The sequence below is a fragment of the Betta splendens genome, chromosome 14 (assembly GCF_900634795.4).
Source record: "Betta splendens chromosome 14, fBetSpl5.4, whole genome shotgun sequence".
Classification (NCBI taxonomy): domain Eukaryota; kingdom Metazoa; phylum Chordata; class Actinopteri; order Anabantiformes; family Osphronemidae; genus Betta; species Betta splendens.
Window position 1 is genome coordinate 3,530,440 of NC_040894.2, and position 70,969 is coordinate 3,601,408.

General features: G+C 48.1%; 3 protein-coding genes and 2 long non-coding RNA genes across 7 annotated transcripts in view; 1 reads left to right on the forward strand and 4 right to left on the reverse strand.

The window, feature by feature from the left end:
- Positions 1-3,840: 3,840 nt before the first annotated feature.
- LOC129605111 (uncharacterized) lies at positions 3,841-4,433 on the reverse strand. Its single transcript, XR_008696640.1, has 2 exons — positions 4,304-4,433; positions 3,841-4,196 (listed from the first exon to the last, which is right to left on the reverse strand). It is a non-coding gene; the product is annotated as an uncharacterized LOC129605111 (long non-coding RNA).
- A 7,178-nt stretch (positions 4,434-11,611) lies between these two features.
- LOC114870091 (uncharacterized) lies at positions 11,612-16,863 on the forward strand. Of its 2 annotated transcripts, XR_008696697.1 has the most exons (4): positions 11,623-12,111; positions 13,111-13,193; positions 13,548-13,847; positions 15,218-16,863. It is a non-coding gene; the product is annotated as an uncharacterized LOC114870091 (long non-coding RNA). The 2 variants fall into 2 exon arrangements; XR_003788260.3 differs by having other exon boundaries at positions 11,612-12,111; positions 13,548-16,863.
- A 7,775-nt stretch (positions 16,864-24,638) lies between these two features.
- On the reverse strand, positions 24,639-26,045 carry msx2b (muscle segment homeobox 2b). The gene is made up of 2 exons (XM_029174673.3): positions 25,557-26,045; positions 24,639-25,372 (listed from the first exon to the last, which is right to left on the reverse strand). Exons 1-2 carry the CDS (start codon positions 25,915-25,917, stop codon positions 24,918-24,920), a joined length of 816 nt encoding a protein of 271 aa, XP_029030506.1. The 5' UTR covers positions 25,918-26,045; the 3' UTR covers positions 24,639-24,917.
- A 26,017-nt stretch (positions 26,046-52,062) lies between these two features.
- On the reverse strand, positions 52,063-68,438 carry nsg2 (neuronal vesicle trafficking associated 2). Its single transcript, XM_029173979.3, has 5 exons — positions 68,139-68,438; positions 67,720-67,892; positions 63,364-63,474; positions 54,615-54,725; positions 52,063-53,365 (listed from the first exon to the last, which is right to left on the reverse strand). The coding sequence occupies exons 2-5, from the start codon at positions 67,846-67,848 to the stop codon at positions 53,168-53,170; spliced, it is 549 nt and encodes a 182-aa protein (XP_029029812.1). The 5' UTR covers positions 67,849-67,892; positions 68,139-68,438; the 3' UTR covers positions 52,063-53,167.
- Positions 68,439-69,609: 1,171 nt separating this feature from the next.
- cpeb4b (cytoplasmic polyadenylation element binding protein 4b) overlaps positions 69,610-70,969 on the reverse strand; it is a 22,257-nt gene continuing 20,897 nt past the window's right edge. For both annotated transcript variants that reach the window (XM_029173199.2, XM_029173198.2), the window contains one exon: positions 69,610-70,969. This exon is cut by the window's right edge and continues 3,192 nt beyond it. The gene's annotated coding sequence lies outside the window, so the exon portion shown is untranslated.

A 70,969-nucleotide genomic window follows, 5' to 3' on the forward strand; every position in this document is an offset into this window, starting at 1 on the left:
AGAGGTGTCGTAAAGGAAAAATAGACTGAAAAGCTGAAAAAGGTTATTGAAACCTTTTAAAAATCTTATTTGGCATCGTGAGAGAACTCTGCTAGTCTGACCTTTGACCTACAGCTATGGACGTCTGCTGACTTACGAGTTTGGAGTCCTTGCTCCATGATAGTGATATGTGATCTATTTCTTTGCACACACAAACACATGACACACTTTAAGGTTGCCTTTCGCTGCTCTTACACCCCAGGAAACATGACGCCATCGTCGTCTCGTGGTCCCAGAAAACCTAATGGATGACTTTGGCCCTTCATGCTTTTCAGACACCAGACTAAAATGATTAAACCTGTCGCATTGTTCTTGTCTTGAACCTCTCCACCAGGTGAAGGTGAACATCGTAGACACCGGGCCGTCAAGCAACCTAATCCTGTTACGCCTCTCATCCTGCTACAGGTCGGACACGCTGCCTGCTTTTCAATCACTCCCATTTTGTGCCTATTTAAATTGACTTAGCTGCATGACAGACAGAAGCGAGACCTCGCCCTCCGAGGAAGCCGACGTTAACACATGCATTCTAATGCCTTTCCAATCATCCAAACATTAATGCGGACCGTCCTCAAACCTTGGTTCTATGTTCTGTTTTTGCCTCTCAGCCCGTCTGTCCTGTCCACTGGAGCCTGAAGAAAACCAATCACACACTTGGAGACTCTCTCCGTGTTGACTGCTTCTCACGTTTAATGAATACAGTCAAACTCTTCAGCGTAGACGGTGAAAGATTGCTGCATTTCCTGGAGCTGAGCTGCAGACCTGCGCAGATGAATATGTGTGTCCCAATCTACTTTGTAAGTTTCCTGCGTAACACAGCACCAGGTCCGCACGCAGGGGCCCAGGAGCAGCATCCGACCTGGTCTTCTCCCCATCTACACTGCCAGAGGTCATCTAAGACCATGAGTGATGCTGCAGTCTTAATTGGACTGTCTGCTACTGCAGGGTTTCCATTGGGCTTCATTTAGCCAGACTGGGTTGTCTTCAGCTCAGACTAGTTTGCTAGGGGACCACGAGAGCCCAACACGGCACCCCTGGGAAATTAAATCCCATCTTAGATGCTCTCAGTCTTTTTCCAGTGTGTCACTCAAAGTCTCCCAGTCTTTCTCTGTCTCTGACTTGCTTGTTTTGGACTGACACACACTGAGATAGTGTGTCTTCCAGCGATAGAAGCTTATTTTTATCCCGTCTCTGACAGTAGTGACGGATGTCTCCTTGTACCGTCACGGGTGCACTTAAATCTTAGTCTCACCAGGAACTGTGTTCAAGTCCAACAACTTTTAAAACTTTGCAAGGGAAGTCTGAACCGCCACCCACTTCACATCAGTGCCACAGTTTTCATCTTAGTACCAACAAAATGGGCTACGACATTGGAGTCGTCTGTTTGCTTTTGTGCCTCTTTGCTCCCATACCTGACGGGGTGCTTTTACCACAACCTGCTTAACAACACGCCAGGATCGACTCAAGCGTTTAACGATTATTCCGTGTTCCTGAGTTGGTCTGTTTGAGCCGCGACACAGAACTGGATTAAAGCGTCTGGAGGCGTCTGGAGGCTCCTAAGGCTGCGGCTCAGACGTGCCTCTGGCAGTGATTAATAGTGCTTAGGATGACCTGCAGGAGGCTCCTCACATATATTACACATCCAATTTGAGTGAGCTTCAGCGAATCCCCAAAGGGGAATAAGGATCTTCTAGTGCGCCAACACACGCCGTTCCAATTGTATCTATTGGCATCTGTGTCCAAATGGCAAATAAATAAGTTTTTCTCAGAGTCTCTACCTCATTATAGTGAGAATTTATACAACAACAACAACACTGTTGACCCATATACAGTATGATAATATAACAGGATGCAAAACGAGTGAATGCACCCAAACAACTGTTGATCAACCTCCTCTCTCCTCCTTGTATGTGGATCTACTGGTAATTGGGTTTCTACTGGGAAAACACTTAATCTCCGCAGGCTATTGACCCAAAACATGCTGACTTTAAGATCCATTAATTCTCCTAAACCTCCTTTGTCTTTAAGGCGCTGTCCTTCCTCTGCCTCCCCCAGGTTTGATTAATATGCAGGAAACTAGGAGGCGATTTGGCGAGAGCTGCAAGATGTAACTGGCCTGCATCACTGACAACAGATGGGAGCCTACATGAGACGTCCAGCAAATCCTGGTGGAACGCGTCCCACAGGCTCAGAACCACTGTATTCGGCTCTATTTTGGGGGAAAACACGCAGGATCAATTTGTCATGTGTCACTTTCGAGCACTTGTGTGCAACCCGTTTCATTACGCGGCGGTGTTTGGGTGCTGCAGTAGGTTCAAGGATGCGATGGAGACGACAGCGGCGGCTGATGCACACGCACCTTTAGACAACCACCATTTAACGTGGGCCTTGTTTACATGCAGCCTCCGTGTTCCTCGAGGTGTGTGTTTTAAGGCGTCAGCTAATTCATCAGAAAAGTCCCTAATGAGGGTTCACTGGCTGGGTGGAAATGAGCAGGGGACGTGGTTCAGCCAGGACAAGACCTGTTACAAGGTTAATGGTTTCAGAGGGTATGAAAGCCAATTACAAACACAGGTATTTGCTGTAGAAGACTATTCCACCTCCAACCTTTCTGTGCTAATGACCTGTCAGTCAGGTCAGGCTCTTCGTCCCCCGCTCTTCGTCCCCAGCTCTTCGTCCCCCGCTCTTCGTCCCTGGCTCTTCGCCCCTGGCTCTTCATCCCTCCGCTCTTCATCCCTGGCTCTTCGTCCCGGCTCTTCGTCTTCGTCTCTTCATCTTCGTCTTCTGCTCTTCGTCTTCGGCTCTTCGTCTTCGGCTCTTCGTCTTCGGCTCTTTGTCTTTGGCTCTTCGTCCTCGGCTCTTCGTCCCTGGCTCTTCGTCCCCGGCTCTTCATCTTCGGCTCTTCGTTCCCGGCTCTTCGTCTCCGGCTCTTTGTTCCCAGCTCTTCGTCTTCGGCTCTTCATCCTCGGCTCTTTGTCCCCGGCTCTTCATTCCTTGGTCTTCGTCTCCGGCTCTTCGTCCCCAGCTCTTCGTCCCCGAGGTGAAGCCGGGGTTAGATTCATTATTTGAACAGCTATCTGGCTTGATGAATGAGCAGTATTAGCCGTGCTCCACGCAGGCTGGAGCCGTAGCATGCACAATGCACACAGTAACGCACGGGTCCACCCACAGCGACGGACGCGGTCAAGAAGATGAAGAGAGCTGCTCGGAAATATATGCGGGAGCAGAAAATAAAGGCGAAGCTGCCAGACACACAGGAGCAGGCACAGATATTTTTACTCTGTCCTCTTCATGCATTAAGGTGAATTTGAAGGTTGTTATAGAAACTGCACAGTTATGTGTAACTATACACTGTGACACTGGCAAAACCTGGATTGGTCGGTAACAGAAGGAACATGAAATATCATCTCTGCACGGCTTAAGTCCAACCATCTGTGATTTAATGAATTTAAATGGCTCTGAATAAACACTACTGTAGCTGCTGTGTCTTTGCAGGCATTTAACTCTTTTGCATGTGCAGCATAGGTTTGGATGTTTGTTTTAGCCTCATTATATTGTACAGGAGCTCATAATGATGTGTGTCTGTCTGTGGGTTGACTTCAGACAAAAGCATGTTATAAAATGGCTTCAGGCATATGATGTAGTCTTTATGCATGTGTGTGCGTATGTGTGTTATAATAGAGTCACAGGTTTGATGCAGCCACTGGGAGCATTTATATCTAAGGAGGGAGAATGTGAGAAACAGACTGCAAGGGTGATTAAGACATTATTTCACACTGTACTATGAAAAACACAAAAGCAACATCACCTTTCACTCTGCTTTAATATCATACATCATATAATTTATGGAGAAACTCAGGTAGATCCAGAGGATTTGCTCACGCGGCTTCATTAAGGTGCAGCAGTGGGAGGAAACACTTTGTCTAGATAATGATGCTGCGCATCCACGGCCGGGCTTTGGTTAAAGCGTGCACCCCAGGAGGTTCAGGAACACACGGCCAATTAGTATAATGCATGAAGGAAGCTGTGGTGCAACACGCACAAGTCCCACCAAGCGCTCTGCCAGACATTCAGCATCGTCACTGCACATAATGGATGTGAAGCCTGTCGCGACCGGCCCAGAAGCTCCGTGGCTGATTTCCATGACCGATCAAACAACGCTGGTCAGACGAGAGAGCAGGTTTATTAATAGACTCTGTTTTACAACCTTCTGCTCACAGAAATCCAACATTCTTGTGTAGCTGAAGAACAAGGCGGCTTCTCTTACCTCAGCTGGGTCATTATAAACCTTTAGGTCCCACAGTGTAATGTGGGGCCATTTACTGGAAGTTAAGCATTTGCTGTTTTGGCTGCTTAGCAACCACACGTCCAACATGTTGCTTTACCTGTTATGTGGCTGTAACCAACGGTAACTCAGGTTTTCTTTTTTGATAGTTTATTTTTATTTCGTTAATGTACATTAAGATTATTATTTAATACTTCAATCGTTTGTCCCTATAAATATGTTGCATTGCAGCTTTTATTACATGTGACGTTGTCATGGAAATAAATATTAATGCTGGTTATAAATACATTTTCAGTGTTTTCTGCAGCATATGAAGGTTTTGCATGGTGTGGGATGAAGGCTGGATCCTCTCCCAGTGCTGCTGTCCTGACAAACACGACCCAGTTGATTAACCTGAGTTGTATCACAAACGTTAGCGTGCTGTGCAGACGTTGATCCAGCGCCGGTGCCGTGGTTCGTTCCCCCCAACATTCGTCTCTCGCCCCCATCGCTGGCGGCAGTGACCGTGTTCTCCTTTCATACATCATCTAAGCCTGCGAGCGTCGTCCCTGGTCTGACCGTGCTCTTCATCATGTGTCACCATGGAACCATGAGAGAATCAGTTTCACAAACGGCACAGTAGAACTGCTGAAGGCTTTTTGGGTTTCATTGACAAATAATTTGAAATTCTGGATTTACAGCAGACAGTTATTATTTTATGGCTACTTTACTTTGATAGTTCCTCTTTTTCCAGCGGTATTTAATGAAGTGCAGGAGAAGTTGGGTCTCGCTGCCTGAGTTTTTCTTCCCTTCTGTTGTGGCAGATGAAGAGGAAGGTGACCCAGGAACGAGCCTGATATACATTCATTTTGTGGCGCTCGCTGACCCACGAAGCCCAAAGCAACAGCAATCACGCAAAAGACGCAGGGAAGATTTAAGAGTTGGAGAAGTGGAGAAAATAAACAGGCCGTTAATGGAGCAATCAATTCAAGCATTTCACTCTGACAAATGCAGGTCATTTGGTGCTGTTTACTCCTGGGAGGCTGTCGAACAGGCACCGTTAACTCTGCAGGGTTTCAGGAGCTTTCTGTGCAGAACCTGCTCTTATTCTCAGTCACAGACTTACTTCACTAGTGAAACAGCTACAAGATCCATTTCTGTATGTTGGTCACCATTATTATTTCTGTGGAGGTGATGCTCGCCTGAATCTCCGTGCAGTAGCATCAGATCAGAGGAGACGCAGCAGTGATCCACAGGTTGCACACTGATACACAGCTCAGAGAGGAGAGAAGTGAAGTTATAAATGGAGCCAGCGTTGGTTGGTTTGTCATTTATCTGTTTGACCCCACACGATGCTGGTTGGAGACCACCTTAGAAACAGCTCCCTAGACCTCAGAGCTGCGTCTGCTGGAGTTCACAGCTGTAACACGTCAAATACCCAGTGACAGATGTTTTGAAACAGCGCAGGAGCGAACGACTGACTGACCCATCGATATGCGATCAGCTGTGCCTGCCAGTAATGGAAAGTGCGACCAAGCGCCCGGCCAAGGGGAGAGAGAGAGAGCGAGCGGGCGGGCGAGCGAGTGAGAGAGACAGGGTAATAACTGTTAACTGTGCAGCCAATACTGCTGGCCTGTCCTTTCCTAACTCTGCGCCGATCGATGCCTGGCGCTGGTTCTGTGTGGAGTCACATCCTGGGAGGCGGCGCTGGGCGATTCCAAGGTCAGCGCGCCTTTCATGCGGGGCTATGGGACTCAGCGGAGGTCAGGGAGCCGGCGGTCACGCAGCCGACGGTCCCGCAGCCGACGGTCGCGCAGCCGACGGTCGCGCAGCCGGCGGTCGCGCAGCCGGCGGTCGCGCAGCCGACGGTCGCGCAGCCGGCGGTCGCGCAGCCGACGGTCGCGCAGCCGACGGTCGCGCAGCCGACGGTCGCGCAGCCGACGGTCGCGCAGCCGACGGTCACGCAGTCGGAGGTCACACAACCGGAGGTCACGCAGTTGGAGGTCGCGCAGCCGGAGGCCATGCAGCCGACGGTCGCGCACGGCGGTCCGGCAGCCGCTGCGGCAGGTCGCCGTGCAGGACGCGCCAGGGGAGTTTGGAGGTCACGCAGTCGGAGGTCAAGCAGCAGACGGTCACGCAGTTGGAGGTCACGCAGCGGACGGTCACGCAGCCAACGGTCACGCAGCGGACGGTCACGCAGCCGACGGTCACGCAGCCGACGGTCACGCAGTTGGAGGTCACGCAGCCGGCTGAGATTACAACCTGAGCTCAGCTCTCCATCACAGCGGAGTGACCCTCAGGGGCAGCGGACGACGCCGGAGGTGAGGCTGAGTGCTGGTTGTCAGCCGTGTCTCACTTTGACAGCGGTTACTGTATCAGTCTGTATCTGTAAAGTGTTCGACACCTCCCTGGGGGTTCCACCAGGTGTTCCTCCATAAGCGACTCTCTCCTTTTTCACCGCTGTTTGTTAATGACTCTCTCCATGAGGTGCTCATTCCCTTTTTCTCATAAAGTCTTTTCAGACCAAAGCATTTATTTCATCACATGAAGCCACACTTTTATTATATATATCAAAGGTAAAGCACACATTAGAAATGTACAGTAAAGTCTTTATCTGACAATAATTGAAGCAGCAGACAGATCATACGAGTATATTTCATATGTTCAGTCTCTCCTGTGACAAACTGACCACTCTCTTAGCTGAAACATCCCAGTGGATCCTCGATGACCTCTGAGCCAACATTTGCACCAGAGAACATGGGCTTGCGTTCGGATGCACCGGGCACCATTTTGCAGAAGCGCACATCTGTGCGAGTCTCAGCCCCTCGCTGTGTTTGTGCTGCTTGTGAGGCAGCGTGAGGAGACCAGCGAGAGGGTTCGCGGGAGTGCACAGGCCCTAGGCTCTGCCATCATCATCACAGATCGGAGCAGTTATATTTAGCATGGGTTTGATTTTCCCCCACACAGGTCTCGGCCTTTTGCAGCCACTTTTCAGAGTCCGCAGCGAATCCACGCCAAAGGAAAACACGTTCAGCTGTTTATTGTCTGTGTTCCCATGTTCATTTCAGTTTCCTCACGGAGCAGAAACGGACGATACGCTGTGGAAAATCTGAGGAAATGGACAGAAGCCCGAGGAGGCGATGATGCAAATGCAGGCAAACCCAGAGAGGATGAGTCAACAAACAGGACTGGGGCGGCGAGCGTGACCCGTTCCGTCATTCAGCGTCACGCACAGACGCGTACAAGTCATGTTTCATGCATTTCACACGCGAGCGTCGCTCCGTGGCGTCACGTGTGCAGAGCTCCAGCTCGTCCCCGACGCGTTAATGCAGTCGGATTCCTCCGCGGGACTCGGAGCGAGAGCGAGGCTCAGGGCTGCGTGTGCTGGTGAGCGGCCTAAACTGCCGAGGCAGCTCAAAGCACAGACGGTCTAAAAACAAACAAATCCATCAGAGACGCATCGCTGGCTCCACAGTCTCTCGTCCTCCTTACGTAACGCAGGTCCTGTCACACGCGCTCAGCTTCAGGAGCTGAACCTCCTGCAGGAGCATCGAGGGTCTTGTTACTGACCCAGTTTAATGGGCAGGCAACGGGGACGATGACTGGACGGGGAGGCTGCGTTTGGACCGCCGGCTGCCGGGCGACGGCTGGATCTGAGTCTGAGTAGAAAAACGGAAATCTGCCAACACAAATATGTGAACGAAAACAAATTCCATCTTGTTAAAAAAAGCATGTGAATGCAGTTAGTTTCTGCCGGTTCTGGCCCCCTGATAGAGGAGCGTGTGAACCCAGTGTTTGGCTACGAGCTGAACGAAAACAACATAAAATGGCCCACGTCCTCCGCTCTTCCCTCTGTGTTTGTATCTCAGCTGCAGAGATCAGACAGGACTTTTCATCGAATCATTCAAACCTGATCTGCTTTGTTCTGACCCGGCCGCGTGTCCTGACTGTGCTCTCATGAAGGTGTTTGCTGAAGTCGGGCGGCTGTTTTGCGGCTCCACAGATGGACAGACATTTGATGGGGCCTCGTCTTTTTTTCCATTCCATCTTCCCTGTTTTGATTTTCTCTAACGCGTCCGTATCACTTCTTCGCTGACATCCATCACTTCGCTGTGGTGTGAATGATTGCCTGCTCTGTAATGGCAGCTTGTATTGGCTTATGAAGAAATATTGCCCTGCCACTTCGGGCCTGAATGGCTCGTTGCCCAGCTTAAATGGACAGAACGTCAGCGCCGGCTTTGTTATTTGGCTGCATGTTTCCTGTGTTTAATGAAACATTACCTGTTTACCAGCTACAGTAATTGAGGTAATTCTGTTTGAGTTGAAACTACTGAGTGTTGAATGGCGCGTCATCGTTGCCTTTATGAGCTCCCGGCCCATTAATTGACAGCTCAACGCGTTTAGGTTCTGGCTGGCTGATTTTCAGGCTGTTGCTGCAAACAGGCGTCAACCTATGAAAGATTTATGACTTTATCCATGTTCTAAATATGAGGAGTCGCTGGGAGAGTGAAAGGAGGCGATGTGACGGCTGGTGGAGGAACAGGGAGACAAAGCAGGAGAAATACGCATCATGAGGCACTGAGGATGTTTTCTCCATCAAAGCATAAACAGGTTTCACTGCAAGTACATTTTGAAGAATTTTAGAAATAATATTAAATATTATCTCTATTATTTTTAAAATGTAATCTACATTTTTTTGCCAGATGCATGGTACAAGTTTGGGTCAAAATGGGACACACACACACACACACACACACACACACACACACACACACACACACACACACACACACACACACACACACACACACACACACACACACACACGATGATTGTGCAGCACTTGGTCCGTCCTATGGAAATATCTGACTTGCTTTGGGGAGTGGTGATGCAGTCTGTTGCAAATAGTTCTCTCTAAAAGCTAAAAAACTCTATCTGCTATCGATTACCTGTCAGCCCACGTTAAAGCTCACTGTCACTGGTCACAGTCTGGCCTGGTCGCATGAGCCACACAGACAGACACACAGCAACGCACAGCATTACGCATGAGCTCCGTGCTCCTGCTTCCTCTGATAACATCTCACTATCAGCGCTGCGGAGGAGGAGGAGGAGGAGGAGGGGGAGGAGGAGGGGGAGGAAGAGGAGGAGGAAGAAGGGGAGGAGAGGAGGAGGAGGAGGAGGAGGGGGAGGAGGAGGAGGGGGAGGAAGAGGAGGAGGAAGAAGGGGAGGAGAGGAGGAGGAGGAGGAGGAGGGGAAGGAGGAGGAGGAAGAGGAGCCACATTGTCTTTAGCATCACAGTGATGCTGCTCAGCAGCTTCCAGGTGTTAATAGGTGCAAATGTTTGAGCCTTGATGAGAGTGTTGCTCATTTTTTTATTGCAGCCGTGGGATCATCTCTAGGTCCTTTTCAAAGCAGCATAAAAGCCTAGACAGCAGCACGACGTCACCTGACTGGATCTTCTCGTTCCTGAGCAGAACACGTGAACCGTCCGTGAGCCGTCGAATCAATAACGGAGGCGTGGGTGAAGCAGGGGGTCCCAGAGTTTTAGTCTCAATTGTTTCTGAAGCTGTGGATGAATGTAAAATAATAATATTAATTTGCTGCTACACAATTTGAACTCTCTACAGGGACGGAAACCCTCAGCAGAGGAAAACATAAAACAAGTGGAGATTAATGATTATCTCTGTCGGCTGTTACTGTAGCCGCGCTGGAATAAAAAGTATAAAGCTCACTGTGCAACGAAGCATCAGGGAAGCCATAAACATAAACAAGCCAGACATATGGAACAGATCAAAGCTAATAATACATGATGAAATACTCCGGAGCAAAACACTATAGTGCCGTTATAAGAGAAGACGCAATTCAACAGCTTCTTTATATAAAGGTCCTGAAATGAGCCAATGAAAAGCTGCTAATCCTCCCATGAGGCGGCAGAAGGAACCGGGACGGATGGAACAAACACTGGACCGCAGCCGCCACAGAATTACCATGAATCCTAAGCTTCTCCATCAGAACACATGGAGCCGTGTGTCCTGCAGATCCAGTACAGTACACACACGAGGAGTCCCAAAAAGCCCTGGAAAACAGGAGGGCGTCTGATTTGGAGGATTTGAGCGGCGTCAGACTGGGTCGTCTGGCGCCGCTCCAGTCTGACACCCGGGACACAGGTGGTTAGAAAGCGATCGGTCCAGAGAGCCTGAGCAGAGCGCACGCTTGTGCTTCAGGGTCAGGAGCACGCTAACGAGCAGTTGACATCACACCTGGGGCCACGAGTTGCTGGAAACACGTCCAAGGGTTTGTTCCCGTTCACTCACAGACACCAGATGGTCGAGACACGTCACGTCGGTCAGTGATGGGTCAAAAGTTCACCGCTGGAGCCATCACTTCATCGTCGCGTGGTCGGATTCAATGTTCCTGCTGATTTTTCTAATAACAGATGATTCGAGTCTTCCACAAATAAAAAGATGTGCATGTTATAGTGTCAGAGGATTCTCCACTGTTAAATGTCTGCAAGATAAGGTCTGTACATGATTAAATATACAGTATGTGATGTTAGAGAGAAGCGAGAGTCACTTTGCTTCCACAATAAATAAGCAATTTCAAAATATAGACTTATGTATATACACTACATTCAAGTGAGGACAGAATATGCAAATACAGCGGAGGGAATGTTTTCATCTTTGCTTTGAAGCAGAGTGTTTGTGTTTTATTTGTATTCATATTTTCAGGGGAAACAACAGTTCCTGGACTGTTCACATTAGATGTAGTCGCCACTGGAGCAGATGTGAGCCGTGTTACCTTCACTGTCACGCATGAGACCGACCGCCGCCTTCAGACGCGGACGCGGAACCGCGACCCACTTCAGATGAAGCAGGATCGTCCTCTGCTTCGGGACCGTCCACGTTGGGCCCGTGCGCTCTACAAACTAATTACTGTTGCTCACGTGCACACGTCTCGGTGATTACGTCTGTTTTTCCCCCCGTGAACATATGCGCGTTCATGTGAACGCGCGCGTGGAACCGTCTTTGTGCAGCGTGGACATCTGTGCTCGCTAGCAGCTTTAAATAGAATCCCGGACTGAAGTGACGCGTCCACGTCTCGCGCGCCATCTGCGTATCGGCTTTGCGTCACCCTCAGACGTCGAACGGTGCCGGGTTGACGCGGCGACGCTCCCGCCGTGCGCCGCGCGCGCTCCCACATTGAGATCAGAGGGACTCGTAGAAGAGAAAACCGACCGGACAGACGACGGGCCGTGTCGCAGTCAGAGAGCGCTTCATGTGTGACGTCATAGTGCTGTCACGCGCGGTGAGGGTTTGTAACATCTGAGGCCGAAGCAGCCGAAGGAGCGGCGTCATTCACTCACACCGTCTTCTCTGCCTTCAGTTGACTTGATTCTTTAGGTCCAGGCTCACGTTGGGTCAGAGCTGAATTGAGGTTTGAAAGTGTGGCCTTATTTGATCAACTCAGTCCATTTAAACTTTTTTTGTTGCTCAAAACTTTGCGAATGTTCTGCAACTTTTTTTAAATTGCTTCGTGTGCTTCGGTTTTATATATCACACGAGCACTTCCGGTACGTGCGTGTCACGTGACCTGGCGTAAAAACGCAACAGGTGATCGGAGTGACGCGGTTTCACGCACAGTGGCGTAAATCAAACGCACCTTGCGTAGACCCGCGGCCTGTTTAAACGCTCGTCGCCTTCTCTGCGCGTTTGGCGTCGCGTCGAGACGGATCCATTCAGTTTCTCCAGTTTTATTTTAATGGATGAGTCAACGCAGACGCCGCAGATCCGCGTCTGGCCTCAGAAGCCGCAGTGAGTGTTCTCTGGCGCTAATTGCGCTAATTGCGCACCGTGTTGTTGCGTCCTGTTGTCGTGTCTGGAGGCCGTGAGGCAGCAGGCGGCCGCTGCGAGGAGAAGCCGAGCGGTTGATTCTTCGCTTACGGAGCTGCATTAGTTGTTCGATAAACAATGCCGCCTTTTTGGAAATGACGCGTGAGTGGCTGTCGTTTGCGCAGCGCGTGGACCCGAGAGACACCACGTCCACTCCGCAGCTGAAGCGTCCTCCCTGCTGCTTTGCAGACTGTTTATTTTATGACGAGGGTGCGGTAGATGTCATGGGCTGAATGTCAATCTTTGCACACTCCAAATGAAACGTGCTCATCAGAGCTGAATACACATGCAGACTACAGTGTATGTATACATACTGTACCTATGGATGAATGACTCAGGACTGTTTGGGCCCTCTGGTCATGTCTGTAGAGATGCTGAGCATAAGCAATAACCTCTACAGACCATTTCCCTGCTTTGATTAGTTGAGGCTTTGCACAAAGAAGCCAATTCCTGATCCTCAATCTTTTTTTATAATAAGGATGGAGGGTTTTATATTTTCCACTCTACTCTTCCGGTAGTCGCGTGCGTCCACGGTAAAGTGCCGCGGGTCAGCGCCGCGGGTCAGCGCCGCGAGCTCGCTGCTGATCCGTGTGCGACGCTTCGCTGCCGGCACAAATCTGCCATCAACATGTAACATGGGAGGAAATGTCACATATGAACATTTCTGGCAAGGACACGATGACGCGTGACGCTCAGTGCTTCTGCGGAACCGGCTGCTGATAGAAGTGTGAGCATCAAATAAAGGCAGTTATGTTAATACATGTCACGCACGGATGCCTCATAAGCAGCCAGTCTCTGATGCAGAAGCACAGAAGCTGCTGGTTCGTTTGCCAAGAACAACGGTGGGAGCTGGTGTTTAGTGTCACGGTTCATATTCTGAGGTCTGAAATAATGTTGGTGTTTTAAACCGCTGGTTTGCAGCCCACCAGAACCGGGCCTCACCCCGGTGTCGATGCTGTTTGGCTGCAGAGCGGAGAAAGCTGAGCGGCTGCAGAGGAAGCAGGGTTTGTTTGTTTGTTGGTTGTTTCTTTGTTTGTTGGTTTGTTTGTTTGTTTGTTTGTTTGTTTCTTTGTTTGTTGGTTTGTTGTTTCTTTGTTTGTTGGTTTCCTTGTTTGTTTGCTTGTTTGTTTCCTTGTTTGTTTGTTGTTTGTTTGTTGGTTTCCTTGTTGGTTTCTTTGTTTTGTTTGTTTGTTTGTTTTGTTTGTTTGTTTGTTGGTTGGTTGGTTTCCTTGTTGGTTTGCTGGTTTGTTTGTTGGTTTGTTGCTCTGGCGCTTTCATTCTACATGTTTCACACAGCACCGCTCTGCTCATCGTCGATAAGCCTGAGTCTGTGTAGTAATGTTTCCCTTCTTTTACAGGCACATATGGACGAGCGCTCGTAACGAACGCCTTCGCGCTCCACATGAAACAGAACGACGCCGTGGAGCTGAGCCCACGCGCTGCACGGGGGGTGCGGCGTGGGCTCTGCGCTGGCTTCAGTCAGAGGAAGCCGACCCGCTGCACCGGATCAGAACCACCGTCGTAGCTGCTTCATTCAGCTAAAGGGAACAGCGGGAAACACATGAAGCCTGTTCTCATCCTGTTTGTCTTCTTCCACAGATGCAGTTTTCACCAGACACCGGTTCTCATACAATGAGATGCTGCATTAAGTCCTTTAGGTAAATGGAGCCCACGCTCTGATTATCCTCAGATTTACTTCTGGGGCTTTGAGAACTCGGGTCTATACGTACTGCACATGGTGAAGGCGAACAGAATGCGGTTTACGGGAAACGCTGCAAACCGTCTCTTTAAGCCCGAGGCTCCGGTTCCAGCAGCTCAAAGAAACACCATTAAATCCTGAGGTGAGCTTTGAACTGGGGCAAAATGGGCTCATTGGAGAAAACGGAGCCTCGCGTACATTTACTGAAAATCAATCTGCAGCCTGTTCCCATCGTGCAAAACGATGAAGGGGAACAGAGGCCGACTGCAAAATGATTCTAGGGAACCAGTCTCAGGTTTGATTCATGAAGCTTCAATATGAAGGTGAGGCGTCGCTGAGCGTCTCCCTGTGGATCGGCCAGTATCTGCTTGGACCTGTGACTTCTTGACTGATCAACGGGACAAAGGAGCTGCTGCTCGTTCTCGCTGCCAATTAGCGCCATGATGCCCGTTAGTTTCCCTCCAGCTCCTGTAATTGGATCTCAATTGGAAAACATGGCGCCCGTTTCTCTTCCTCCTCTGCTTCCAACTGAGCGCGGATCCGTTGTTTATACAGCGGTTTAGCGGCTTTGCACCACTTTACTGGGATTTGCTGAATTCATGTCGTGCTGCAGCTGTTGGAGTTGCTAGAGTGTAAAATTGCTCAGAGTGGATTAGTTTGCACCGGACACCTCATTAAACTCTGCACTAGCTCACCTCTGAATATGATTCTCCTACAAGACGGATGGAAGTAACACAAATGAAGTGGATTTAAAGAAACAAAGACCGCAGGAATCCGCTGGATCAGTACAGGTCCTGTTTGTTTGGACGCTGCTCTCGTCAGCCGCCTGTGGAGCCTTTAGGAGAGGGGACGTTCTGCTTCCAGGCTCTGGCAGATCAGCTCCCGTTCCTCAAACTTCCTCTAAGTCTCACACTGACTCCTCGCTGAGCAGAGCTCTGCAGGAAGCGCATCCACGTAACAATGGGGACCTGCTCACCAAAGGCAGCCTTTTGTAATGAAGAGGATCGGGAGCCATGAATAACTGCCGTGACTGATGGTGTGGGTGCAGAGTTGATCTGCAGGAGTTGGAGCGCGTCTGTTATTTTGCCCGCGCTTTATTTCCTCTCCTCTACGAATAATATTAAACCCTCAGTGTCTCTGCAGACGTCTGGCCGCTCGTTCTTTGTCACCGTTTGTTCTGCTCTGATAAAAGTCTGTGTCCCGGTTGCTTTGCAGAGCGCTGATAGCGCAGCGAGACCGAGCAACAATTATATTTGCATATTATTCTCACGGTGGAGAGTGCAGATACAAATAATTAGTTTAATCGCCTTTCTTTTCTTGCCTGTGCAGAAATGCTGAGCCTCCTTTTTGCCGGGATGAAGATTCTGGTGGTTTAAGCTGCGACAGCTCTGCGATTGTCAGACTCTTCATCACGTCTCTACTTCTTCACCTTCCCTTGTTTAACGCGTCACCTGCTGGTCTTCTGTCGCTCCGGCCGTCTCCCGTCTATTCTCGGTCGTCTTCTCTCGTGTTGTAGAGTTTTTCTACTTGCTGAGTGAACACGTTTTGCAGCACGCGTTCTCCTGCTTTTACGGTTCCTCCCTCATCACCTTTTGTTCGTCTCGATGAACTCCTTCATTGTCCGACTCACGAGGAGTGATGTAATCTTAAGTCATAAAGTGCCAGTGAACCATTTAGTTCTATTATATCATTAACTTTTTTAATGTTTAGTTATTTGAAGCGGTGATTAAGACCTAATTTGATTCATTTTTTATTCTAAATGACACAAAAGCAGCAGAGATTTCAGGCTTCTAGATGTGTCTGACATCTGAAGCATACTGAATGACTTCGCAGGAATTATTGATGGCCTCATAAAATGCCTCCCACTGATATTTTGCAGCATAACCCAGATGAAGGGGGACTTTGAGACCGCGCCACTGGTTCATTCAGCTGTTTTCATGTATCAGTAGCGTGTAGTTGGCTGTGGACCGACATCAAAAACAGGAAAAAAAGCATCATTAGACAGAGAAAAAGTTGGTTTATTAGATATTGGACATTTTGAGCCTGTTGGATGATGCGCGATAGAGGCAGACGCTGTGTCTTTTATTTGTAGTTTGTGTGTGTGTGACCCGCTGTGATCAGATCCCTTTACGTTTGGGCATAAACCAAACAGAATCTGTGGCAATGTTTGAAGATGTTTCCCGAGGTCAGTGTTTGGTCAGAGCAGGGAGCTGATGGGGGATGGACGGACTGTCGCACTGTGTTAGCGAGAGAATGGGCTCCAAGTGGTCGGAAGGAAAAAAGAAAAGGAGCGGAAAATGAACAAGCCGAGTGTCGACTGATTGTACATTTCTCAAAGCAGAATGTCTGGACCGTCGCCGCGTTCTGTTCCATCCACGATGCGTCACTGGCTAAAAATTGGCCATGACTTTAAAAATAGCAGCGTCAGTGAGCATCAGCTTCAACCCAGCAACCTCGCGACCTTAAAGTAATCTGTGGAAGGAGGCTCTCTGGAGATAAACAGCACTCTGTGGAGCTCCGAACAGGCAGCGCTTTAACAGGACGAGCCTCCGCCGGCCGTGAACGGAGCCAAGGTCCGAACGTCTGCGTTCATTCATTCCACAGTCAGAGCCCAGATGTTTGTGTAGCTTTAGGATACTGGTGGAATGTCCGTTTGCAGATGATGATTGGATCAGGTGCGTTTCCTGCACGGATTCCTCCTTTTTCTCAAGCAGTGACGTCGTGTATGGGAACGTTTTGACAGGAATCCTGCAGCGTATGGAAAGTTTGCATCAGTGAGTGTGATGCTAAATGTGAGAACAGTGTCATCATCCAAAGCCACATTCGTATTTGTTTTTGCTAAAAAGATGTTGAGGCTGCAAGTCTTCCCATTCTCTGCTAAATCATTTTTACACCTGTGATTCGGGTTAAAACAATAATTGTTTGTTTCTTCCTCATTTACTCTAATGCATAATTAAATGGAACCAGTCTACTGAGTTTGTGTTGAGCTTTGTCTTTGAAATGCTCCCGTTCATTAACTACAGTACATTTACTATATTTAAGTGACTTAAATGATTTATGTTCTGTCTGGAACCCTGGAAAAGTGAAAGCGAACCTTTTATCTTCAAGTTCGTCCTGGTTAGAAATGCGTGTTTGTGTTGGCAGCTCGTCTGTCTAGGCTTTTTGCCAGAGCGTCAAGGTTGCATCACACAAACTACAAACATGTCGAACGCACAACAGCAAAGTCTGGAGCACCAGAGCCGGAGGAGTTTTGACCCACACTGGAAACGCCTGGCTCAGTGTTCGAGCGACGGCTGGACCGCGACGGAGCCGCTGTTCAACCCGTTTCAAGGTGACACAACCTGAGGTGGTCACGACGCTGCAGCTCCACAGTCGGTCCATCATTTTTCCCCTTTTTGTGAAGTGGTTTTCGTGTGAGCGTCTCCTTCTGAGCTCAGCTCCGTGTGAAATGATCTATAGCTGCCGTTAATCAGGACTCGCGTTGATGGTGGCGGTGACCTTCATGTGCTCTTACGGCGCTGGCAGCTTCTCTGGGCTGCGTCTCAGTCACTGAATGGACCCACGTGTGCGTGCTGCTCATTTTAAATGACTCCCACGTCGTAAATCATCCGGCAACAACAACTTCCTGTTTCACATATGGATCTGTGAGGCGATACCGGCGTTCACCTTTGCATTCTGAACAACGGCTCACTTTTCAGCTGACGCGGTGGAACGTGGTGCTTCTCCTTCACTGTCCTTCATCAGGTGCATCCCATCATAAGCAGCCCCTTAGAGTCTGACTGATGCTGGACAGTTTTTCTAGCTCAAACTAGAAAAACCGCTCTGGTTTGTTTTTAATCTAGATCCCGGGCTCTCGTCTCTGAGGCGGAACCAGAGGCTCCCGTGAGCACAAAGCCATTAGTCAGCTGATAGAAGGGAGGTCTGAGCTTCCAGGCCTGCAGGTCTGTCAGAGCTGCTGCTGCTGCTCGCTCCTTCTGTCTGCAGCTCGTCGTCCTGGGAGAAGCCTCACCTGCAGGCTGAGGCCGAGCGTCCTCATTTGCATCATTTACATGGGAGGCACTTCTTTGATCTGTGAGCGGGCGCTGCTCTAAAGCTCGCTGACGACTCTATATTTGCTGTGAACCCTGGTGAGCTCGCGCTTCTCTGCGTTGACTTCCTTCTGTTATGCAGACGTGCGGTCACGTTAACCCGCTGGCGCCGTGGGCCTGAGGAGTGCTCGTCTGTGTGTCAGCGGTGATGGACCGGTGACGGCGGCGGCGGCGTGGCTGCAGACCGCAGGAGGCCGTGCAAAAACACCAGAGAGGGAGTGAAAACCAAGTTTGAACACTACAGCTGGAGACGTGAACTTTTGTTTATTAGCTTTGGTAATGAGCCACCGCCGGGTCCAAAGTGGCAAAGAGGCCGTTGTCAAGTGCTCATGAAAAAAGCATCAGCTCAACACGAGCGCGTCCGGACGATGCATTCAGGTTCACCGCATGCTGAGACTGGACAGTAAAAGGCCCATTACAGCAGCGCTATCAGCAGAAGCCAGCAGCGCGTCCTCATTAGACGCGTTTGTGGGCTGCATTCGGGAAAAAACAGTGGGATTAAACAGGTTTGTAGCTCGAAAACACAGATTTGTGATCCCCAGAGCTTTTCTGGAGGAAAACCCTGAACTGTGATGACTGTGTTCAAACACAAGCTTTATTTAATGTGAGGTTCATGCAGTAGCTCAGCAGTGAGGAGCATTTGCTGTGTCCATGAACATCATTTTAAGTTCTGATATTCATTAGACTTGTAACGTGTCTGCAAACAATTCCCACTTATTTTAGTGTCTCTTCAAGATTTAAACATGAGAAATATACTTCTGTTTCTATTACAAAAGCTCTTTGCTTTTTTATATCTCCTTTTTTCTGAGCATCTCTAAAGTTTTAATGTTGCTGTCTTTTAAAACAACTTGAATCTTTTTAAAGCACATCTTTCTGCTTGTACCCGGGTTTTTGTGGCAGAGCTCATTATCCTTGAGAGAGAGAAGTGACTCATGGCCAGTTCCTTGCATTGCTGTGATACGAGAGGCCGTTATCAGTCCCTGTTGGACGGAGACGGAGGAGTCTCTCCGTTTGTCTGGGTCATTAATGAGACTGCAGCGAAGCCGCCATTCATCTGCGATTCAGCCGCTCGGAGCCGCACGACGCGAGCGCTGGAGGCAGAGCCGCTGTCTGAGGTTAAGGTGATGATCAGGGTCATCAGTATCACCCTCCTGCAAAGTCCAGCATCAACCAGTGAAGCCTCTTCACAGGGCGCTTTGAAACAGATCCATTTTCATTTATTGCGACCTAAAGTGTGACAGAATCGATGGAAAACAATGGGAACGCTGCAGATCTTCTCAGACCCAATCTATAGTGTCAATATTGCACTGCACATATAGCCATGCATGTATAAACAAAAGCATCACTGAGGCTATTTGAGCCCGAGCGTTGTGGCAGAGTCTGATATCGAAGATCTCTAAATGGACAATTCAACGTATTGGTAGAATGAACGGTTGCTGCTTCTGACCTCACTTGACCTCACTGTCGCCACAGCGCCTTTTGATTGACACCGAGCAGCAAAGTAGTGATTTAATGAACTGCCCCCTGTTTTTCTTGCTGTGATTAAATACATTGTTGCCTTCAAACAGCTGAAGTGGAACAAAAAGCTGGAGTGTGTTGAGGAAAGCTGGAGAGTGGGATGAATGCTGATGTGCGGGTGGTCGTCAAAATTCAGTATTTGGAGCCAACGTGTCTTCAGACTTGTTTAAAAATTGTTGGTGCAGCATCTAATCAATATTATATAATATGTATGTTTTTTAAAGGACAACTGTGTCGACCTGTATTGACATTTTGTTTAATTGCAGAGTTCATCGGGTCCAGTGTGCTATTAGAGGCTCGTGGAGAAGCTGTAGCTCTACAGTAGCTTGAACTAGCTTCATCATCTATAAAAATCACCCATGCAGCTCCCTGAACTTCTCTTTCTATAAACCGGGGATTAATCTCCTCCAATAAATCCCTCCGTGACGGGCTGGGAAGACGTGTCAGACCGATCATGTGTCCTCAGAGCAGGATATCAAAGGCACCGACGCGTTTGAAGAGCGAGAGCAATTACGGATAATAGGCGATGTGGGAGCCGGCTGCTGAATGGGGCACCAGCTGCTAATAAACAAGTCATCAGGGCTCAGATGTCGGTGGCCACGGGTGAAATTATTACAAAAGAAATGTCCTGACCAATGCCTTAGTGCTGTTGCTTCTATGGCATCCAAGCTCCAGGAGGCTGTGAACCTGAGTGGAACCTCTCGCGCCTCCCGCTGGGCGCTGGGACGAGCTGGTGGGTTTGTTCGCGGCCCCTGCTCCGTTTCTGCTCCATTAGCGCTGGTCTAATCTATCAGCCGCAGCTGTGAATGGAGGCGGTACCTGTCACCGCCGCCGAGAAGATGGGGAGGTGTTTGTTTGCGTCTCTGCTGCCGTGTGTGTGTGTGTGCGTGCGTGTGTGTGTGTGTGTGTGTGTGTGTGTGTGTGTGTGTGTGTGTGTGTGTGTGTGTGTGTGTGTGTGTGTGTTGGGGGAAACGGGGAGACGGAAGCAAAGCTGCATGTGTTTACAGGCTGATGGAACAATATGCTAATGGCATTGAGCCTGGCATATGGTTTATTCTTATATATTTATGAGCAAACGGCAGCGGGCCGGTTGGGTTTAATCCTCTGTGTGTGTCGCTGCTCATAAACATGATGAGTGACACATTCTAGAGTGTCTGTTAGCAACAAGTCTGTGCTCCAGATTCTCAAACTTCCTCACTAGTTTACATTTTCCCAGCGTCAGGCGCCATCCGCGCCCAGTGGGTTTTGTGCTGCTGTTGTTTTAGTGCCTCAGCCTCCTCCGTGAGGGGGATCAGTCGCTGGGAGAGGAGGACGGAGGATGAGCTGCTCGTTGCTCGGCCGCGTCCTCCTCCTCTCAACCGCCCGGCCGCGTTCACACTCCCCGTCGTGCTGCTTCCTGTTAGTGTTACCGGGTCAGGGAGCCGCGTGGAGGTGAGGTTTGCTCACCTGCCGCGGTCCGAGTCCCAGGCTGTGGCTCTGGGTTCTGCTCAGGTGTGTGGATGGAGCAGCTTTCCCACTGACGGCTGCTTGAGCGCCATCTTTCCAGCTGCTTATGTAGGTACATCTATGTTGCTTCCTGAATGACTGAATGAATGAATGAACCCCCCCCCCCAGAGGTGCAGAGGAGAGGTGCACTGGCCCATTTAGCCAGCACTGACTCATGTCAGTGGAGGCTCAATTAGCTGCTGGTCCACTTAAATATACTGTAACATCAACAGGAGCAGGGATAAAGTATAGGAAGGATTTTAAAGATGACAAATGGCCAAAGTCTCAAACTGCAGGACTGGCCTGAATCTCCAGAAACCCCTGGGTGCCTCTCGGATGCTAACAGCTCTTGTCATGTTTCATTGCCCTCTGAAAGGTCACACACAGCACACTGCCCTTGCGACGGGATGAAAACGGCCAAACAGGCTTTGTTGCACTGACAGAGCAGGCGGCCGCCGCCCTCGGGTCATCTTCCCGTTGATGTGACGCAGCAGTGGGGAGTTCTGAGTCTGGACACGGGCCGGGCCCAACACTCGCTCCTCGGCGGCTCCGGAGCGGGAGGTCTTCCCTCCTCCCCCTGAGTCATGCACATCGTCCACGCGAGGGCACCCGACCCGGAGACATGAAATGTGGCTAATGACGTCCCCGAGGTCGTTGTCCGCGCACAGCTGGACCCAGAATCCCACAGACCGACGGTGCAACATCAGTGAGGAGAGGCCCAGATACGCTGGCGACAAAAACCTCCTCTTCCGGGCGTGGACTTGGCCGATTTGTTGAAAACATGTTACGTAACTTAAATATGACTGTGTGGGGTAAACCGTGTAATAAAGGTAGAAATGTGATGCGCAGTCGCAGTTTAACTGTGCTCACACTCCTGCTCTTCTTTTGTATTCAGACGGAAAATGGCCAGAAAATAGAAATAAATTACATTGCAGTATAAATGGGGGGAAAGTGTTCAGTGTGCGTTTTTTATAGAAGTGTGAAGCGAGGCACGTTCAATCATTGTGTCTCTCTGTCCTTTAATCCCTCCTTCACTGTGCATATCTGCTCCTAATTAGAGGGAGGAAAACAGGAAGCAGCCACATGATGATGATGATGATGATGATGATGATACACGTATGTTTGTTTTATTCAGGGGTAAACTATAAATAGCCTTTCTTCCAAAGCAGCATATTCTTTCTACTAAAGCGGACGGTAGCCGTGATGGAGTCTCTACCATCCTGTGCATGAAGGAATGTCAGCGTTTTAAAGGCAGAATCACTCGCTTTCTTCCTTCTAACCTCTAGACATAACGAGGGGTTTCTTTTCACGCTCTTTGCTTTTTAACGCACGAACGGCTGAAGGAGAGTCCTTCTTTTAAAGTCCATTGATGAGTAAAATTTCATTCAGTCTTTTTTTTTCTTAAACTCTATTTTAGGAGCAGCGTCTAAATAAAGGCTGCTCGTGCTTGGTTGGCTTTCATTGATGCGTAACGAAGCCTCTGGAGCTCAACTTTGCTGCTGCAGTGACATCTACTGGATGAAAATGTTACTGCACCCTCTGTCTAAACGAGCCTCATCGCGCCTCTAGTGGTTTTATTAGTCTATTATTTTTATATTACAGCATAAACACTCATGAGATTAAATGCAGTTGTTTATCTTGATGTTATCCAGATTGCATCCTCCTCAATAAACAGCTGGATTCATTGTACGCTCCAAATGCTGAGGCTGCTGCTGTGACCAGCTAACGAACAGACTGTGACCCTCCAGGTTCCATCGAAACGGCTTCTGTCCATCTGCATCTCAGGTGCCTCTAAACCACTGAAGTTGATCTCCTTGGACAGTAAACCCAGTTAGTATTGATTAACTTCACAAAGAATGAGGACTTTTCGATCGGTTCACTTAATCAGGTCAGTTTAAGTAGATTCAGTCCAGTGTCACTCACTGTCATAGACTGCTGTTCGTGGGTCGATGCATTTAACTCAAGTAGCTGCTTTGTGGAGATTTCTCAAATTGATTTCACATGTTGACAGCTTCCATAAAAAATAATTGAGCATCTGAATGAGCAGAATGAATCCAGGAAATCAGTGTCACTTTCTCTGCTTACAAGTGTTTTGTCAAGTATCTGACAGATATCACATCAAACCCACAAAGGACGTGATCTAATTAGTCGTAGTTTGTTTCTGAAGCCTCTTTGAGGTTGAATACGTTGTTAGACTCATTAGATGCAAATGCTAAGTGCTTTTTGCAAATTCATAGAAGAGCGATGCTTTTATTATTTGAATCAAGCTGCCAAATGATCTCCACTTCGTGTGTTTGTCCTCGGATCAAGGCCTGGTTCTCCTTCAGTCTCATTATTTCTATTTATGCAGCTTGGATGCGCTGATGTGAGCGAGTGAGTGGTTTGGAGGCGATTTAGAGAAAACATTTGTCACGGTTGTTCTCGAGTTTCCTTAAAGACAGAGGTTTAATGACGTTGTTGAGATAATTACTCCTCTCGAGGCTGAAAGTTATATTTTATTCGGAATTTGCAGATACAAACTGGCAGTTGTGTCTGAATCCACCGCCGCCCAGTGGCGCCTGCTGCCGTGTTGCAAACATCTGCAAACATCCACTAGAGGATGCGAGAGTCAAACACATGGCGCTCGGTCACATGTCGTCCCACGAAGACGCAAAACAACAGCACAGAGATGTTTAATCACTGTCAGGGGAACAATAACGAGCACAAATCCTTGACATTAATGACGCCGCGACAAAGGAAGAATTCCCCCCTGGATTTCAACACGCCCTCCGCTCTCCATTAGCCTCTATGGCGGCCTCCTCCGTGCTCTGATTAAAGGGGAACCTCGTAAATACGCCGCCGCCGCCTCCGGGCCGTTTCCTCGTCGCATCAAAGTCACACAAGTTGCTCTCGAAACCGCAACAAGTCGGACCTGGCGGCTCCGGCGCCTCAAGGCCGACCCGAGGCCCTGCAGCAACTACCGTGAGACTGGAATGAGGCCCGGGGAAACACGACGCTGACGATTAAGCCTGAAACCAGCACCAGCGCGTATGAAAACCATGCATATTAACATAAACATGAAGATTATGGGTCATTGTAACGTACTGGGGAGATAAAAGCTGCTCGTTCCCACGCTACCGTAAGAAGAGCTCCACTCGCCCTGTTGGTCGTAACAGAGGTAATGATTGCCAGGAAGACAATAGCATGTATTTCTGGGTAAACAAAGCTTCTTTATGGGACAATGAGGCAGAGTCGTCCCAGTGCTGTAATGACAGGAAGCGTCTGAACTTGGATGATTTACGGGCGTCGTTTATGGTCTGTCAAACATTGCCTCGACGCGGCCACTGTCTGACGGGAACCTCAGACGCGGGACGAAAGCGCACATTCAGACTGGCATCTGCAGGAGGAGCGAATGGAGAACAGCTGGATGACCTGGTTCTGTACGAGGCAGGTCTCAGAACATCGGCAGGGAGCGGCCGCGTTCCACACGTCTGCGCTTTATTTCTAGAACGCTATAAAATTGAATCTGATCAGAGGAAGACCTGCAGCTCGGGACGAACACCATAAATACAGACATTATCATAATAAAAATATGTTTTCATAACTTGAGGGTTAAATCTTTGTCTTTGAGACGTAACAAAGCTAAATCAAAAAGCATTTCATTAAAGGGAATTTTTAAATGGAGCTTCAGAGATATGCTTTTATTTAGCCTGAGTTGCTGAAACCCACACATTAACATTTAAGGCTTATTTCAATGTGAGGCACTGTATCTGATGAGGCTTCCGTGACCAGTCACAGTCTTAATTAGTCCTCGCCGGGTCAGTTATTGCCCAAGCGATGGGAAAGAATAGGCAGCTGGAGGCAACAGCGCTCCTCCTGAAGACGCGTTGTGTAAACTTGGTGTGAACTCCTCGTTAGGGTCATTTACGTACAGCTTTTGGGGAGTCCGATCTCCACGTCTATGATAGATGGTACATGCTGTAGCCCAGAGGACGAGCGTACAGTCCCAGGGGCGAGATGGGCAGCAGCGGCCGGCTGTGGTGCTGGTGGAAGGCAGAGAAGGACTGTCCGTACAGAGACATGCTGCTCAGCGACAGCGTGGGCAACGTGAGGCCCGGAGGCAGCGCCGCCGCCGCCGCCGCCGCCGCCGTCTTGGCGTCCGCCGCCATCTTGAGCTTCTCCAGCTCGGCCTCCTGCAGCCGCTTGGCTTTGGCCCGCCGGTTCTGGAACCAGATCTTCACCTGGGTCTCCGTCAGCGTCAGGGAGGAGGAGAACTCGGCCCGCTCGGCGATCGACAGGTACTGCTTCTGCCTGAACTTCCTCTCCAGAGCCAGGAGCTGCGCGGTGGTGAAGGGGGTGCGAGGCTTCCTGTTGGTCTTGTGTTTCCTTAGCTGACAGGCAGGGGTGATGTGACCTACGAGGCAAAGGAGGAATCGAATTGGGAATTATTGTTGTTGGGTATGTGTATATTGTAGAATAAACCACATCTTGTGTAGTGTTTACTGAATTGTGAGGAGTATTTCAGTTTTTCTTTTCGATTAAAAACTTCCAAAGCTTCCTACGTTATAGTCATTACAAAGCGTGTTTTTTTCACTTACGAGCGTGCGTGGAGAACGCGGCGTTGACCCACGGCGCGCAGTCCTCCGGCTCCGACGCCTCCGATTTGATCGGCGACGAGGGCGCGCTCCCCGGGCTCGTGCGCATCTGCCGGCAGAAAGAGTTCAAAGCCGCGGGCGGCGCCTTCGCCTGAGCGGCGGAGGCGTCCGTTTTCCTCCCGGACATCAGCGCCTCGACGCTGAACGGGTGATGCCGACGCGCCGCTGGAGACGGCGTGCGCTCCGTCGTGCGCTCCGTCGTGCGCTCCGGCCGCTCCGTCGTGCGCTTCGGCCGCTCCGCGCGGCTCGCCTCCTCCTCGGACGAGCTGCAGTCCAAGTCGGGGAAAGTCTCCCGGGAGCTCATGTCTCCTCCAGGTCGCAGCCGCAGCAGAGGTGAACTCCAGGCGGACGGAACAAAGTTGCAGCCTCCCTCCGGCGAGCGCAATGTTATGGAGCTGTCAAGGAGCGCGCGGGAGGATGAGGACGCGCGTCGACGCGACTCAACCTCGTCCAATCACTGCCGCCCAGTGTGTACGAGGCCTGCAGCGTTGCGTTCAAAGACGGTTTGAAATTAAATATTGGTTCGTTTTGAAGAGCGTGAGTGACGCTGGTTCTGAATGCTCTGATCAAGGTTGCGTGGCGGACTTCAACGCAGCAGTGGGTTCATTAGGAATTTTAAAATACATCTTTAGAGTTTTTAATTCTACACAGTTGTAATCTTAAGCAAAATAAAGATAAGAAGAAACATACAATTTAATAAATGTATTTATTTTATTGTACAACATAAAAAATATGAGCAATATAATAAACCCTGAATAGGACGAGTGACACAGCATCTGCTATTAATTTCTGCTCTTTCTGTTCTTTGATCAAATCAGTTGTCTTTGTCACTAGTTTGTATGACTTTATTAAACTTCACAACTTGTCGAGCTTGAACTTTAACCCCATAATGTCAACGTGGACCTCACTGGTCCAAGAGTCCTTTCTGGAGAATCACACCCAGAATAATTCACCGATGCTTTTTATTCTTTCTGGTTTGTGGGATTTTCCACCTGAATTCAGATTCATTACAACTGATTTCTTCATAGAGAACATATCGCAGTGCCGCTATTCCCACAACCATAAGCTGCTTTATCCACTGTTTACCTTAAATCCATTGAAGCCCAAATAAATAATCCCACTTGAAAACCTTACAGGTTTCATTCCACTTTTATTCATGTCTTTTTCCCAGCGGACAGATGCGATCTGCTGTTTTCTTCTACGCGTAGCCAGCAGTTCTGCGTAGTCAGACCGGGGCAGGCCTCAGTTCCCAGGAGGCCGCTGCTGCTGCCGCCTTATTAAAGTGGAGTTATTTCACAGACAATCAGAGGTTTGTGAAGGCGCCAGTGAGCGGCCAGATGAAAGGAAAGCTCTGACTCCTCAAGGGAGAGACGACTGGCTTTTTGTTTTTTTTATTTTTTGCAGCCCTGTTCAGGATCCCCACGCATGCCTACAGGCCCCGCAGGCAGCTTGTCAGTCATTATTCACAGAACCTGCTCAGTGTCGGCGTGGTTCCCCTTCGCTGCTCCCTCATGTTGTTTTACTGTCTTAGGTTTGGTTAAATGCACTCATTCATTTTAATTGACTGCAATTTATTCTTTCCACTCGTTTCTTTTATGATTCTTTTCCCCCCTCTTCAAACTTTACTTATGTTTAATTTCCTCTCCCTCTTATTCTCGTTACCAGCGTTGAAAAGCGTGATGGACGTGCGATCCGTCTAACAAGGAGTGACAAATTTCCTCCTGCTGTGCGTTGATGCGTCTTTATCCCGGCTTTAAAAACAAAAGTTCAAAGACACAGGGCAACTGTACAGCACACGCACGTTCAGCTGAGATGAAGTTATTAGATTTTATTCAAATGCAACCACATTTTTTTATAAGCAATGATCTGAGGAGGAAAAAGAGGAATAAAAGAAGGAAGGAAGGAGGGGGAAGGAATGAGAGGGGCGCTCTACTGGGTGCAGCAAAATTACCCACATCCCACTTCCTTTTTTCCATAATATCATTTAAGCCTGATAATAGCAAAGCAATTTGTCTGAACATGTTTGTGTGTGTGAGAGGGAGATGAAAGTTCGTACAGTTCAGTTGGGGCCTGCGTGTGTGCGTGTGTGCGTGTGTGTGTGTGTGTGTGTGTGTGTGTGTGTGTGTGTGTGTGTGTGTGTGTGTGTGTGTGTGTGTGTGTGTGCGAGCAGCTTGAGGAGCCTCTGGTTGTGTGGGTCGGGCACACCTCACAGCATTGTAATTACAGCGCGGGCTTTGAAGTGGTGGAATGTTTGGTTGGTATAATCAGCAGGCTGGGCTGCGCTCACACACTATTTACATTGCCATTAAAACACTCATTCATGTCATTGCAGCGGCACATTTTATTATAATGATACTGAAAATGGAAGATTCAGCTGCAGGACGTGATGAGTTCCATGGCGGCGTTGCAGTTGTGTGACATGTATGATGCTAATCCCACACAGCGTCTGACAGTTTGACGCGTCTCCCCCTCCTTTTTAATTCTAGCTGCTGTGTTCCAGGATGTTTTCAACCGCCGCTCATGCCCAGACTCAACTCGACTTCGAGTCGCCTGCTGCCTGTGATGACAACAAACAAAGCGCGATCGCAGCATCGGATGCTAAAAACACACGGCAGCACGTGAACGGGACGAGCGCTCGGATTGGCTGGAAACCGCCCGCGGGCGGCAGGGACGTCTGTGACCTCCGACCCTGACGAGCAGTCAGGACATTTAGATGTTGTTGTGTAGGGCTTGTGTCCCATGTAAAACAGAGTTGAACCATGTTGTGTTTTAAAATATGAACTAAACACAAATCAAATGTGTCACTGCCATCGTCTTCTGACCCCTCGTGAATTAGTTTGAAGTGCGTTAAATAAACGTTAGAGACCGAGTCATCGTATATGAACTACCTCTGGATGTAACCTCGTTGTTTCGACCCCTCCCTCGCTCCCTCACGCTTTCTCTGTGAGCCTCCTAAGCCCTCAGAACCTCCGCCTGTAATGCACCTAAATAACTACCTTCAATGCTACAATGGCGCCAGGGCCAATTAGCTGGTAACACAGGAGACAGATCCATTCAGGAGCCGGAGAATGAGGCCTCCTGTAACCTGAAAGATTGATGCCCACTTTGCTAATGACAGGAGGAGGAGGTAATCTGCTGCTGGACTCAGCGCTGGGCCGAGTTACAGCGCAGTCGGCTGCAGAGGAGGGTGGAGGGAGGGAGGGAGCCCTGCAGCCGGCGGCCGCGGCCGCGTCCCGCTTCGTTGGTAGAGAGGGCGGAGGAGCAGCGCGATGCACGAACAACGGCGCACTCGCGTCAGAGGGGACGCGTCGGCCGCGTCCCCGTCCCGGGCCTCGTTTGGAGGTTATAATTGCTTGGGCGCTCGCCAGCTGCAGTTATGCTTCTGAAGCTGCTCTTTGATGAGGCTTCGGCTGCTACGCGCCGATGTATCTCACTTGAACAGACTCATGGCTTCACCTCAGCGTAACCCATTATTATCAGCTCCCCCTTTAATTTGTAGCTTTATTATTATCCCTTCAGGGGCTCGGGAGGAGAGTGGCATCTTTTAACCTTGTGTACATAAAATTACAAATAGGTGTGCATTCTTTCCACAGCGCACGGAGAAGGAAGGTTCAGTTCAGTGTACGCAGCATGCTAGCATTCAGCCCCACATGTAATAAAGGCCACTGGACCGTATGTATGTGACTCTAGCTGGCCTGAACAAAGGGAATGAGTTGTCCTCTCTGAGCTGACTCAGGCTTTTACATCGTAACCATGGTGATCCATCTGGATCAAACGCCGACGTCGTTAGCGTTGTACGGTGTGACTCAGTGCATCGCAGGCCGCGTGACTCCGGTTTCCGTGTCGACCTTTAGGGAGACGAGCCAGCGGCGTCTGCAACTCAGATTCCCCTTGAAACGGCACGGCCGCATCGGTCCTGACAGGCTGCATGCACTGCACAATAGAGACGTGTTATTATGAAGAGGCACTTGGAATGGCATAATTGTGTGTGTGCGTGTGTGTGTGTGCGTGTGTGTGTGTGGGTGTGTGTGTGTGTGTGTGTGTGCGTGTGTGCGTGTGTGTGTGTGTGTGTGTGCGTGTGTGTGTGTGTGTGTGTGTGCGTGTGTGTGCGTGTGTGTGTGTGTGTGTGTGTGTGTGTGTGTGTGCGTGTGCGTGTGCGTGTTGCATGTGATCGTGTGAACATGCTCAGTATTCTGGGACATTTTCCAGAGATCGGGGGAAAATCCACCTTCCACACAACAAACAGCTTAAACCACAAAAACAAATCTCCTTAAAAGAATTTTTTGTCTCATTACAGCAAATACCATTTCATGGTCGGAAAAGCCACAGCGTTCCCAGCTGTTATGACTGAGTTACACGCACCCTTTGGGTTACATGACCAGAAATGTGCTTACACACGGCGGCAGTGAGACGAATATAGTTTATCTGTGCAACAAGCGGCAGACTCTGTTTCTAGAGAGCGTGTCCGAATCGGCGTCCTCAGTAGCAGCAGCTTCTGCGTTTAACGACGTGCACGCACGTAGAACGTCCACGCAGCGCTTCCGTCACGGCGCCTTTATGGAGTCGTAAACCACAAAGAGCCCATTAACTAATCAGCCTCTGTCACAACAAGGACAGGGAGGATCAAAGAGGCCTTCACGCTTTTAAAGGTCATGCTTCCAGGGAGCGGTCCGGCTGGTTCCAGACCCACGGGTCGGACCGAGCGGCCCAGACTTTTAACCGCCGGGAGGTTCCGGTGCCGACGGCCCGACTCGTCCCGCCGCCTGGAGACACGCGAGCCTGAGACCGAGCCTCTCGACTCGGACCCACTGCTGTTTAACGAGCGGAGCGACGACCGGGCCAGAACAACACACCGACCCCGCGGAGCCCCAGCTTCCTGCCTCCGGGGTCAAAGGTCACTGCTGTCTACATGCGGCCTTGGAACTGAGCAACACTGCTGGAAATGAAGTTGAAGTGAAAAGAAATTCCTTCAAAAACATGACTTTTCTCACCGGTTCCAAACACTCACACACGACTTCATCCAGTGCAGCATCAGCGCGTGCTGTTTAAGATCAAGCTAATGTGATGGCGAAGGCCTTTTTAATTCAGAGGTGTTTGTGTTGCACTCCAGTTTATTCCTTCAAACTGAGCGGCAATTACTCACAATTCAACATCACTTCACAAGCACTTAGACCTTGTTTGCTGCTAATCTCCCTTGTGGCTGCGTCGGACGAGAACGACAACATCTGCCAGCGTGAGTTTGAAGACGCGAGCGACACTGTTTGCCTTTGGAGTAATGGCCGACATTATAGCCAATTACTACCCTGCCCAAACACCACTGATTTTCCGAAACCACCCCACAGCGCTCTGTCTCGGTCCTCCTCTCTGCTGCTGGTGCCTTGTTACAATCAATTAGGCTGATTACAAGCACTATCTCCACCACTTCAAAGGGAGGCCATTACAGCGGGTCAGACTAACTGTCTCTTTGCTACACTGCCCTGTTGTTTGTCTGCGAGTGGGGGCGCTTTGACACGTTACACTTGAATATTGGCGCTGCTGAATTGGCCTGATTTTAGGACCTTTAGGAGTTACGCTGGAAGCGGCTTTCGTGGCCTGACGCCTTTCAAGCTGGAGATGAGACGCCGAACAGTCAGCGGTGGGGACGCAGCGAGAGGGAGCGAGACGCGGAGTCTAGACGGTGCATTCAGGGAACCTCCCTGATTGCTTTGTCCTGCGCCGTGACTACAGGTAATTACTTCAACAAACTACTGGGAGCGCTGTCAAATGAGCCAAGTGGAGGGTGAAATGGAGGAGGAGGCTGAACGACAGGCGGACACGCGCTACAGTGTGTGTGTGTGTGTGTGTGTGTGTGTCGTTTTACTGTAAGACACACTCAAACGGGCCCATTTTGGTTTCTTGACATTAAAATGAATAAAAAAACTATTGAAGTATTACGTTAATATTTAACTCCGACTCCTCTGCTCGGCTTCATTAAAGGTCCTTATCAGCACCACACACACACACACACACACACACACACACACACCATCCTGAAACTGAAACGTGGCTCAAAAACCCACTTGTGACACTTAGGGAGCGTCAACGAGCAGCCGGCTCGGCTCCTGTCACGCATCAGCCGCGCTTTGTTCACATTTGGCCGCAGGTGAACGGACGCCAGCTCAGCTCTGTGGCACGACGGCCGCCCGTTTCCTTGTTTTGCAGCGTGCGTTTGTCTTGTCATGATTGTTATGCAGCAGGCGCAGGTTCTCCTGCCGCTCAGAGCCTCGTTGGAGTTTCCCTTCAACCTATTGTTTAATCTTGAATACAGTACATACCACAGCCGTGCCCTCCCTCATAGTCATCGACACGTTAAGCATCGCTGCAAATATGTTAAAGTCGTGCCACTCAACAGCGCTGTCGTTAAGTGTAACATGATATTGAGCGGATGATTGGATTTGCTGCGACCGGTCGGTGCAGCTCTGCCGGCGTGTAATTAACATTTCATCCTCATAACAATAAAGGCTTCATGGCCTCTTTAGTGAGAACATGCCTAAAACAGAACCGAGCCGTGTTTGCGCTGCAGGAGCCTCTCCCCCCACCCCCCACGTGGGATCCGGTTGGCTCCTGTGTTCGATGCTGGGCGTCAGCCGAACCTCTATCTGAGCGGAGACGCAGCCGCGCTCCGCTTCACGTCGAGAGATAAACGCACGCCAATGAGCCGTGACCGCAGCCTCTGCGTTCGTGTACATTTAAGTATCGTTGAGATTCGTTACAGCCAACGTATTGAATGCAGTGTTTGCCCGCTGGAGCCGATAACAGCTTCCGTCCGTCAGCAGACGTCCCCGCTGCGGAGCCTTTGTTTTTCCTCGTGCACGCGCTCATTCCAGCAGCTGTTTTCAAACAGGCATTTGACGACGCGACGCTGCTGTCGTTCGCCCGCAGGCGCGTATCGATGGCATAGCTCGCTGTCACCCTCGTCAACCTGAACTCAAGCAACCGACTTAATTAAAAGCACTTAGGCGCCTGACAGCGTCGCCGCCCGCTCGCTTTTATCTTGTTGTCAGTTTAATTTGTATTGTGACGAGGCTTTTGTGTGTCGCGGTGTAGCTTTAATAGACAGCGGGGCTTTTTATAGCTCCGCTGAGCTGCCATTCGCTAATATGTACAGTATATCAGCAGCGCGTGGGACGCGTTTATTTGGATTCACAGCTGCTGATTCCCCACGGCGACTCAACGTTCCTTGAGCAAGGCATTCGTCAAATTGTGGCCCGAACCGCTGCTCGAACGGCAGATATTTCCTGTTGTGTTTGTTTGAATGTGTTTCGGCTGCAAGAAAAAAACAACAGAAATTTAAATCTTCTAAATCTCTGTGAAGTGGACGCGCTCCTTCATTTTCATTCTTCTGTCTCATTCGTGCTGCCCCCTCACCCGCAGCCCTCCCCCTCCCTCCCCCGCTCGCTGGCTGAGGAATATTGCTTTGTCAGGCGACGTTTAGAAGATTAACCTCGGAGTTGCCAAAGGGCACCCCGGCTCCTCCGCCCTCACCCCCCCCCCCTCCCCCTCCCCTCTGCGAGCGCTTGCGCAACAAGTGGCGCCGCTGCACAGCCCCTTGGGTATTAGAGGGTTGACTGGCGTCCCAGAGAGCCGTAATTACACCAGCGCTCAGGTGATTTAAGGGGCCGGGAACAAGCTGACCCATGCACGGCATCACACTGACAGCCAGCCTCTCCCCCACATATCACATAATAACCTCACCTATTCTGTATTTGAACAAATACGGACAGAAGTCAGTTTTATGAGCACTTTTACAACTTTATTTTCACCACCTTTTCTGCACAGTCATCATTATTAGGCCAGAAACGCGTGTCAGGGCTTGGCAGGCTGTAATCCAAGGGAAAAGGGCTGATCACTGGGTTCGGCATCACGGTGACAACGGGGAACGTCTCAGCGGGAACGTCAGGAACGTCGTGCAGCTTCGTCCCGTTTTGCTCTGTTCTTCAGGGGTCGCCACAAAGTGTAAATCAACAATAGACTGGGTTTTTTTTGTGTGGAGCCACATATACATGATGTACAATGACGTGTTTTGGTGACTCTGCAGGTCAGGATTCAAAGCAGAATTATTTGACCGAGGTCCATTTTCGACAATGAGCGCTGGAGTTCCTAAATAGTTTCCTCTCACTGGACATTCCGTTCTCTCTCATGGCAGCGCTGCTTGAAGAAGAGCCTTCTATGTTGTAATCCCTGCAATTAAGGCTGTCGGTGCGGCTCCATTACCTCAGTGAGATTAGTAATGACCCAGGAGACAATATAATTGCTTCTTAATTTGAAGTCGGGAAGCGCCTGAAATGGCCGAGGCTCCGCAGCGCTGGGATTAACAGCTTTCTCTATTTCTTCCTGCTCAATCCAGACATTTACAACATAGGTCTGGGTGAATAATATGAATGAATTAATATGACAGAGTTTAGAAACTTCCAGGCATGTTTATTGCAGTACGTGGCTTATTTGTGACACAGGCATTTTCTGTTTTACACTGACATAGAACCATGTAACTCGTTAAGATGTCAACGGTAACACCCTTCATTATTCCTTAACTGGCGTCTGTTCGTCTACAAGCCTCCGACCTTCCTCAACACGTTCCTGTCCTGTCCTTTACTCACTCAGATTATTTCTCACTGTCAATGACACACGGCTCATCACTGACCGGCCGTCATTCCTGATCTGCAGGAAACAAATACTATTGATATTGCAATGACAGCATCAGGAAGTAGAACACACACAATATACAATTATTGGCTGTAAAATTCCTAAAGCAGGCTCAGTTCTGTAGTCTGATATTTGTAGTTCATCCTGTAGCGGTCCCATATTGATATAAACTGGCTCTGAGGCCTCGAAGTCAGCTTTCAGTCTGACACATTGACCTAGTTTCACTTCCTCAGCCACACGTTATGTAAATGTGCAAACATTCAGCATCGCCAGGATTCCTTCCATCCGTCGCCCCGGGACCCGGTGTGAGGCGCGACGCCAGCGCTCCGATTGAAGGGGCAGCGGGAGAGAAGAGGCCGACGGCAGCAACAGGATGCCAATTACGCGGCAGCAGGGAAATCCAGGCTGCGCGTCGACTGTCAGCGCAGCGGCAGCCAGAACACGACCCGGTAGGAAAACATTCCTTCATCCGTGAACAAGTACGACATGTACAAATGCTTACATACTCTACACATGCTGACACGGCTCTGACAGGAAGGACCTAGAATAACAAGACACAACCGTATTTGCATATAATGAAAAGGGTGTGATGAGCGTCATCACTGCCTCGGCATTGATTTAGTTGGGGTTAAGAGCTGCTTAAGGTTCGCTAACACTGAATGATGGGTAGAAACCCACAAGCGTCGTATCGCGGCCGCGACAGGCCTCAGCGAGTTAAAGTCGATTAGACCGAGGCTCAACAGGGACAATTGCGCTTTGTCTGCATGGGTGATGGCAGAAAGCCTCCTCTGTTCACAAAGACAAACGCACCGCTGAGGTTTCACAACGCTGCTTCTGATCAAACCACACAACTCCATGAGCAGCGAGCGCCCTGCGAGTGTCCTGCGTCCTGCCAGTGTCCAACATCCAGCAAACGTTCAGCGAGCGTCCTGCGTTCAGCGAGCGGTGGCGGCGGTGCAGGCGTGATGCTTTGAGCTGCACCTCACCAACGCGGTCCAAAGCAAGTGATGAAAACCAGTTATAATACAACATGAGCACTGGTTGCCAGTGAGTCCAGTAAACCACCGCAAGAAAGGTTTCTGATTAATGACGGAGCTTCCGGTCTTTATGTGCTCGAATTATTCAGCCTCAGTAGGTTTTTAAGGCACAGTCCGATAAAAAGAACTGAAACGGCATAAAGAGCTGTTATCAGCACAATAAAGTCAACATTGTTCAGACAGTCACAACACTTGGTGCTCACTTGCAGATTATTTGACCTGAAACAAGAGCCCAGACAGGAGAAACATACACACACACACACACACACACACACACACACACACACACACACACACACACACACACACACACACACACACACACACACACACACACACACCTCCAGCATGATAGGAAGCGGTTATTGACCTTGAGTGTGTGTTTGTGTGTTTCCACTAAATTAAGAACTTATTAGGGCTTAAAATCCAGATCCGATTTCACACAGGGAACCTCTGGGGGAAGTGAGGATTATGCTTCAAAGCCGCGGTTTGGAGCTTTTTTCCCTTTTTGCCTTGTAACACATCGTATTTTATGTTGATGTGATGGTTGAGGCACTTAGAGAGGTCATATGTCAGAGTTAGACTAACACCCTGTGCAGGACCCTTGCCAGTAGCTAATTGCTTGTGATCTGGATTTGATTCTTCTAACAAACAAGAAGTAAATTACTTCCATGGAGTCAAGCTGGAACAAATTTTGATGTCTTCATTTCAGTCAAACACATTTTTAATGCATGAAAAACCATGATTTTTCCTTTTTCTGTTGCTGGTTGCTTTGATATAGTTTTGAGTTGCATGACACAGTTTGATGAATGAGACTGTAAACATCTGATAAAAGCAATTAGGCCTCAAGATGTGAAGTTTAAAAAGAAGCCAAAATCATACTCATGATATACAGAAACATGATTGTTTACTTTAATTTGAATCAAGTAACCTAAACTATGTCGGTCATAATAAATACATTTAATATTAATACATAAACACACACTTATAATTAAAAGCATAGTTTAGTACAGTAGGTGTAGTTGCTGCCAGGAGAATTCAGGCGCCGACTGTAACTTAATTTGAAGTCTGACAGTAATGAGTCATTGAATCATGATTAAATAAGTTGTGATTTGTTAAACTGATGCCTAAGACCTGAAATAGATAAAACATGTGTAAAATAGTTCACTGGTGATGAAAACAAGTATCATTGTATGAATTATCCGACCTCCCAGTATCGTGTTGCGTTCGATGTCCTTGTTTATTATATATAACGCTCTTTGGAGATGTCTCTCCACCTCAATCTGTCCGTCGTCATATTGCATTAGCGTTCTCAGGTAAACGCACCGGGGAGGATATCGGATGACTCAGCCATGAGACGGAGACGGATTGAGTCAAAAAGACAGAGCCCGTCCTCATGTTGCTCCACACAGCTGCTGCCAACAGCAGGGCAGTTTGGGCATTGTGTGGTTCCGAGTCTGTGACACAAGCAGGAAACTCGAGCCTCCCTATTATGATGGATTCACTCATAAACGTCGTGGCTCGGTTACGAACAGGGCGACCTGTTTTGTGATTTTTGTAAGACTGTCACTTAACCTCCTCGCTGCCTGTGCCCATTAAATCAATCTCTGGAGATGCGCCGTAGTGTGTGTGTGCGTGTGTGTGTGTGTGTGTGTGCGTGCGTGCGTGCGTGCGTGCGTCACTCACAAACAGTCGCTCCTCAAATCAATTCAGAATCAACAGTTTGTTTTTGCGGTTTAGCATTTTCCTGTTTGTTTTTGAAGGAAGCCTTTACGAGAACAAACACTGTGTTAATATTCAGGGTTCTGTATCAGCCGGGATTCGCTGAAGAACTTCTGCTACTGTTCTGCGGTACTTTTTTGTTCTCGCGTGACGTCAAGCGGCTCTAAAAATATCTGTTTTCCAAATGACCAGACTTGTAAAAGGCTTCTTTATGACGGTCCTGGGGCCATGTGTGACATATAAATCAGGATTTTACTTCTTCTCATTACTTGTAAACTACTTTTCAGCTGAACTACTATAAAAGTCCTATGAAAAATAATGTTTGATCACATTTTTAAATTTGTAGAACATTTACTTTTTTGTCCTTAAGGCTGGTCAGTAACTAGAAGAACTAAATCAGGACTTGGATCTTTGATCGTTTTGGAAACGATCTTGGATCGGTTTTGAATTTAGAAAAGCAAAAACACAAGTCCGCTTACTTGCTTGAACATTCAGTCGTATCCACGTCTTTACTCATCATTAATAAACACTGTCATGGTCACACTCGATGCCATTAATCTGCTATGGCTCTATTTTATTTAAATTTCTGCATTTGTTTGTTTTCATATTTTTTGGGAAGTTGTTTAATGAATTATCTGGTGCTAATGCGCCACCTGGTGACACAAGATGCTCATAACACGTTTGTATTTTTACTTTTTACTGTTTAACTGTTAAAAGTCAAGTGAACAGAAAATACAACTACCTGAGGTTTTTACTCAGAGTAATGTATAAACTGAAATGTCAAAGATACGGTTTAAATGTTCCTGTAATGTTTTATAGCAGCTGTGATTCACAAGCAAACAGAACTGTAACTTACAGTATAATGACTGTAGTGTAGGAGAGACATTAAACTGTAAATCACGCCTTTGATAGTGACTCAATAAACCAATCATTTCCTAGAAACGATTTTATTTGTTGCTTTTCTGAAAATAAAGTAAATAAAATACTGAGAATAGTCCTTGAGTTGTTCTCTGAACCAAAGGCGAGTGTTGCATAATAAGTTGCAGCTTAGAATAAAGTTGTTCAGTTTTCTCAGATGTTTTGGTCCAAGTTTGTCGTCGTGTGCTTTATATAATTACAAGTAAGAAAAAAGCTGAGCAGTCATAAAACAAAAATAAATGTTGAATGCCTCACATGCATCACAGTTAACTATTGGTTTCTTTCTATTCATTGAAAAAGCCTAAATGATAAATCCACATTCTTTATGAAAAAGAAATGATTGTGCAGTTTAACCAGATGTTGAATCAGCTGTAATTAGTACAGATGATGGATGTGTAGAACCACACTGCATCGTTGTTTTTTCAGATAGTTTAGCTGTGGTTTCAAAAGTCAGATATATGTATATAAGTGAGAAACAAACGAAGTGTCAGAACTTTCATGAATTATGAGGAACACAAACTGAACATAATAAGAGCCAGCAGATGTCACTGTCCTGCTTCTGGAGGCGAGAAGAGGAGAGAGGAGAGCTCTCACGAGACTCCAGGACCAGAAAGACGTCAGCTCCTGTGAAGGACCTGAGCGCTGGCCCGCGGCCGGCGGCGCATCAGAACCTCGTCTGGAGGCTCAAAAACCCGAGCTGGGCTCAGAGCATCTGCATCAACAAGCAGCTGTTGCGGCCTCCTCACCCAGAGTTGCCAACCACTGCACCAGGGCTGTGCACAGTGCAGAGGCTGTTCTCACTCCGGCCACGTACTCCTTTCTCCTGGACGTCGGTGTTTGCATGCGTTTCGATGCCTCGGGTGATAACGGCTGCAGCAGCTCTCTGACGTGTGAACGTGATGTACGCGGACGCTCGTCCACCACCAGTCTGACACAATTAGTTCTCATTGCCACTGAAGTGAATATTGATTGCATTTTATTTGTCTCCATTGCGTGGCTGTTTGCTGCTGCTGGTGCCGGTGGGCGGAAGAGACCGGCTGAACAGTACTTTAGTGAGTAAATCAGGGAGCAGCTGAAGTGTAGCATGAAGTCACGGCGTTCGATATTAAAAATCAGATTGGAAACATGTCACGCTTCGCGGCCTCCACTGGGTTTCACAGAGTCACACATGTTTCTGCATTCAGGGCTCTGATTAGGCTCCAGCACCGGCCCACCCAGGGCAATTATGTTGTGCAGCAGCAGTTCTACTCATGCGTCCTGTTTACGATGCATCTGCAAGGTCACTGCAAGATATTAGCATTTTAATGGAGTAACAATATCCGGTAAACACCTAACGTGTTTGCTGCTCTTAATAGCTTCCATCATTAGAGTATGAGCTGGATTTAAATTACCACCGTGCACGTTGCTCTGATCAAACCTCCGGACTTTCAGCTGGGTCGGAACTGTAATGTGCAGCGAGGTGAGTGTGCCCAACACCACTAATTTCCAAAATGCGGCCGGAGCCAAGTTGCTGGCGCTCGTTCATCAGCGTTACATGTGTGGAGATGCCTCATCAGGCAGAGACTCCACTCGGCTCCCGTGGTTTTTACCGACCTGTAGATTATGGACTGGAGCGTTTCAGTCTCTCTGCCAAACCGAGGACTGATTCAAATAAAAAGATTAATGCACTGCGCAGTAATGCATTATCCCTGCAAGCAGCAGATGGCTGAAAGTGGCCAGAACCTGGTGCTTGAAAAAACCTGGAGTAGGTGTGTAAAAGGGAGAAGCGTGACCTCGCACAGCAGCGTGTATAGATGAAGCACTGACTTATGTAAAACAGGACTGTACTTCCTGTTCCTCCCTCACTGATCAACAGGACTGTACTTCCTGTTCCTTAACGGGTCCCGTCTCACTCGCCCTCAGGCACATGCAGCGTCCTGCTCAAAGGCACTTCGGCCCGTGGACCCTAAACTCGTGGCGCCTCCTGAGCCAAGCTGCCCAGAACCACAAGCCTTCACATCGGTCAAGTGCCGGCACCAGTCCAGACCCTGGTTTGGTCCATTCTGTCAGCAACATGTCAGAGAAAGGAAATGCTAAACCTTTTCTTCTGTGTGTCTGCTGCAGGATGTTAGACCTGAGAATGAGGGATTTTTCCCCAAAAAAGTGTGTATTAAACATCAAGTGCTGAATCGGAGCGCTGAAAGTTCCCAGACTTGATGGCTTGAGGTTGGACTGCCTGCTAGTTATTTGTGCTGTCAGAGTCTGGAGAGGCTGCTGGGAGATTGATGACGGTCCGGACGCTTCCTGACAGCCCGCTCCTCCTGCGCTTAAATGATGCATTTGCTTTTCTTCGCCCTGTTTTGTGGCGTTTGTGCAGCGAGGCGTCGCCGTCGCGCTGCTCCCTGGTAATTGTGAGGCAGAACTCCGACAGACGGGACCGGCCGCGAGGCTCGTTAGCTGCCGACCCAGTCCTTCATAATGTAGGGGATGATAGCCGCCGCGCTAAACCATCACACGAGACGATTCACTTCACAACTTCATCTTCGCACAAGTCTAATCATCCGAGATAATTGAAAACACAAGGGATTGTGCCTTTTTTAGAACTAGAGTTCTCACCTACAGTATGAACAGAGAGGAAAAGTAAATGAAGGACTCTGAGATTATCTTAGTTTAGCTTAATTAGCAAATGTCTGTGGGATTAGTAGCAGCTGGGATCAAAGGAGCTTCCTCCACCTCCTCTCTACATACACTTAAGACTTCCTTGAATACATTAATCTGCATATCCCTGCCGTTTCTCGCCTCCATTCATGTACTCGATCCCTGCCTTCCAGGCTTAAATCCACGGATCCAGAGAAGAACCCGACGCGCTCGGCTCTCCGTCAGCCTGGAGGCAGCAGTTTAGCAGCTGCGAGACAGTTATGGAGCGACTCAAACAGCAGGAGAGAGAGTGAAGGTGGAGGTGAGCTTGGCTCAGAACAAGAAACATGGGTGCTTTTCATGGGAGACCAGGTTGGATGTGTTTGTTAGCGGGAACTGGACTCCGTGTCCGTCGACAGTTAAAAGCCCAGTGCTCCTCTTTGTTTTGGGGAGTCTTCCAGAAGAGAAAAAAGAGTCTTGAGCGTCGCACAATCAGTAGAATCTGGATTCAATTTAAATAGATCTGCATAACACAACGTGCAGCTATCACGCGGCGCAGCTAACCCCGGCGCTAATCAGCAGCTAATTAGCGCTTTGCTCAGACCCTCTCCTGTTACAGGCGACTGTAACAGGCTGCGCTGGATCCAGCACTGACGCAAAAACACTCCTTAGATCACAATTCACATCTGTATTAATTACAGTAGATGTGTTCTTTTCGGATTAAACGAGCAGTTGATTATCTGTTTAACCTTCAAGCTAAAGTTCCCAGAAATAGCATCATTTTTGTTTTTCTCTGAGAAGCTTCTTGCATGTTGCGAACTATTGCGTCGTTGCCGTGGTGATGACGATACGGACGGACTGCTTCCCTCTCCCTCTCCTCCCTTTCTCATTCCCGCTGGTCCCCGTCTGTCTTTCGGGATGAAAGGCTGGGTATTAGCCTCTCCCCTCTCCTCCAAAGCCAGTCGGTTGCAGACCCAAGCAGTGAGGGGGATTATCCCTCCATTTCTATTAGTCACACACTCATAAGCCATGTATCACTCTGAAGCTTTGTGTCAGCAACTCTACACCCTGAGTGCAGAGACGCCTCATTATTGGCGGATCGAGAGGTTTTAGCTCACGCACAAGGCGCAATATTCTGAAAGTCAAGTCGTGTTTCTAAGCAAAGCAGAATGCTTTTCACAGATTATTACATGCTGTAATGTCTTTTAAACTGCGTCGCTGATTGGTGTTTTAGTAAAACATGTCACTTGTTAAACGTATTCAGCAGTAGTTTCGCTTTGAGGTTCTGCTGCTACTTCTCCTGTCAACACGTTGAAGTTCTGAACTTCCCTTCACTGTAAAGCGTTGCCTGTTGGTTTTCATGGTGAAGCAGTGGACGGGGCTCAGCGTGGACGCTCTCACTGCTCTGCAGCCTCACACGCAGCAGAACTTATGTTTCCCCCGTTAATGTTGTCAACCACAAGCTGAAGACGCTGGTTTGTGTTGAGGAATAAAAGGGAGGAAACCAACCTTTTCAAAACTCAGACAAAGTGATGCGTATGCATCTTCATGGGAAGTGGTTGATGATGATGACGTGATCTTTGTGCTTTCACATGTGGGACAGTCTGATGTAGTTTACAAAATCCAACGTACCGTGAAACCTGCCTCACACAGTCCTGCAGGAGGAAGAGCTTTTCTATGTCTCCTTCTACCAGAGGCATTAAAGTGACATCAATCTGCATCTCAGTGCAGCTCAGCTGCTCAAACTTTGACCCCAAGGCTGATGTTTTGTATTATATTCTAAATAACAAGCTCCAACTTCCATATTTGATGGATGTATGGAGTTTTTAACTGTCTGTTTTTTCCGGTTAGTACTGATGTCAAGCTATTATTTTTCCCCCATGTTCTTGATTGTGACTGAATCTGTAATATCACATCATCATTAGTGAGATGTTTGGAGAGTCTCTGGCCAGCACAAGCAGCAGCCTGTGCCTCCATGTGCTGCATCTCATGTCAAACGATCATTGTTTTCATAAGACATGAACAGGAACAGGATAAGCCAGTTTATGTGATGTGATGTGATGTCCTCTTGTTACGTCACACTACTTTACTTTACTTTACTTTACTTTACTTTACTTTACTTTACTTTACTTTACTTTACTTTACTTTACTTTACTTTACTTTACTTTACTTTACTTTACTTTACTTTACTTTACTTTACGTTTGCTCACACCACGCCGCTCGCCTCCTCTTCTTTTTCCCTCACATCTTTCTTTAATCACAGAGATCAATGTTGTTTTTCCTGGGCTCCAGTGGCTGCAGGAGGCTTTAATTTTGCTCTTCTCCGCTCTCTTCCACTTCATGTCAATGTCAATCTTCTTCACCCTAATAGACCGGAGTCAGTAATCACCAGAGAGTCTGTCTGTACACCTACTGTATCAGTGCTCTTCTCCAGTACTTAGATAATGTCTGACTGGTAGAAATGAAAACCCAACTTAATTATGTGCTCTGAGCTTCTTGGTCGGTGTCGACCAGAGCGATGTCTGCAGTTCAGTCACGCTTGCTGTTATCGATTATTCACAGTGCAGCTCCGTCGGAGGATAACGCCAACAACGGCGGCCGTACTGTAAACCCTGTGAATCTCATTCACTGTTTGTGTGTGAGACTTGACCCTTGGACACTTCAGCTCATGTTTAAATCATCAGGTCTATTTATGTCCCACCACCGATACCTGCAGCTTTGAGAACAGACCGCTCTGTTCATTCACACCTCAGAAACTCAGCGAGGATCTCTTTAAAGAGGATGAATCTGAACAGCTTCGTCACATCACAAAGGAATGTTGCCTCTTTGGTTTTTAATTCTGTATCCACTCGTACTCCAGTATATGTACTTCAGTTCATAAACCGCTTATTTATTATTATTATAATTATTTCCCAGTGCTGCAGCTTATACTTATAAAACTTCAGATGCACCATCTTAGTTCTGAAAAGTTCAGCAGCTTCGTTCCGGTGACATCAAACCTGGTCATCACATACTTCACGCTAGGTTTGTTTTCTGCACCACTGATTCATTCAGCTCTCAGCCTTTGTTGTCATGCATCATATCTGGATGTTCCAAATAAAGGCACCCGCTGCTCGAGTTTCCTTTGTGACCTTTTCAGCTTAAAGCAAAATAAAAGGCCTAATGCTTGGTTTGTTGAGATGTTTGCTTTTTCCATCACATACTATGAATGTTTGAGTGATATATTCAGACCTGCTGTTCTTCCCCACTGCGTTTTAGATGGTAAACGTTGGGCCTGTCAGAAACCTGACAGCGGTCAGCGCCCCTGAATTTAATAATAGCTTTAATAAAGACTTATGATCACTGACGGCGTCCTCTTCCTGCTGGAATCACCAGCAGGCGTTAGCACAGGGCCTGTGATCCCTCTGCGTTGGGTGGAGCCTCCCACCCCGTCTTCTCGTCCCGAGTCGTGTTTTAAACACGAGTGGTAATTACTGAGCGGAGGCAGAAGCAGCTTTGGAGCAGAGGAAGGAGGCTCAGGGTGTGAGGAAGCGCTGGACGCGCTGGGAGGCGTTCGTTATCTGGCTTCAGGATGAAACCGCAGCAACTTTAAGCCGCTGTCGGTGTCTGGTGGTGGATTTCGCTCGGCAGCTTGTAATTTTCACACCCACGCGTTTCCCAAATGAGACGGCAGCGCTGTGTGCACGCGTGGAGCAACGTGTCGCCTGGAAGGCTCCTATCTGCTCATAACAAACAGCGATGGTGCTGTAATGACGCGCCGGTGGCAGAGTCCTTCGCTTTTCTCTGTGCATCAGGGTGGAACTGCGTCTGTCTGTGGACACAGAACACTGACAGACGTAATTCTGTGTTAAACACAGTCCGACTGGTGCAGACATTTATATGCAGCACATACAGAAACGCGAGAAGCTGCTGGAAGCTGCCAGTGGTTGATTTTCCTCTGACTTCAGGACAAAACGGGACCGAATGTCTCTTCAGATCAGATTTGCTAAAATAAAACGATCGCAGGTTCTTTAATGATGCAGCATTCGTTGATCAGGAGGCGTTTCCTGGAACTTCTCCTCCGCTGACGCTTTGATGCACATTTGAACAAGCACGGTGTGAAAACACGTGTTTCGATCATCTGGTAAAATGTGTGGCTTCGAGCTCAACTTTGGTAAAGGAGTGAGAGAGAGAGAGATCCTATTATCATCCTGAGACTAGAGGCCGGAAGGTTTTTATCTTTTGGCCCTAATTACACCCATTGAAACACAACCACTCATCCTTTCTGTGTAATGACCTCCGAAGGCTTCGTGGCGCTTGTTGAAAGTCGGCTGAAAATAAATGACCTACTCGAAGCGTCGCTCAAAACCTTAATGGAACGAGCAGCTGAGGAGATTTACATCAACCTACATCAACTGTAAATATTTAGTGTGATGTGGAATGTCCAACCGCCTTCCATAGATTTCGTGTTTTGGCACCACAAGAAAGTTTTATTCTCTACAGTAGAACATAGAGCTAATTGTTCATCTTTGCATTTATCAGCGTTTCATCTTTTATTTGCTGGTCTTGTTTTGGTTTCTTACATGTGGCAGTGACTCAGCTGCTCCATTACTGAGGTCATAGCAACAAACGAACGGAGCCACGGTCGCCTCCACCTGGAGCTGCGGCCGTTATCGGGGCACGGCCGCCTCCAGATGCAGAGCAGGAGCTGGATTCTGAATGCGTTCTGATCATTAGACGGAGGCTCAGCTCCGGTTGAACACGTGCCCACGGGCAAGAAGCAGCGATTTAGTGCGGTGCTGGGCCGGAGTCGCTGTTCTCATGTACAATCTCCTTCATGCCACAGCGTGAGTGATGCAGTAATATCACGTCCTCCGGTCTGAGTCCTGCCTCCTCATTGCTGGCTGATGCTGTGGAGGAGCCGCGGCGCCGCTGAAGGGCTTCACGCACGCTCGTCGCTCTCACAGCAGCTTTTCTAATTGAACAGCTCTCAAACACGCCCGCTCTGCCGTGCAGCTCTTCGTCCCGGGTCTATTCTGCGTCTTGCACGTGTGCGTGTATTATGTTACTCTTGTGCCACTCGTCGCTCAGAAGCTGCGTTTCGCATGGTAATTCAGAGGGAATTATTCAGCTCCATTGTTGGAGGTGTTGTGAGTGGATGGAGTGTTTTGAGGCCGCGGGGATGAAGCGTTCACACGACGAGGTGACACCAGACCTGGGACGAATACGCAGAGGGATTAAATGCATTCAAAAAAGACGCAGACACGTGTTGAAATGCTTTGCATCTCATCATTCCAGCATCCATTCACGTCAAATGTAACCCATTCATTAATGATTTCTTTATCGTTCAGCATTGTCCCATTCACGCTTTTCCCGATCTGTGGCCTCAGAGCTGATGCTTCATTGACCTCCTCTGTAATTGTCCAGAGGAGAACGGGTCGATCATCACAGCAGCTGCCATTTTTCAAAGTCTGCATTCTTCTTCAAACACGAGGGCGATGTGTGAAAAAGCCGTTCTCTCGATTGCGCTGCGACCAAGCGGTAAACAGATTAAGGGGATTTTTAAAAGCTCCCTTTTGCTTCTGGGTGCAAATACAGAGTTGACATAATAATCGTGCTCTCGTGAAAAGTCTGGAGACGTGCTTGGGGCGATTACATGCCTGAAGTTCCTGAACGCTGAGGTCTGTGCTGCCGTGAAGTAGCTCACGTGCAAAAGCTGCAGTCGCCTGTTCCACACATGCATCCACGTCTCAATTAGGGGCAAATGTTAATGGACTTCAAGAGGGCAGATTTAAAACATTGGTTCCCTGTCACAGATATGAGGCATCTGAGGCTTTATTTTCTCTAGTACCTCCTCTGGACTCAGCCGCAGGATGTCTGGCAGAGACCGGTGTCCTCTGTGTGTGATGAATGAGGACAAGCCCCCAGTAGTGGAGTCTCAGATGGATGCTTTCCGCCAGTGATCGACACAAGGTGAGTGGGTCGTGGCCGAGAAGCACAGAAAGAAATGGGGCCGCGTTCAGTGAGTAGAGCCACCCTCCTTCTACAGCAGCTCAATGATACAATACTAACTCAATACATGCACTCTTTTAATGAACTGCCTGAGATTGAAGCTGGAATCGTTTGGGCAAATCCCACAGCCTTGGACGTCAGACATGCGACGCTGGTCCCCTCGGATGCTCCCGTGCAGCCAGTGAGCGCAGCCTCCGGACCGGTGGGCAGACAGAGCTTCCTGCGCTCGCGTCTGTGAGGCGGAGGCGAGAGAAGCCAGACAGGGTCTGTGTGGGTTTGTCTCAAGCTCGGACCACGACACACGTATCCGCTGCATGTTGCTGCGGCTGTCAGCCGAGAGCTTGGTTTGATGGATCAAACCCGTCATGCAGCCAGTATGCGATTAGAGAGTGGGGGACGCGGGGCCCTCGTGCGACCTGCCCTCTGATCAGCAGCTGTGACTGCATCGTTTGTGCAAGCGGAAACGTATTAAAGTATCACTGCATCGGACCGAGCGTCACACGGCTGCATTATTAAAGAGGCCAAAACAGAAACGGGCGCGTTCCTCCAGGCAGATGTCATTAAATGCCAGAAGCTCCTTGATTGTATTCACCAGAAGTAAACAGAGCGGTGTGAGAAATGTCAGCGCGCTTAACCTGAAAGTGCAGCGCTGAAATGCTTTATTTTGAAATGCTGTCTTCATCTGCTAAATGCTCTGACTTTCAGGCTGAATGCTTAATTTTCACTTGGAGAACAACATGGTAAACACCAGGTTTTCTAAGTAGCTAATGATGCTCATCTCCTGACACCTTCAGCGCGGCAGCGCTATTATTATACCATTTATTGTTAGGCGCATGTCAACGGGTTCAGGTGTGAAGGCGCTGAAAGCAGTGAAGAGATGGTTTCAGAGAAACAACCTCTTCTCTTTTTCTTCCCCGAAGCTGTAATTTGAAATTAATAACACATCTTAATTTATCATCATTAAGTTATGTCCTGTACGCTGATACAGGATGTACGTTTCATGCACTGTGTGAAGGAGTGAGAGCATGAATATGAAGCAAACACAAGAATAAATCAGGACAGTAAACATTTAAAAGGTCAAACATCTGAATAAATAAAGGCAGCAATAATCAGAATCAGCCTGAGCCTTGTTCTAATGTATTTAGATGTATTGAAATGAGATGCGAGCCACAACCTGAACTAGATGCAGGTAACGGATGAACAAGAAGCTGGTTGTCGGGTTCATGTGTCACGAAGGGACGTTGTTCAAAGCTCATTTATGGGCGAACGACTTCCACTGTGGTTGTAGTTTCTCTGCTGCATTTTAAACCAAAGCCAAATCAGGGTCGGATCTGAAAGGAGCCCGGATTCACCTGCGTCTGGTGTGATTTCCAGCTTCCTCCTCTTCCTCGTTTCCTGAACGCCAGCATCCGCTTTGTTTGCAGGAGGAACAAGTGATCAGGCTCCTCATCTGCGGCGTCTCATGTTCTTTGGCTAAAATTAGAGCGCCTCCTCGCTCTGTAATTACCCCTCGTCCTCCGTGGCAACGCCGCGCTCCTATGACTCACCCTGCTCTGCGCCTCGCTCTTCTCCGGCTCCCAGTTTCCACGGGGCTCGTCTTGGATTTTTGTGCAGTTTGAGGAAGCAGCGAGTGGTCATCTGCGTTTCTAATGCAGAATCCACGCTGCGTATGAGCTTCACACTGGTGGAAAATGAATGGATTTTATGGAAATTCTGCAGCAGAGAAGAAGATAACACCTGGAAATGTCCCTGCTTCATGGCCAGGTGATGGTGTGAGGAGGCAGATATGCTGGTGAATTACAGGCTAATTAGAGATGGAAGTGGAGGGAGGAGAGAGGAAACTGGGGAGAGGGAGGTTTGAACTCCTTCAGGCTCCTCAATATCTACAATAAACCGCACTCACCAGACGCGCTTTCAAAGAAGCACGGAGCAAAGTGTTCTTTGTGAACTGTTTTATCTCTAACATGTGCCACAGGCTGTTGGATCAGTCTGTGGCATCGTGAGCGTTCTGCTGCTCACAGTTCTTTGTATCAAGGCTCTAAAAGCAACTTAAAAGGTGAAGTCTGTCGCTCCATTGAGCGGCTGCAGCTGGAAAGCGCTGACTCGTCATACTAACAATCACACACGGCGAGTGATGAATTAAACGGTGTCACGAACGTGCGCATGAAAAGAACCCAGGTTTCTTTTTAACGTCATCTTCTGCTCATCCCTGCACTCGCAGTGTGGAGGCTGCAGCACACGCTGTCTTGGCTCCTAAATATGAGTGACATCTGACCGGGGATTATCCCATTGCCCCAGTTTCTCTGGGACGGGCGCTGTTGTAAATAAGCCGCGCAGACTTTACAAAGATCAATGAGTGTGTGTGTGTGTGTGTGTGTGTGTGTGTGTGTGTGTGTGTGTGTGTGTGTGTGTGTGTGTGTGTGTGTGTGTGTGTTCTTTTATTATTCATGTGGGTCTTCATGTTCGCCGTCATGTTTGATTGCACAGTACATTTATTCTTTTTAAAAGACAAATTACAGGTGAAACTGATGGTTTATTTGCAGACACATGGTCTCACAACTTTCCTTTGTAGGAATCATTGCTTTATGCTGCTGAACCCAAAAACACAGTGGAGTCATATTTGTGCTTTGTACAGAGCCACATTATCATGCGACCGCTGCTGCTGCTCTCTGAGAGGAAGACAAGACTTACATCCGCTGACATTTTATTCTAAATAATTGAACTGCGCTCAGTATTTAGAATATTAAATGCATTGAATTCAGCGGAAGCACCCTGCTGTGAGTGAACCCACTGTACAGTAGCAGACGGATGCTGGGCCCAGTTACAATTAGGACGCAGTCACAACAACATCTGAGCATCTGAACCGATGCCTGTTCTAGTGGCAGCCGGTCTCCAACACAAAAACCCGCCACCATGTCCTCACAACGACAGCATCAGTCCAACCAGACGGACAAGTGCACACCAGCACCAGTAATGGTCCTGTGGAGAAACCCTGGAGGGGTGATGCAAAATGCGGGTTGCGTTAAATATTTAACGCTCTACTTAAGAGCCTATTTTCTTGTGCTGCTCACTAGAACTTGTGTGGTTCAGGCAACATGAGACGAGGCTCTGGTTGTGAGTGAGTACATCATAAATACATTATAAAACAATAACCTAATCCCAGTTTAAATTGTCATCTACCTTTTATTCAGATTTCAGTTTTTCTACTGGTGTTAACTCGCTGGCATTAGTCACTTGAACATGTAAATGTAAGTTATTTGTTCACACAGAAAGCTGGAATGGAGCAACAGACCACGTCTTCTACCAACACGCAGATTATTTGTTTATGCTTTAAAACCAGATATCAGACGTTCATATCAGAGAGCCCAGTTTTCAAAGCAGAGCCTGATGCTGTTCGTTTGGTATTCATGGTGTGATCCACACACTCTGTTTGTTCAGTGGCCTTTGTGTTCGCGTTGAAAGTAGCTTTTTGATTTAGGATGATACATTTTTACATAATGTCCTTTGTGCAAATTACTGCTTAATATCGTGTGTTCTCTTCTTTGTTTTTAATATGAAGAAACATCTGAAACTACAGTAGTTGCATCAGGGATAAAAGCCAGACAGACATCGAGGTACATTTGATCAATATCAAAGCAGATTAAAACAGAATATTGTTGTGTTGTTTCCCATTCACTTTGTAGCAAAGTGGAGCTGTCATGAAAAACTAAATATTGTGTATTTGGCCTTTCTGCTCCTATGAATGTGTATCGTGTGTTTACAGCCACAGGAGAAATCTGTCAATGTCCGTTTCCATCGTCTGCAGCTTTTGATGAAACTGGCTTCCTTTTCACCATTTACCTGTCATCTCCTCCCTTTCTTGTTGATCCCCTGGGTTTGACTCTTTCATCAGCTACTTCTCTCCTCATTTAAATCATTTTTACTTCCATAGGCCATTGGCTGTGATGCAGTCTTCATCTGCCAAAGCTTGGTTTAAATAAAAAGGTGGAAAAATGGAACTTTTACAAATAAAATGGGGCCTAATGTAGAACCATGGGGCACACCTCATATTAGCCCATGGATCTAATGGAGCTAATACAGAGACATTAGAGAAATGGGAGATGACCGTAATGGAGGATGTGTTATATACTGTGTGCACCCACAGACATAGATATGGAGAGAGGTACTCGAAATACAGAGTGAAAACAGAGTTAGACACTCGAATAGAGAATGAAACCACTGTTTGTTCTTGTCTAAAAGCCAGTCGTCTCCTGTTAGTATTACAGGCCAAAAGGCCTTTCAAATGTGTGATCTGATGAGCTTGGTGAGAAATCTGTTCCATCCAGCTCCATCCATGCTCTGTTTGGTCCTGTTTGGACGGATCCTGCGGCGCACGCTAGTCCGTCTGCCTCCAGCTTCGCTGCGTGGGTTGTCAGACAACTGCGTGGCCTCTCTTCACCACCAGCTGCTTCGCGCTACCTGATGCCCCGGTTCCCAACACGTTAGCGTTAGCGCTAGCGTTGGCGTTGGCGTTAGAGTTGTGCAAGCGCTGCCTAAGCATCCATCTGGTCCTTCACGCAGACTGAGTCAGTGTAGCGTTAACGTTTTACACCCGCTGAACATCATGGAGCGAGTGTTTGCTCCAATGCAGAGTAAATAACAGCAGAGCAGCTAGAGAAGCAACGCAATGTGCGCTTTTGTTTTTGCTCGTTGGAAAATTAAAATTATATGAATTCACTCCAGTGTTTCCTAAAAGTCCTCCATTAAAAACAATGGTAAACATCAGAATGCTATTTTTACGTGTTTTTGAATTGTTATCGTTGGAGGCCAAACATAACCATGAAGGTTATGTTTTATATTATCTATACTTCTTGTACTTCACACACATTCATATTTCAACATGAATATAACGAATAGAATTAACACCAATAAAAATGTTTTAACAAAAGCTATTACAGCTGTTTCTTTTTTTGCTGATGTGCTTGTTCCATATATCATCATTCATGCACACGGACTCATGAACCTCATGTTATTGGATGCTAACATTAAGGACATTTCACGTCTAAACAGGTAAATACGTGTCATAATACACAGTGGATCTGTCTGCCTTATTATGATCTATGTTCTGCTCTTTTCCTTTTAATATCTGAAAAATATTCAGTACCTGTTTCACATCTCAGTGGGAAAACTGGCAGCTGACGGATTCATTAGAATACAGGTCTAATTAGGAGAGCTGGCTGCTCGTGTCAATCACCGAGGACACAGTTGTTAGTGTTGCATATGAAAACAGACGGATGACAAATCTGTCATTCACAGAGGATTAATTATCCAGGAGCCGTTACAAAGCAGGTATGTTTCTAGTTATTATTATTTCTAGTCACACGTGAGAAGAAGAATGCAGATCTGATGAACATGTCGTACCAGAAGCATCTTCGTTCCCACGGCAACAACTTCACCGTGGGATTTCTGAGAGACGCAGCAGTAAGAGTTAGTGATGGACAAACTCAGCACACGTCACAGCTTGTTTTATTTTGAATTCAAACCAAGAGAAAAGAGACAAAGATGCACACATAATTAATATATTACACCAGAAATCGCTACATATCAACTAACAACATCACAATATCTCATCGAAGCGCTCTTGACAACAGGTCCAACATTAAAATGAAATAAAAACATAGTAAAACACAGCAGAAAAATAGGTTTTGGCAAAAGACGGTGATATTCACCGTTTTTCCTTTCTCAACATTGCATTGAGTGGAACTACAAGACTGGCAGCAGAAGCAACAGGGAAGTAAATCACTATAAACAAAGCTACCACGCATACGCACAAAAACTAGCCTGAACGCACAGTATGTACAGCGCAGGGGTTAAAATGTGGAGCACGCGGACGGTGTCACTGGATGATCTATCAAACAGCTACTGTGGAACCGGTCGACTCGGCCTGTTGGACGCGGGCGAGGGTTTAAAATGTTACAGCGATACGAGACCATACGACGTCTTATAGGGTGAGATGAGGAGGAGTCGGTGGCGCGGTGCTCGACAAACATGTCTGACGGGACACAGCTGGGACGAGAAAGGAACGAAGCACAGAATGAGTACAACTAATATATACACACTTAGAAAAATAGCGTGACGGACTGCGACAACGCTCAGAGAGGACGTGAGTTCAGCTCGTACAAACAGTCGGCTGCTGCACATAGAAAATATCCATAAATACAGTCAAAACCAATATGTTACAACAGTCAATCAATGATAAATCAGAGGGCGGAGGTGAACATGATCATCACGCCGTGTGTTTGTCGGATATGTGCATGAGCAAATGATGCTAATGCCAAAAGGAGCAACGGATCGATAGGAAAAGCCCCGGGAAACAGCTGCAGCGCGTGGAGCAGGAGGTGAACGTGAGCATGGCGTCTTTCATGTCTGCATGCATGTTTTTATTATAGCTGCTGAAGTGATGCGGTCTAAGACTCTAAATATCCACCTACGTGTGTGTGCGTGTGTGCGTGCGTGTGTGTGTGTGTGTGTGTATGTTGTTTTATCCTCCACGTCTGCACGCGTCTCTCTCTCTCGTGTTTGCTCCGATCTTTGAATGGCGCCTCCAGCTCAGTGGCCGTCGCCGCTGGGGGTCTTGGAGTCGCGCTGCTGCCCCCCCACGCCCCCCGGCAGCCAGGGGGACACGGAGTGGGAGGTGGTCTGCTTGGCCATGCTGTAGTGGCTGATGACCGTGTAGAAGCGGCCCCGGGCGTTGGCGTCCTGGGCGGCGTAGTAGGCCTCCAGGGAGGCGGGGATGCATCGCTTGTGCTGAGACGACACAGACAAAACGCTTAGACGTGAAACGGCCGTGATCCGATCCGGCTTTAAAGCTGCAGCGTGTGAAAAATTGGGGCATCTAGTGGTAAGGTTGCAAATTACACCTATACAAATTTCACCCCCTCAGGTTCAATGTATAGTGACCATCACTATGTCAACAACATACATTTAGTTAAGTTGAACGAAGTAAGACACATTTTTAACTGTATCGGCCATTAACCACGGTTGCTTGTTAATGACTCTATTATTTTTAATTGCATCGGTAGGATAGGAGCCAAATTTAAGATGAGAATGATAAATTGTTCTGCCCTTTGCAAAAAAAAAAAAAAAAAAAAAACCAAATTGAGCTATTACATAATTTCAGTGTCATTATTTTGCAATTGGAAAAATAAAGTGTCCGAAAGCTACTTCCATGTTCCAGGGGGAACAGCAGCGGGTTCTCGTGTGTATAACCTTGCTAACGCTAATAACAGCTCCCAGAACAGGCAGACCCCCTGCGGAGCTGCCGGGTCACAGTGGAGCCCTCCACCTAAAGGACCGCGTTTGCCTTTCAGGGTGACCTCCTGTAAAACCTGTATGTGTGTGTGTGTGTGTGTGTGTGTGTGTGTGTGTGTGTGGAACCTATAATGTCTGTCGCCACCGCTGAGAAGCGGTGGAACCAGAACCTGCATCCACGTGCAGCGCGGCACAGCTTTATTCGCTGAGCGCGGCTGCGGGAGCCGTTCTCAATCAGGACCTGAGCCGCGCGAGTCTGGCGTCAGAGCACATAATGAGGTAATGATTGTAAATGGGCAGTAAGTCTAATTCACCTTATTTTCATCTAATAGTCAGCGCGTTTCATATCGACCTTAAATAAGTCGCTTTCTTTGGCTTCTGTGTGAAGGAGCAAAAGCTCAAAGCACCTGATTACCATGGACATAACAAATTCACTGATATCACTGATGAATGATTGTCTCATCAGCACCTCAGACATTTGTGAAAGTAGGACAGACTTTTACTTTCTCTTCTCTCACCTCTGATTCCTTATTTAGATATAGAGAGAGGGGCTCACGTGACTAAGTGCTTTATTAGGACAAGGGCAGATGGAGGATATATACTGTATATATACGTGTATGATGAGCACCTGATTGACCTTTAGGCCTAAACCTCAGCGACTGGGACTTCACAGATGCAGAGGATGCCGTCCACCATCTACTGCACCTGCCCCTCATTTAACCTGCTGACCCGCAGAGCCTCTTACCTTGTAAATGAATCCATCTGGACAGGCGTGGTCGTAGGTGAAGGCTTTATAGACCACCAGGAACACGATGCAGGCGAGGAAGGCCAGGGCCAGGATGATCAGGATGGTCACCTGAGGAGGGGACAAGCGCGGGTCAGCAATGAAGAGTGGGGGCGCTTTATTTATGGGGGGTGGGAGGGATGTGAGTGTCAAAATAAATAGAAGGACGCTTCTGACTGAGGTCAATTGTTCCTCGAGGTGCAGTGTTCCCGTTTTCCAGGGACTTGGATAAAAATGCACTTGAGTCAATCAGGTCCTGGACGCCTCCAGCTGAGGAGCAGCGGAAGCGTTCTGATTGTCAGATGCAGGAATTACATTTGGTGACACTGCAAATTAGGACGTTCCATAGCTGCGCGGCACCAAATACATTATTGAGAAAACGCGGAACCCACTAAGAGGTTCTGCTCCGTTTATACAACACGCTGCTGTGAAATGTTCCGATTATCTGCCGGGACAAGCGTTAGTAAGGAATCAAAACACAGCCTCAGTGTGAAGGAAGCTCGATGCAGAGCTAATCTGAAGGGACTGAAATAAGGTTTACTTGTGCATACTAATGGCCGTGGTGAAGCTGATTAACATACAGTGGACTGTAAAAGCAGAGATTTCCTCCTCCTTCCTCGTTACAGCCTGATTGGCTGCTCCGCAGTCAGCGTTTAATTAGAATTATGCAAATGGGGTGCAAAGGATAGCGGTGTTTAAAGCGGGCTCTGTGAATCCCAGCGAACAGCGGCCTGTTGTTGGCGGCCGCTTCAAAAGTCAGCTTGACCCCAGCGAGCGACTGGGCCCAGAATAGAACCTTCAAGGAAGGATGAATAACTCTAATTTTCTGTTGCCGTTTCTAGTCAGAGGCCGACGTGGAAGTCGCTGCTGATTTACTGCTCTTATTCTGCGATCTGTCACCGTGACATGTCACAGCAATTACACGCGGGCGTGATCGTTAGTCTCCATCAGCGTTGCGGGGGCGGACGGGGACGCGCAGGCTGAGCGACCGTTCGCTCGCCTCCGAGCGGCGGCCGCGGCTCCAGCGCCGGCCGCTTAATAAATTACACTAAAAGGACACATTTATAGGCAGAGCGACCGGCTCCAGCTGCGGCGGCAGACGCCCAATGGCTGATTAAGACGCACCCCGACCCCCGTTTGAATAGTGCTGCACATAAAACAGCTTATTAAGAAGAGAGATTACGGTGAAGCTGCTCGTGTCACGGGGCCCAGTGAGGCTTTTTGATGCTTCAGAGACTCAACTTTGCTCAGACACGAAACAAAGACTCCGCTCCGTCTGCAAACGTGCATCTGAATTATTATTATTATTATTATTATTATTACGAAAGCTTCCCAGAGAACATAATGCGACTAATCTTTAACGATGCTTAAAATAAGGTCATGACATTGCACATAACATGGTGCACAACAGTGGGATTAACCCTCGCGTGGAGCCCGAGCGCACGCCGACGCGCTCACTCTCTAATTGCGGATTCAACGGAGCAGCAGCCGGGGCCACAGTTCAAGCGCACGCTCCGACCCCTGTAATATAAACCATCGCGCCGGAATCCCCGTTGATGCGACCGCAGCCAGGTGGTGTATAAATGCATGAAAAATCAATCCTGACCTTTTTCCATTATTCATAATCTGGATGAACTCTGCAGCGAAACCTTAGGGGGTCGTGAGACGCGCTGCGGCTCGTGGATGGAGGCTGCTTCCGGGCACGAAGCGCTTTTATGGGCCTGGATCCGCTGGCCTGGGGTCAGCGGGCCAGACTGCAGCTCAGGCGCCGCCCGTCCGCGTGTTCCGACCGCTATCGCCGCCGACACGCGCGTCCGCCCGCTCGCTGCGCGGCGCAGATTACGGGCAGGTGTTTGTTTGGCAGCGCGTCGCTATGGTCTGGATGGAGAACAATGGGTCCTCAACAGCGGTTGTCAGAGCTCCGTCAGAGGAGAGAGGGCGGGCGGCGCGGGGCACCCACTGGGCTTTAATCCACTCTATCCGTCCACGGTGGGCAGAGAAATGATTTGATCCACGTGGATAAAAGACGCGGGCTGAATCCATGCTACAAACAGTCATTTAGGTGCAAAGTACACGCATACAATGACCACGTCTTGTCGCTGTGGCACTTTTTTTTTAAGAAAATAGTGGAATTAAGCGAGGAAGAAGGTTCTCCTGAAGCCCAGAGTTGTACAGTCTTGTTGCTTGATTGGCATCATTTCTGATCTGAAACCAGCCAAACGTCCTCAAATGTAAACAGACTCTTTGTTAATACCAGAAGTTACAGTTTATTTTTTTAAATAGCGTCTTAATACTGACTTATAGATGGTAGAACACTAATTGATTCATAAGTGCAATATCTGCCATGAAATACGTTTGCCCCTAATCTCATTTAAAGCTGCCGGCTGCATCGTTAGTTCAAAGGCAGTTGCTAAATGGGATATGCGTATTTTTCCACAGCCTGTTTCACCTCAACATATGATTTCTCTTTTTTTAACACAGCGCCCACACCCACACTGCTGGAACCTGACAGGCCATACGGTGGAGCAGACGCCTCCTCGCATTCACGCGAGGAGAATATGCAAGCGTGTCCTGAAGACAGCGGCGGAAAAAGACATGACACTGATAAAAACAGATAACGGGGAGAGAGAGAGAGAGCAAAGTGAGAAATAAAGGAGGTGATGACACAGACAATAAAGCAGCAAGCGAAAGTCAGCCAGCGTGAGCGATGGAGATCCAGAGGCAGATGGAGGACGGCGCCGCCTCTCTGGGGAGCAGGTGGCAGAGACAGGCAGCGGCGAACACGACGGCGCATCAGCTGACGGATCGGACCGATCCCCGCGCCCGCGAAGCCGCACAAACCAGCGGTTTGCACTCGACAGCGCCCGCGTCCCCACCATGTGCTGCAGAGGCAAAATGAGCCAAGCGGCCCAAAAATAGGCGTCGGCATCAAAGCAGGGAAGCCTGCGACGCTCGCGGGGCCGTTGGGGGAGATCGTTGATTAATGAAATGAATGAACGCGCTGACGGGAGGAGCCGCAGCGGAGCAAAAAGGCGCATTTAAGAAGGTCACATTCAGCAGGAGCCCAAACACGTCGGACAGAGTCAGTATCAAAGGAAGGACGAACAAATGCCCTCCTTTGAGACGCTTTGGCCCATTTTTCTACATATACAGTAATACAAACACGTGTTTGGTGCTAATAATGATTTCCATTATTTGTCTTATTTAAACCCCATCTTATGCAATTAACTTTTACTAATAATGTAGAACAAACTCTTTCTTTTATTTCAGAACAACAGTGGGGACAGGAACATTTCCTGCATTTTCACAAGTCACCACAACTATAACTATGTTAGATGGAACTGGTGAGCTACAGTATCTGATCAACCTGAGAACTCTGGGTCCAAACTGGCAACAAAGCGAGTCTGAGGTTAAACTCAACATGAGACCAGAAGCAGAGGTCTCTGTGGAGACGGAGGTCCGAAGGTTCGGTCGGAGGCACCGCTCGCGGGAGAATGTGCTGGGACAGTGTGAGACAAAATGTGACAGAGACCGGACGCCTGGCGTCCTGACTTCCTCCTGGAGACGCGTCTCCCCTCACACGCACCGAACCACACTGGGGAAATGACACAAGTCAACAACGATGACAGAATGTGAACAGGGGCGCACACGCCAACACACGGGAGCCGGCGCTGATTACGCATCAGTAATAAGTCTCAGCGGAGACACTGAACATCTGGCTCAGAGCCACTAATCAGCTCGTCCTCCGCTACATAAACTGTTTCAAGACGAGCGCCTCTTATTGAACTAAACTAAACTCTTGTTTACATCACAATAGCAGGTTCATTGCTAACATCTCCCCACATCACGTCTCATGGGGGATCTCCACATTCCTGCGTACGTTCTATGCAGCATTTTTGCTTTTGAGGCACTGATTAAAAGAGGAAAACAGAATTTAAACTATTTATTAATACAGTGATGCATGAAAAATACAACTCAAATACGGAATCCTTCCTCGCCTGTGTCTGTATCTGAGGAGTTGGCAGCCGTGAGTCACATTTACTCATCATCTGCTGCTGTTTCCCCCAATGAAACCTGTCACAGAAGGTGGAGGCAGTGAGATAACGGCCTTATTGAAGTCCAGCAAACAGGCTTTTAGCTGGATATCAGGGCTCTCATCAGATCTTCCTGGTACGTGTACAATGTGTGGGGCTGCTGACTCAGCAACAGCGTGGTTCTGCTGCTAATTGAAAACGCTCGTGGCCGCACACAGGGACTTTCCATTTAGCGCGTTAGCTTCTTCCACCGCCGGCTCTGGCTGCAAAACTAATCCTGAACAAAAGGTCAGAGGATGTTCGACCTTCACCTTTTCCTGTCAAACAAAGGCCGCGTGACACCAGCACATCTACTGAAAGTCAGCCTGAGGTCCCGTTTGCTGCACACGGCCCAAAGCAGCTGCTGACGCTCCTTTTGTTTTTCCCAGCCTAGAACATGTATGGTTTTACTTAATGTATTCAATTTGTTTTTATGATTACCATAAGTATGATTACCGTTAATCCGATTAACCTTTAACAAGTGGTTTCAGATGTGTATCAGTAGAATCGACTGCCTAGTTTTTCATTCCAGCCACAGCTTAGTTAATTCAAGAGGAAACTCCTTTAATAATAAAAACAATGTCCCATATTTCAATGTTAAAAACTCGTTAACTGCTGGATCAGCACCACCTCCTAATTATGTTGTCCTCAGGCAATGACCTAATTTCCTAACAAATTTCACTGAAATGTTCTTCAAACTTCCTCCTAATTACCACAACAAAACACACAGTCCAATAATTATGTTCACAGACCCGAAGAAACTGAAAAATTAGATTAAATGGACGTAGATTAGAGCTGAGGCCTGCTGATTTTAAGCCTGTGGCTCTTTGCTCCCGTCTCTAGAGTCTCAGCTGAACCTGCAGAGGCAGATGGCCGCGCTGATGGGCCTGGTTCTGCTGGAGTTCACCGTGATGCTCAAACTTGGATGGCTTCAAAACCCACCAGAGGTCTCTCTGCTTCGTGTGGAGAATGGGCAGACGGTGGTTAGAGGCTGGTTCTGCGTTTCCGCTTGATGTGGCATCTGTGTCTGGTTCTGAAGGGACTTGTCCGTCTGCCCGGGCCCGTCTCGGCTTCTGTCTGCGCACGTCACGCAGCAGATGACACAGACGAGCCTTATCTCAGACCCGAGTCGTCTCCAGGGCCTTTGTCGCAGGCTTATCGGGGCTGGACGGCGATCAGGGCAGCACGTCCACGCGTGTGTGGGTCTTCATTTACAAAGTGAGTTAACGGCCTGCGTGCACAGATTCATTATTTTACACCGACAATCAGCGAGTGGGCGCGTGCACGTACTGGAGGAACCACATCTGGCTCCTCCACGTCTTCAGACGCCATTTTGGAACAAAAGCCATCTATGAATAGCTGCCAATAAGACTTGGCACGGTTTTAACAGGATCTGCAAGTGTGTTTGTCTTAAAAGTGTTAGTGTAAAGAGTTTCCATTGCTGAGGCTGACGAAGGCGCGTGAGCAGGCTGCTACTGAGTTTTGGCTTGCGATGACACGAAGGCGAACGAGGGGAGAGCGGAGGACGGGTGTAAGGAGGCGAAACGCAGCGAGGGAGAGAAATGGAGGGATGGGTGTGAAGGGAGCGAGAGGGAGTCAGGCAACGCGTTGCTGTCGCTCCCTTTCAAGCCGCCTTTGGGCAAAACCTGAGGTGCAGATGAACACGATGTCAAATGACACAAACGCAGCGACAGGAGCTCGTGACTTGTTAAAAATGAGCTGTAGTTTACAAAAAGCTACGAATTAGGCGAGCGTGACTTGATGACTTCTGTCTAGAAATGTCGTCACCCGAGGCATCGGAGGGTTTGGAAGCTGCCGTGACAGCCTCAGTCTCATCCAATGCATGCGATGTTTTACTCCATTTAAATTTCATTTAATGTTTCTATGTTAGTATTTAAGTAGATGTGATCATAAAGACATGGCCTGATATTCGCTTTCTGTACATATTGAACACACTAAAGCCATTTAACTTCAGCTCAAAGGTTGATTCCTCACATATTTTGGTTTGTGACCATCAGCCTCCGTGGTTTAACGCTAATTAAAGATCATCACAGGCCTTTTGAAGAGCAACGCTGCAGCAGGGTGCCTCCACGCCCCCCTCTGCCCCCCCCCCCCCCCCCCCCCCTCCTTCAGGACATGCGCTTCAGTGCACACTGGGTCTGAAGCTAAACCAATTGTTCCCTCACATTTTGTGCGTGTGCGCGTGGGTGTTTAACTAAGAGCAGTTAAAGGCTGTGAACACTCCCTGCAATCAGCGTCCTATTAGTCACCCCCACGAAACACGGAGCAACAATGTGCGGAGCAGGAGGCTGCGCGAGGTTTCCAACCGCAGCGGTAATTACCTCCAGCCTGACAAACAGCGAAGGCCTTCTGTGGAGGCGGCGGACTGCAGCAAAGCTTTTATCTGACGGCGAAGTGGAGGTAATAATGGGATAATTGTTCTGGATGATGGCTGCCGCTCCCACAGCTACCTGCACGGGCCCGCTAGCTCCTGCTGGCACCAAACGGGTCGGTTTGGCAGGCGTGGTGGTTCTGTGTGTGTGTGTGTGTGTGTGTGTGTGTGTGTGTGTGTGTGTGTGTGTGTGTGTGTGTGTGTGTGTGTGTGTGTGTGTGTGTGTGTGTGGAGCCAGCCAAGTACACCATGTTTCCTGGGTAATGAGCGAGACACAATCCGAGCAGGACAACACAAATTAAATCTCCTCCTCATCAGTCTCCACACCTGCATTGAGTCCTTCTCCCACTGAGACGCACTGATGCTTCGCTCCGATTTTCAGAAACGCTCCGAAAGACGGAGAGAGACGTAGGGAGGGTTCAGCGCAGGCAGTGAAGGACAGGTTGAGAGTAGAGAGGCGGAGCGAGGGAGGGGAGGGGGAGAGGGTGACACACAAAGACACCCAGTGGGAGGAATATTTGGAAGGTAGGAGATGATGATGTCGACTGGAGGAAGGAGAAACCACACGTCTGCTCATCACCACGCTTTATATTTAGACTTATTTAGACATATTTATATGGACGATTCCTGCTCTTGCTCCTGTTTCTATCAGCTTTGCTCGTCCATAACGTCGCTGTCACGAACAGTAGGTCACAAAAAATGCAGCTACGTCGCATTAGAGCGGTTCAAATCAAAACGAGGGGGAAAAAGCAGTGCTGTGATCAAAAAATGTGCAAGGACAAGAAATAAAGCATCGGCGGGGAAGACGAGGAGATGGAGAGAGGTAAGAAGCAGCGAGGCAGCGAGGGAGGGCAGATTAGAGAGCATTTTACACTCTGAGCTCTTCATCCATCAACACAATCTGCAAAGCTTTGAAGAGAGAAGAGATGTGCAAGCTTTTCATCCAGAACTGTTTGCTCTGCACAGCGCGCTGCGTGTGTGTGTGTGTGTTTGTGTGTGTGTGTGTGTGTGTGTGTGTGTGTGTGTGTGTGTGTGTGTGTGTGTGTGTGTGTGCGTGCGTGCGTGCGTGCGTGCGTGCGTGCGTGCGTGTGTGTGAATCGCCTCCGTCAGCCAGAGGAGCGCAAGCACCCAAAACCCAGCGACACAACAAAAAAAAGCACCTAGACCGAACGAAGTGCATAAAAGCTGATGTAATGTGGAGAACCAGAAATGAAAGAGCAACACTGTAGCTCAGCGTTGCTCCGTGGCAAAGAAAAGGCCACAAAGGTCAAATAGTGGACACTGAAACCTCTACTCCTCTGTCCAGCAGCTCGGGCCCAGATGATGCAGATTTCTGCTTAACCTTGGTAGCAGTGATCTGAAACGTGTGTGTGTGTTTGTGTGTGTTTGTGTGTGTGTGTGTGTGTGTGTGTGTGTGTGTGTGTGTGTGTGTGTGTGTGTGTGTGTGTGTGTGTGTGTGTGTGTGTTTGTGTGTGTGTGTGTGTGTTTGTGTGTGTGTGTGTGTGTGTGTGTGTGTGTGTGTGTGTGTGTATGTGTGTGTGTGTGTGTGTGTGTGTGTGTGTGTGTGTGTGTGTGTGTGTGTGTGTGTGTCGTCTCCTGCTCCTCCGCTGCGTCCTTTGGAGCCGCTGTCACACCTCTCGTTTACACGTACACTTACACATTTGCACCCCCCCCCCCCTTGCGTGCACTATGTCAGGGTTGCCATGGAGCGAGGTTTTCATCGCTGCCATGACAACGTGGGTTCACTTTGCTCTCCCCTAACGACAAAAGGAACGGAACGGACAGCGCCACTGTGATGTAGATGTTTTTGGAGCAGTAACTCTGAGTCACCTAAAGGCAGCGGTGGAGGAAGTACAACTCTCATGTACTTCAGTACAAGTACAACAGGAGGAGAGTCCTCACTCTGCATCGGCCAACAGGAGATGCTCAGCCTCTATACTGTATGTAAAGTGACTTTATAAAGGTAAGAATTAATGTTTCAGATTATGAACAGTTATGAGCGATGGGGAGGAAGCGTGATGATCATGTCTGCGTGAGATTCTCCCACTGTCACCAGTTTACCCATCGTTTGTCCTGCTCACGACTGACAATGAGTCACCTGCAGCTGTGTTTCTGCCCTCTCACACTGGTACAGTTCTGATAATCATCAGACCCACAAAGGTCCAGCTTTAAAATGAAGCTGTTCTGACCAACGTGACGGCAGATACTTCACTGATAGAAACAATCTGACTGTTTTCATTCCTACCTTCAGTCTCTCAGACACCCCGTCGGTAAAACTGATGGTGAACTCTTCCACCTTGGGAACCTTCAGCCTCTTCTTCTCTGTCTGGAACTCCGTGCGAGTTTTCACCACCATCTGAAGGAGGGAGGAAATGTGAAACACGCTGTGGCACTGAACACACTTATGTCTCCATGACGACGAGCCTCAATCACAATGAAAATAAAATAAGAACTAACTAAAATTAACTAAAATATTAGGAAACAAACTAATTGAGGGCAGGTGTGTAATAAAACATTTCACTCAATGACTTCTGGACACATTGTACCATTTATGTTTTGATGTGAATATGTATTCATGTTGTCTGCGTGTCGCGCGGGCGGTGAAGGATCAAACTAGAAACCGGGCTGCGTGTACTCCTGCTGCACCGCGTTCAGGTCCGGTGCACAGCATGCCGGGCTGAAATGTGAGTTTTGTGCTGGAAGCTGCGAGGCAGGAGGAGCCGAGGTGGAGCGGCGTTGGCCCAGTCCTGTCAGGCCAGCACTCATCAATACAGGAGCTGGGAGCCATGGTGCCGACAAAACCCAGGAGTCGGTCTCTGAGGGACGACGAGCCACTAACTCCAGCAAACTTGACTTTTTGGATTCAGTCCCTTTGCATAAGAGTGACGGTGCCCGCCGGCGTATTAAACTCCACTATTATCCCCTCACTTCATCTGGATATTAAATCTTTCATTTGCTGTAGTTCTCCTTTGATCAGTGGCACCGTTGTACTAGTACTACATTAACTTCCATCTCCTCTTTCTCCTTAAAGGAACAAGTGGTTTCTGCAGGTTTCACCTCCTGATGGGCCCAAAAAAAGGCTCCCTGCTCTTCTGTACGTCCACCGTATTATATTAGATATTTATTTCTCTCCATTTACTCTCACTCCTTTATTTCGCAACACCTAATGAAGTGTCCATTTATCAACACCGCCTCATTTACAGCCGCTCAGACATTTACTAAAGAGGGAACGACCTCCTCTGATTGTAGAGTCTAAACCAGTCATTTGAGAACAATAGAAAAACCATGTTCAAACTACACCCATCATTTTTTGCGAGATCCCATTTATTCCGTGACTCCTTGAGCTCTGCGATCAACGCGGTGACGCACCACCTGCCGCTAAATGTTTGCAACGTCAACAGAAACGCGCTAAGTGCGAATGAACGAGAGCGACTGCGCCTTCTGACGCGCGATCTGCGCATAAAGGACCTGCGCCCGTCAAACTCGCTTGGCTTTTTATTCGTGTTCCCCGTGGAAACGCCGTCGGCTTTCTTCTCCCGCCGTCTCCGCCAGCTCGCTGTTCTTCAAACCCGTTATCACTGTAATTGCCGTTTCATGTTTCACCCCGAGACGCTGAGCCGTGGGAGACCTGGTCTCCAGTTCCAGCGTGGAAAGCAGCTGTAAACATCTGTCTGACGCGTCTGAGTCTTTCCTAGAACCGTGAATGAAATGAATGAATGAAGCGAGAGCTTCCGCTGCCGCTTCCCTGAGATGATACAAGTATTAACAGGATGAAACGACATAATAACTGGAGCAATTAATGTTTCATCGACTTGTCTTTTATTGTTTGGACAGTCTGTAAATGGAGAAAACCACGTGACGCGGGCGTGAGAACAGATCGTTTGACGCGTGCGTGTCTCAGAAGCAACAGATGAGCTCGTTCCTGTTTGTCCTCGCGTCTCCACCCGCCGCTGCTTGTTGCTCGCCTGTTGTTGTTCCTCCCAACTCTCAATCCAATCAAGATCCTGGCGATCGAATCAAAGCTAATACCCCTGGAAAGCCTCTGTGGACCGCGTTTGTGTGTTTGTGTGTCTGCACGCGCGTGAACGTTGCTCCAGCGCCCCCCATTCGCTGGTCCCTGCGCACATGCCCGGGTGACCCCGTAGGGAGGTCGTCCGCTCGCGCCGGATCAGGGCGAAAACAGCTGGGTTCACAAAGCTGCTCGGAACCAGACGGATCTGGGCGCCGCTCGGGTCGAGGCCCCACTAAACCTCGCGTTAGCCCGAAATAAGAGGCGGAATCAAACAGACCTCAGATCAGATTCTGAAGGCCAGATAAAGCTGATTAACATTCAACCCTTTCTGGGAGGAGCCCGGCGCAAAGAACAGCCTTAAATTGAGTGAGATTATGAATGTTTATCTCAAACTTCTCGACATTGTGCTGTATTTTCTCTGCATTGGCTCCGGCAACAATGTGTTTGTGCCTTTAGTTCTAATCCCCTAGAGTTAAGTCTGGCTTTTAAACCACAGCTGTTCGTTGATGCTGCTGCTCTTTTGTGGTTATTTTAAGGATGGAACACAAATTGCACTTTGTGTTATTCCTATATTTTCCTTCATATGTTTATTCGTTGTATTAATTAAAACCAACGACGCCAGCATTGTTTCCCACCGCTGCAGACGCATTCAAACCCTTGGCACCAACGTGAGCCTTAACCAGCGGAACCTGGAGGAGAACCTGAACCAGCTCGCGGAGCGGCTGAACCAACAGTTTCTCAGTCCGATCTGAGCCGATCAGCAAAATCTGCATCAGGCGTCAGCGAGCGTGTCCAAAAGCAACCAGCAACAGCAATATTTGTGCCTGCGTCTCCCGAGGCAGCAAGGAATTCACCGATAGTCGACAAAACATGGAGCCTCCTCCTCCCCGACCTCCTTTAAGCATCAGCCACAATAACGCAGGTGGGGCGTTGGTGCCGCCGCTGCTCCACCTGATCATGGTGTCACTGGGCTACATGTAGTGGTGTTCCTGAGCCCAGTGGGGCTGATTTAACCACAGAGAGATGATTGACAGCTCTGTGAATGTCATGTCATGAACTGGTGGCTGCTGACAGATAGGACACACACACACACACACACACACACACACACACACACGCTCAAAATGAAGGCAAACTCCATTTTGAATGAAAGTGTAGACACGCCGCCCTGAGTGTCCTCCTGTCAGTGTGTGTGTGTGTGTGTGTGTGTGTGTGTGTGTGTGTGTGTGTGTGTGTGTCTGTGCGTGTGCGAGAGTGAGTGGGGTGAATGACAAGTCTCTCTAGTAAACAGGTATATGGAATAAGAGAGAGCGAGCCAACGGCAGCTGAATCCACAACAAGCTCTCAGGCTGCGTGTGTTCCTGTCAAAGAGCCAGTGAACAGCTACGATCGTCCCAAAACTACAGCACACGTCCATCATAATAAACTGAGCTCTGCTCCTATAAAACGAGAAGATCTCTTAATATGTTCTTTATTATTTAGTCACCAGATGTCAAAATGCAGTATATATTGTGAAGCATGGGCGTGTTCTACTTCGCTTCTTTGGGGGTTTGATTTCAGGGAACCCACTTTCATGCGATCTCTCATTCAGAACCTGCGTTCGGGCTCCACAGCCGAGCGGATGTTGATGTCCGATTGTTGAAACGCTGTGGTCACACGTGAGCACAACAGCAAACACGCACAGGAATTATGCTAATATGCAGCAGGATGATGCGACGTGGCACCGCCTTAGTCCGGAACGCAAATATGTGACTTTCAGCTAATTTAGTTCAGCGCAAACACGGGACCGGAGGAGGAAAAGGCCTCGGCGAGCGGCCGCTTCCTCCTGATGCCAGGCTTTATTTGCTGTAATTAGCTGCTGGCTCCGTATGGGCTTCTTCCTGTCAGTCAGGGAGGCGGGAGATGTGACGTCACCACTCAGCGCTGGGACGGAGCCGTGTTGCAGGAAGCTGCAGTCCTCGCCGCAGGTGACACGTCTCGGGCCTCAGGTAATCGCTCAAACCCGGCTGCTGCGCGCGGCACCTTCTGTTGGACCTCACTCAGGCTCGTTTGACGGCTGTGACGAAAAGTCACAGACGCTCAATTGCAAATGAAATCGTGGCGCCGCCGCCGGTGCGACGAAGCGATTCGCGCGCGGGCGGAGTCGATGAACGCGCCTCCTGTCTAATTCCATACATTTTCATTATGTGCAATCAGTGCAACACTCAGTCCCAAGCTGGTAGAAACACCAATAGGTTCCGCGTTGCAATGGCACCATGGTAACTGGATTAACGTGCGCGGGGGTGCACTTACTATGGGATGTCGAGATGATAAATGACAGGCTGTCTGGCACCAAATCTGTCTCCTAATCTCAGCTGAAAACACAAAGGGCAGACAGCTGAGATGAATGAATGTGTGTGTGTGCGTGTGTGTGTGCGTGTGTGTGTGTGTGTGTGTGTGTTGGTGGGGGAATATTCAGCACAATGCAGGAGAATAGCGTAGGTCAACAACATCAGTCTTTCAGCAAACACAGACGCGCCGCTGAGTGAGAAAACTCAGCCGCGCGCGCGCGCACGTGCACGCGCCCGTCTCGGTTTCTCCGTCTCTCACCTTGTCAGGTGCTTGGCTCTGGAGGCTGCCGACGTCCAGTGGAGTGATGAGGGGCACGTTCTGAAAGCCATCCTCCACACTCACAGGTTTGGCCCCTTTGTCTTGAAGATTACTCCCCAGTTTCACCATCTTTACAGACTTTGTATATTCCCTTACTTCCCCGAAGGATGCTCCTGAATGAAGGAGATAGAAAACGTTTATAACGTGGCAGACGTGAGTGGCGTTTAGACTGTTTACTTGGAGGCGACTCTGATGACTTAGTAGAGAAGGAAACTGTTGTATCGTTTGCAATACGCCATAAACACGCATCACAGGAAAATATAGTGAAAACCAAACTAAAACGACGTATTCGCCAAACGCATTCCACGAACACACCAACAGCTTTCTTTGCGTGAGACGCGTGAAAAGCCGCCACTCACCGTCCGTGCGGTCCGTCTGCTGCGGCAGCGCTCGCGTCTGCACAGAAGCGCAGGTGAGGCTGCGCTGCGGTGGATGATGCTGCGGGAAAGCAACGACGCGCCGCCCGGGGACGAGCTGGGTGTCTGGGCGCCGGGTGTCCGAGCAGCAGGAAGCCCAAGCACTCTGATCCAAGCGGAGCCTCTGCTTCAGCGCGTGCCGCTACAGCCAGCCGCCGGACCGCCAGCAGGGGGTGATTGTTCTCCGTCTGCGGTCCCGCTTGTTTGCCTGAAGTGGAGGAACGAACCCGCGCTGCCTTTCAGGACACCTCGTAAATCTCTACTCTGGGGAAGACTGGAGAGGTTATGATTAGCTTTTGGGGACATTGAAGTTAGATTTTCAGTTACATGTTGTTGTGATATTAGCTTTCGCTTAATAAACTATTAATGAACTCAAATGAGTGTGAACTGACAGAAGTGCTGTGTTTATAGTTTTATATGGGGTCCATTTTATTCCCACGTGTCCTGAAAGCACCATTAAACCTGCCGTAGTGGGGTCATTTTGGTGCAGCAGCGCCATCAGACGGTTGAGTCGCACGCGCGCGGGCTTCACGGGAACGAATGTTTGAGATTTAATCAATCACGTGACCGCTCTGCGCATGAACGCGCGTCATGGACGCAAATAAAACGTTTATGCGAAGTAGTTCGTGCACTTTGCTTTGTGTGGCAGACGTAAGGCGAAATGGAGATTTCAGCAGTAAATCCGTATAGTTCCGTTTAATGTCCTGACCTGTTCCACGTTCGTAATCCGTAGAATTGACTTGCCATAACTTCTAAACCAGTTACTCGCCTAAAAATAAGAATGCTAACACATATACACACACTCACACAAAGTCTAATTACTATTGTCTAATTACATCTAATTACTAGCTAAATTTTTATTATACATGTTATTGCATGGATGAAGATTAACCCTAGTTGATTTTAAGCTTTGTTTGGACACAGTCAAAGCCTGTCTTTACAGTGACACGGGGACATTCATATGAGTCAGAACTGGAAACCTGGCTGTGAAATGTGTATCAGATACTGTGGCCTGACCTGTAAACAGATGAGCACAGCTGCGACACGAAAGCTCCTCGTCAGCCAAGTGACTGTGCACATTGTGGCCACATGGTGGTGCTGCTGAGCCACCGGTCAGTTCCGGCCTTCAGTCCACTTACTCAGCACCTGAGGTCAACACCTGTTTTAATAGACTGCACGTCTACTACTTATGGATCCATGAGGTGAATATTAGTGGAGAACAGAATTATATTATTTAGGTGAGTAGAAAGAATCAAAGTGGAGTCAAATAATAGCAACCTATACCCTCCAAGCAGAGTGGCTCCTACATGGCACAAATATGAACCTGTACATGAGTAGCTATAAAAAAATAAGCACATCAGCAGCTTCAAGTCTCCCACAGCATTTTAAGACTTCACAAATAAACATTCAAGACTTATTTTCCATCACAGTTAAGATTTATTTCATTCAACATTTCACATTACAAATATTTAAAAATTATGCATACTGTTATAAATAGTTGGCTGCAAACAATTAAATAACATTAGATTTTTATTTTTCGTTTCACTAGCACTTCTACAGACCAACTGCTAGAAATATGGACATATTTGTATTACATAACTTAATTAGAAAGGAAAATACAAAAATAGGAACTTATAAAGTGAAATGACAATAAAAATTAAGGTGATATCTTAAGTAAAAAATGCTATTAATAAATACAACAACCTTCCCATACACAGTTAAAAACTATTGAAATCTTGCCATTAAGTAACATCATAAACAGACAAATATTTAAATATTTATTTTCCTTCAGAAAATGTGAACCATATATTGTGGAGCACAATATAGCAATTAGTAAAAACTAGACACTTTAACATATTAAAAGCTTCACCTCAAAAATATAACAAAAATCTGATCAAAATTATAAAAATCAATTATACATTCCAATTAAAAATATACCAATAAACAGCTAAATACATTGTTGACCTAATAATTACAATGCAATCAATCACAGTAGCTTAAAATAAACAAAATAAGCAAATGAGCACAAAACCTTTAATGTTTTAAAAATAACTTCAATTATTTATATTAGTACAAATAGTTTGATTTCTTTTCTTTTTTACAAACACCAGCATGAAAAGGATTACAATAACAGTAGAAAATGACTGTGAAAAACATATTAACATCTTCTTTAATTAAATGTCTGCAATTAAAAATGGCATTAAAGAATTACATTGCAAAGAGTCTTTATCTGGAAAAAGGTTCAAAAGAAGTATTGCACATAACAACTTGAAGTTAACTTGCAACATTTACCACATTCAAGTCTTTAAGCTCCCCTTCCTTCAGTTAGGTCTATATGAGATCACCTCGACAGACAGCGGGCGTAAGTTCTCAAGTCTTTTTTTTAAACAGTGTTCTACAAGGACGCTCAGAGTCCTGCGCTGCCCAATCGGTTCAAACTTAGATTCTGCCTTGTTTCTCGCCTTATCTCTCTGTCATGTGCATCCTGCAGAGGTCTGCGAATGGGGAAGCGAGGAGATCAATATATGGGGAGAGGGAAGGGGTGAGGTGAGGTGAGAGTGGGTTTGGGGTGTCCTTAACAACTTAATAGTTGAGAAACATTTGGTGCACACCACAACAATTATTTTTAATAGCTAATTCATGTACTTGTCATTTTCTCTTTTTTTGTCATGCATGCTAAGGATTACAATAGTTGCTAGTTGGCAAGTTCAAGAATATATATAATATATATATCATTTTTTCAAATATTAAAATATCTAAACACCAAACATCCA

Bases quoted from the DNA above. Each gene is read 5' to 3' on its own strand.
- nsg2 (XM_029173979.3), bottom strand. From the start codon at position 67,848: ATGGTGAAACTGGGGAGTAATCTTCAAGACAAAGGGGCCAAACCTGTG. The intron at 63,475-67,719 runs GTGAGAGACGGA...TCCCTCCTTCAG, and splicing joins AGAGCCAAGCACCTGACAAG to ATGGTGGTGAAAACTCGCAC. The intron at 54,726-63,363 runs GTAGGAATGAAA...TCCCCTCCTCAG, and splicing joins GGGTGTCTGAGAGACTGAAG to GTGACCATCCTGATCATCCT.
- msx2b (XM_029174673.3), bottom strand. From the start codon at position 25,917: ATGAGCTCCCGGGAGACTTTCCCCGACTTGGACTGCAGCTCGTCCGAG. The intron at 25,373-25,556 runs GTAAGTGAAAAA...TTTGCCTCGTAG, and splicing joins CGCGTTCTCCACGCACGCTC to GTCACATCACCCCTGCCTGT.